The sequence below is a fragment of the Nothobranchius furzeri genome, chromosome 15, assembly GCF_043380555.1.
Source record: "Nothobranchius furzeri strain GRZ-AD chromosome 15, NfurGRZ-RIMD1, whole genome shotgun sequence".
Classification (NCBI taxonomy): domain Eukaryota; kingdom Metazoa; phylum Chordata; class Actinopteri; order Cyprinodontiformes; family Nothobranchiidae; genus Nothobranchius; species Nothobranchius furzeri.
In genome coordinates this window covers 63,584,064-63,656,152 of record NC_091755.1, presented here as the reverse complement: position 1 = coordinate 63,656,152, position 72,089 = coordinate 63,584,064, and the positions used below count along the sequence as shown (strand labels likewise).

The window sequence follows — 72,089 nt, the reverse complement described above, 5'->3', positions numbered from 1 at the left end:
TTTGTAAATGGCACCCAGAATTATGTTGCACGAAGCACAATTTCACATCATTCTGGGTTCATTTGTGTGAAAACAAGGTCCAATCAGGCTGAAACGTTACAAGAAGGTAGAATATATTGAGTTGTAAGTGATCTGAACGTTTCATGATGATCGCACATTCCTATAGGGGGTCAAACCATGTCCCAAAGGTCACCGGGCCTGGTGTCACTTTAAAGAAGTAGTCCAGTTACACATTTGTGGGCTTATAACTTGGCTTCTGAATATCCTAGAGAGGTCAGGTTTGTTTTAGAGTACTCCAATTAACAGCCCCCATTACCCCAAAAAGGAATGGAGTCATTAGCACTTATGGTTTGTAAATGGCACCCAGAGTTATGTTGCACGAAGCACAATTTCACATCATTCTGGGTCCATTTGTGTGAAAACAAGGTCCAATCAGGCTGAAACGTTACAGGAAGGTAGAATCTATTGAGTTGTAAGTGATCTGAACGTTTCATGATGATCAGCACATTCCTATAGGGGGTCAAACCATGTCCCAAAGGTCACCGGGCCTGGTGTCACTTTAAAGAAGTAGTCCAGTTACACATTTGTGGGCTTATAACTTGGCTTCTGAATATCCTAGAGAGGTCAGGTTTGTTTTAGAGTACTCCAATTAACAGCCCCCATTACCCCAATAAGGAATGGAGTCATTAGCACTTATGGTTTTTAAATGGCACCCAGAATTATGTTGCACGAAGCACAATTTCACATCATTCTGGGTTCATTTGTGTGAAAACAAGGTCCAATCAGGCTGAAACTTTACAGGAAGGTAGAATCTATTGAGTTGTAAGTGATCTGAACGTTTCTTGATGATAGCACTTTCCTAAGGGGGTCAAACCATGTCCCAAAGGTCACCGGATCTGGTGTCAATTTAAAGTAGTCCAGTTACACATTTGTGGGCTTATAACTTGGCTTCTGAATGTCCTAGAGAGATCAGGTTTGTTTTAGTGTACTCCAATCAACAGCCCCTACAACCACAAAAATGAATGGAATCATTAGCACTTATGATTTTTAAATGGCACCCAGAATTATGTTGCACGAAGCACAATTTCACATCATTCTGGGTTCATTTGTGTGAAAACAAGGTCCAATCAGGCTGAAACGTTACAAGAAGGTAGAATCTATTGAGTTGTAAGTGATCTGAACGTTTCATGATGATCGCACATTCCTGTAGGGGGTCAAACCATGTCCCAAAGGTCACCGGGCCTGGTGTCACTTTAAAGAAGTAGTCCAGTTACACATTTGTGGGCTTATAAATTGGCTTCTGAATATCCTAGAGAGATCAGGTTTGTTTTAGTGTACTCCAATCAACAGCCCCTACAACCACAAAAAGGAATGGAGTCATTAGCACTTATGGTTTTTCAATGGCACCCAGAATTATGTTGCACGAAGCACAATTTCACATCATTCTGGGTTCATTTGTGTGAAAACAAGGTCCAATTAGGCTGAAACGTTACAAGAAGGTAGAATCTATTGGGTTGTAAGTGATCTGAACGTTTCATGATGATCGCACATTCCTATACGGGGTAAAACCATGTCCTAAAGGTCACCAGGCCTGGTGTCACTTTAAAGAAGTAGTCCAGTTACACCTTTGTGGGCTTATAACTTGGCTTCTGAATGTCCTACAGAGATCAGGTTTGTTTTAATGTACTCCAATTAACAGCCCCTACAACCACAAAAAGGAAAGGAGTCATTAGCACTTATGGTTTGTAAATGGCACCCAGAATTATGTTGCACGAAACACAATTTCACAACATTCTGGGTCCATTTGTGTGAAAACAAGGTCCAATCAGGCTGAAACGTTAAAAGAAGGTAGAATCTATTGAGTTGTAAGTGATCTGAGCGTTTCATGATGATCGCACATTCCTATACGGGGTAAAACCATGTCCTAAAGGTCACCAGGCCTGGTGTCACTTTAAAGAAGTAGTCCAGTTACACATTTGTGGGCTTATAACTTGGCTTCTGAATGTCCTAGAGAGATCAGGTTTGTTTTAGTGTACTCCAATCAACAGCCCCTACATACACAAAAAGGAATGGAGTCATTAACACTTATGGTTTGTAAATGGCACCCAGAATTATGTTGCACGAAGCACAATTTCACATCATTCTGGGTCCATTTGTGTGAAAACAAGGTCCAATCAGGCTGAAACGTTACAAGAAGGTAGAATCTATTGAGTTGTAAGTGATCTGAACGTTTCATGATGATCTCACATTCCTATAGGGGGTCAAACCATGTCCCAAAGGTCACCGGGCCTGGTGTCACTTTAAAGAAGTAGTCCAGTTACACATTTGTGGGCTTATAACTTGGCTTCTGAATATCCTAGAGAGGTCAGGTTTGTTTTAGAGTACTCCAATTAACATCCCCCATTACCCCAATAAGGAATGGAGTCATTAGTACTTATGGTTTTTAAATGGCACCCAGAATTATGTTTCACGAAGCACAATTTGACATCATTCTGGGTTCATTTGTGTGAAAACAAGGTCCAATCAGGCTGAAACGTTATAGGAAGGTAGAATCTATTGAGTTGTAAGTGATCTGAACGTTTTATGATGATCGCACATGCCTATAGGGGGTCAAACCATGTCCCAAAGGTCACCGGGCCTGGTGTCACTTTAAAGAAGTAGTCCAGTTACACATTTGTGGGCTTATAACTTGGCTTCTGAATGTCCTAGAGAGATCAGGTTTGTTTTAATATACTCCAATCAACAGCCCCTACAACCACAAAAAGGAATGCAGTCATTAGCACTTATGGTTTGTAAATGGCACCCAGAATTGTGTTGCACGAAGCACAATTTCACATCATTCTGGGTCCATTTGTGTGAAAACAAGGTCCAATCAGGCTGAAACGTTACAAGAAGGTAGAATCTATTGAGTTGTAAGTGATCTGAACGTTTCATGATGATCGCACATTCCTATAGGGGGTCAAACCATGTCCCAAAGGTCACCGGGCCTGGTGTCAATTTAAAGAAGTAGTCCAGTTACTCTTTTGTGGGCTTATAACTTGGCTTCTGAATGTCCTAGAGAGATCAGGTTTGTTTTAATGTACTCCAATCAATAGCCCCTACAACCACAAAAAGGAATGGAGTCATTAGCACTTATGGTTTGTAAATGGCACCCAGAATTATGTTGCACGAAGCACAATTTCACATCATTCTGGGTCCATTTGTGTGAAAACAAGGTCCAATCAGGCTGAAACGTTACAAGAAGGTAGAATCTATTGAGTTGTAAGTGATCTGAACGTTTCATGATGATCGCACATTCCTATAGGGGGTCAAACCATGTCCCGAAGGTAACCAGGCCTGGTGTCACTTTAAAGAAGTAGTCCAGTTACACATTTGTGGGCTTACATCTTGGCTTCTGAATAACCTAGAGAGGTCAGGTTTGTTTTAGAGTACTCCAATTAACAGCCCCCATTACCCCAAAAAGGAATGGAGTCATTAGCACTTATGGTTTTTAAATAGCACCCAGAATTATGATGCACAAAGCACAATTTCACATCATTCTGGGTTCATTTGTGTGAAAACAAGGTCCAATCAGGCTGAAACGTTACAGGAAGGTAGAATCTATTGAGTTGTAAATGATCTGAACGTTTCATGATGATTAGCACATTCCTATGGGGGTCTAACCATGTCCCAAAGGTCACCGGGCCTGGTGTCACTTTAAAGAAGTAGTCCAGTTACGCATTTGTGGGCTTATAACTTGGCTTCTGAATATCCTAGAGAGGTCAGGTTTGTTTTAGAGTACTCCAATTAACAGCCCCTATTACCCCAATAAGGAATGGAGTCATTAGCACTTATGGTTTTTAAAGGCACCCAGAATTATGTTGCACGAAGCACAATTTCACATCATTCTGGGTTCATTTGTGTGAAAACAAGGTCCAATCAGGCTGAAACTTTACAGGAAGGTAGAATCTATTGAGTTGTAAGTGATTTGATCGTTTCTTGATGATACCACTTTCCTAAGGGGGTCAAACCATGTCCCAAAGGTCACCGGGCCTGGTGTCACTTTAAAGAAGTAGTCCAGTTACACCTTTGTGGGCTTATAACTTGGCTTCTGAATGTCCTAGAGAGATCAGGTTTGTTTTAATGTACTCCAATTAACAGCCCCTACAACCACAAAAAGGAAAGGAGTCATTAGCACTTATGGTTTGTAAATGGCACCCAGAATTATGTTGCACGAAACACAATTTCACAACATTCTGGGTCCATTTGTGTGAAAACAAGGTCCAATCAGGCTGAAACGTTAAAAGAAAGTAGAATCTATTGAGTTGTAAGTGATCTGAGCGTTTCATGATGATCGCACATTCCTATAGGGGGTAAAACCATGTCCCAAAGGTCACCAGGCCTGGTGTCACTTTAAAGAAGTAGTCCAGTTACACATTTGTGGGCTTATAACTTGGCTTCTGAATGTCCTAGAGAGATCAGGTTTGTTTTAGTGTACTCCAATCAACAGCCCATACATACACAAAAAGGAATGGAGTCATTAACACTTATGGTTTGTAAACGGCACCCAGAATTATGTTGCACGAAGCACAATTTCACATCATTCTGGGTCCATTTGTGTGAAAACAAGGTCCAATCAGGCTGAAACATTACAAGAAGGTAGAATCTATTGAGTTGTAAGTGATCTGAACGTTTCATGATGATCGCACATTCCTATAGGGGGTCAAACCATGTCCCAAAGGTCACCGGGCCTGGTGTCACTTTAAAGAAGTAGTCCAGTTACACATTTGTGGGCTTATAACTTGGCTTCTGAATATCCTAGAGAGGTCAGGTTTGTTTTAGAGTACTCCAATTAACAGCCCCCCTTACCCCAAAAAGGAATGGAGTCATTAGCACTTATGGTTTTTAAATGGCACCCAGAATTATGTTGCACGAAGCACAATTTCACATCATTCTGGGTTCATTTGTGTGAAAACAAGGTCCAATCAGGTTGAAACGTTACAGGAAGGTAGAATCTATTGAGTCGTAAGTGATCTGAACGTTTCATGATGATAGCACTTTCCTAAGGGGGTCAAACCATGTCCCAAATGTCACCGGATCTGGTGTCAATTTAAAGAAGTAGTCCAGTTACACATTTGTGGGCTTATAACTTGGCTTCTGAATGTCCTAGAGAGATCAGGTTTGTTTTAGTGTACTCCAATCAACAGCCCCTACAACCACAAAAAGGAATGGAGTCATTAGCACTTATGGTTTGTAAATGGCACCCAGAATTATGTTGCACGAAGCACAATTTCACATCATTGTGGGACCATTTGTGTGAAAACAAGGTCCAATCAGGCTGAAACGTTACAAGAAGGTAGAATCTATTGAGTTGTAAGTGATCTGAACGTTTCATGATGATCACACATTCCTATAGGGGGTCAAACCATGTCCCAAAGGTCACCGGGCCTGGTGTCACTTTAAAGAAGTAGTCCAGTTACACCTTTGTGGGCTTATAACTTGGCTTCTGAATGTCCTAGAGAGATCAGGTTTGTTTTAATGTACTCCAATTAACAGCCCCTACAACCACAAAAAGGAATGGAGTCATTAGCACTTATGGTTTGTAAATGGCACCCAGAATTATGTTGCACGAAGCACAATTTCACATCATTCTGGGTCCATTTGTGTGAAAACAAGGTCCAATCAGGCTGAAACGTTACAGGAAGGTAGAATCTATTGAGTTGTAAGTGATCTGAACGTTTCATGATGATCACACATTCCTATAGGGGGTAAAACCATGTCCCAAAGGTCACCAGGCTTGGTGTCACTTTAAAGAAGTAGTCCAGTTACACATTTGTGGGCTTATAACTTGACTTCTGAATGTCCTAGAGGGATCAGGTTTGTTTTAGTGTACTCCAATCAACAGCCCCTACAAACACAAAAAGGAATGGAGTCATTAGCACTTATGGTTTGTAAATGGCACCCAGAATTATGTTGCACGAAGCACAATTTCACATCATTCTGGGTCCATTTGTGTGAAAACAAGGTCCAATCAGGCTGAAACGTTACAAGAAGGTAGAATCTACTGAGTTGTAAGTGATCTGAACGTTTCATGATGATCGCACATTCCTAAAGTGGGTCAAACCATGTCCCATAGGTCACCAGGCCTGGTGTCACTTTAAAGAAGTACTCCAGTTTCACCTTTGTTGGCTTATAAATTGGCTTCTGAATGTCCTAGAGAGATCAGGTTTGTTTTAATGTACTCCAATCAACAGCCCCTACAACCACAAAAAGGAATGGAGTCATTAGCACTTATGGTTTTTAAATGGCACCCAGAATTAAATTGCACGAAGCACAATTTCACATCATTCTGGGTCCATTTGTGTGAAAACAAGGTCCAATCAGGCTGAAACGTTACAAGAAGGTAGAATCTACTGAGTTGTAAGTGATCTGAACGTTTCATGATGATCGCACATTCCTAAGGGGGTCAAACCATGTCCGAAACGTCACCGGACCTGGTGTCAATTTAAAGAAGTAGTCCAGTTACACATTTGTGGGCTTATAACTTGGCTTCTGAATGTCCTAGAGAGATCAGGTTTGTTTTAGTGTACTCCAATCATCAGCCCCTACAACCACAAAAAGGAATGGAGTCATTAGAACTTATGGTTTGTAAATGGCACCCAGAATTATGTTGCACGAAGCACAATTTCACATCATTCTGGGTTCATTTGTGTGAAAACAAGGTCCAATCAGGCTGAAACGTTACAAGAAGGTAGAATCTATTGAGTTGTAAGTGATCTGAACGTTTCATGATGATCGCACATTCCTATAGGGGGTCAAACCATGTCCCAAAGGTCACCGGGCCTGGTGTAACTTTAAAGAAGTAGTCCAGTTACACATTTGTGGGCTTATAACTTGGCTTCTGAATATCCTAGAGAGGTCAGGTTTGTTTTAGAGTACTCCAATTAACAGCCCCCATTACCCCAAAAAGGAATGGAGTCATTAGCACTTATGGTTTTTAAATGGCACCCAGAATTATGTTGCACGAAGCACAATTTCACATCATTCTGGGTTCATTTGTGTGAAAACAAGGTCCAATCAGGCTGAAACGTTACAGGACGGTAGAATCTATTGAGTTGTAAGTGATCTGAACGTGTCATAAAGATAGCACTTTCCTAAGGGGGTCAAACCATGTCCCAAATGTCACTGGATCTGATGTCAATTTAAAGAAGTAGTCCAGTTACACATTTGTGGGCTTATAACTTGGCTTCTGAATGTCCTAGAGAGATCAGGTTTGTTTTAGTGTACTCCAATCAACAGCCCCTACAACCACAAAAAGGAATGGAGTCATTAGAACTTATGGTTTGTAAATGGCACCCAGAATTATGTTGCACGAAGCACAATATCACATCATTCTGGGTCCATTTGTGTGAAAACAAGGTCCAATCAGGCTGAAACGTTACAAGAAGGTAGAATCTATTGAGTTGTAAGTGATCTGAACGTTTCATGATGATCACACATTCCTATAGGGGGTCAAACCATGTCCCAAAGGTCACCGGGCCTGGTGTCACTTTAAAGAAGTAGTCCAGTTACACATTTGTGGGCTTATAACTTGACTTCTGAATGTCCTAGAGAGATCAGGTTTGTTTTAGTGTACTCCAATCAACAGCCCCTACAAACACAAAAAGGAATGGAGTCATTAGCACTTATGGTTTGTAAATGGCAACCAGAATTATGTTGCACGAAGCACAATTTCACATCATTCTGGGTCCATTTGTGTGAAAACAAGGTCCAATCAGGCTGAAACGTTACAAGAAGGTAGAATCTACTGAGTTGTAAGTGATCTGAACGTTTCATGATGATCGCACATTCCTAAAGTGGGTCAAACCATGTCCCATAGGTCACCGGGCCTGGTGTCACTTTAAAGAAGTAGTCCAGTTACACCTTTGTTGGCTTATAACTTTGCTTCTGAATGTCCTAGAGAGATCAGGTTTGTTTTAATGTACTCCAATCAACAGCCCCTACAACCACAAAAAGGAATGGAGTCATTAGCACTTATGGTTTGTAAATGGCACCCAGAATTATGTTGCACGAAGCACAATTTCACATCATTCTGGGTCCATTTGTGTGAAAACAAGGTCCAATCAGGCTGAAACGTTACAAGAAGGTAGAATCTACTGAGTTGTAAGTGATCTGAACATTTCATGATGATCGCACATTCCTATAGGGGTTAAAACCATGTCCCAAAGGTCACCGGGCCTGGTGTCACTTTAAAGAAGTAGTCCAGTTACACATTTGTGGGCTTATAACTTGGCTTCTGAATGTCCTAGAGAGATCAGGTTTGTTTTAGTGTACTCCAATCAACAGCCCCTACAAACACAAAAAGGAATGGAGTCATTAGCACTTATGGTTTGTAAATGGCACCCAGAATTATGTTGCACGAAGCACAATTTCACATCATTCTGGGTTCATTTGTGTGAAAACAAGGTCCAATCAGGCTGAAACGTTACAGGAAGGTAGAATCTATTGAGTTGTAAGTGATCTGAACGTGTCATAATGATAGCACTTTCCTAAGGGGGTCAAACCATGTCCCAAATGTCACCGGATCTGGTGTCAATTTAAAGATGTAGTCCAGTTACACATTTGTGGGCTTATAACTTGGCTTCTGAATGTCCTAGAGAGATCAGGTTTGTTTTAGTGTACTCCAATCAACAGCCCCTACAACCACAAAAAGGAATGGAGTCATTAGCACTTATGGTTTGTAAATGGCACCCAGAATTATGTTGCACGAAGCACAATTTCACATCATTCTGGGTCCATTTGTGTGAAAACAAGGTCCAATCAGGCTGAAACGTTACAAGAAGGTAGAATCTACTGAGTTGTAAGTGAACTGAACGTTTCATGATGATCGCACATTCCTAAAGTGGGTCAAACCATGTCCCATAGGTCACCAGGCCTGGTGTCACTTTAAAGAAGTACTCCAGTTTCACCTTTGTTGGATTATAAATTGGCTTCTGAATGTCCTAGAGAGATCAGGTTTGTTTTAATGTACTCCAATCAACAGCCCCTACAACCACAAAAAGGAATGGAGTCATTAGCACTTATGGTTTTAAAATGGCACCCAGAATTATGTTGCACGAAGCACAATTTCACATCATTCTGGGTCCATTTGTGTGAAAACAAGGTCCAATCAGGCTGAAACGTTACAAGAAGGTAGAATCTACTGAGTTGTAAGTGATCTGAACGTTTCATGATGATCGCACATTCCTAAGGGGGTCAAACCATGTCCGAAACGTCACCGGACCTGGTGTCAATTTAAAGAAGTAGTCCAGTTACACATTTGTGGGCTTATAACTTGGCTTCTGAATGTCCTAGAGAGATCAGGTTTGTTTTAGTGTACTCCAATCATCAGCCCCTACAACCACAAAAAGGAATGGAGTCATTAGCACTTATGGTTTGTAAATGGCACCCAGAATTATGTTGCACGAAGCACAATTTCACATCATTCTGGGTTCATTTGTGTGAAAACAAGGTCCAATCAGGCTGAAACGTTACAAGAAGGTAGAATCTATTGAGTTGTAAGTGATCTGAACGTTTCATGATGATCGCACATTCCTATAGGGGGTCAAACCATGTCCCAAAGGTCACCGGGCCTGGTGTCACTTTAAAGAAGTAGTCCAGTTACACATTTGTGGGCTTATAACTTGGCTTCTGAATATCCTAGAGAGGTCAGGTTTGTTTTAGAGTACTCCAATTAACAGCCCCCATTACCCCAAAAAGGAATGGAGTCATTAGCACTTATGGTTTTTAAATAGCACCCAGAATTATGTTGCACGAAGCACAATTTCACATCATTCTGGGTCCATTTGTGTGAAAACAAGGTCCAATCAGGCTGAAACGTTACAAGAAGGTAGAATCTATTGAGTTGTAAGTGATCTGAACGTTTCATGATGATCGCACATTCCTATAGGGGGTCAAACCATGTCCCAAAGGTCACCGGGCCTGGTGTCACTTTAAAGAAGTAGTCCAGTTACACATTTGTGGGCTTATAACTTGGCTTCTGAATATCCTAGAGAGGTCAGGTTTGTTTTAGAGTACTCCAATTAACAGCCCCCCTTACCCCAAAAAGGAATGGAGTCATTAGCACTTATGGTTTTTAAATGGCACCCAGAATTATGTTGCACGAAGCACAATTTCACATCATTCTGGGTTCATTTGTGTGAAAACAAGGTCCAATCAGGTTGAAACGTTACAGGAAGGTAGAATCTATTGAGTCGTAAGTGATCTGAACGTTTCATGATGATAGCACTTTCCTAAGGGGGTCAAACCATGTCCCAAATGTCACCGGATCTGGTGTCAATTTAAAGAAGTAGTCCAGTTACACATTTGTGGGCTTATAACTTGGCTTCTGAATGTCCTAGAGAGATCAGGTTTGTTTTAGTGTACTCCAATCAACAGCCCCTACAACCACAAAAAGGAATGGAGTCATTAGCACTTATGGTTTGTAAATGGCACCCAGAATTATGTTGCACGAAGCACAATTTCACATCATTGTGGGACCATTTGTGTGAAAACAAGGTCCAATCAGGCTGAAACGTTACAAGAAGGTAGAATCTATTGAGTTGTAAGTGATCTGAACGTTTCATGATGATCACACATTCCTATAGGGGGTCAAACCATGTCCCAAAGGTCACCGGGCCTGGTGTCACTTTAAAGAAGTAGTCCAGTTACACCTTTGTGGGCTTATAACTTGGCTTCTGAATGTCCTAGAGAGATCAGGTTTGTTTTAATGTACTCCAATTAACAGCCCCTACAACCACAAAAAGGAATGGAGTCATTAGCACTTATGGTTTGTAAATGGCACCCAGAATTATGTTGCACGAAGCACAATTTCACATCATTCTGGGTCCATTTGTGTGAAAACAAGGTCCAATCAGGCTGAAACGTTACAGGAAGGTAGAATCTATTGAGTTGTAAGTGATCTGAACGTTTCATGATGATCACACATTCCTATAGGGGGTAAAACCATGTCCCAAAGGTCACCAGGCTTGGTGTCACTTTAAAGAAGTAGTCCAGTTACACATTTGTGGGCTTATAACTTGACTTCTGAATGTCCTAGAGGGATCAGGTTTGTTTTAGTGTACTCCAATCAACAGCCCCTACAAACACAAAAAGGAATGGAGTCATTAGCACTTACGGTTTGTAAATGGCACCCAGAATTATGTTGCACGAAGCACAATTTCACATCATTCTGGGTCCATTTGTGTGAAAACAAGGTCCAATCAGGCTGAAACGTTACAAGAAGGTAGAATCTACTGAGTTGTAAGTGAACTGAACGTTTCATGATGATCGCACATTCCTAAAGTGGGTCAAACCATGTCCCATAGGTCACCAGGCCTGGTGTCACTTTAAAGAAGTACTCCAGTTTCACCTTTGTTGGCTTATAAATTGGCTTCTGAATGTCCTAGAGAGATCAGGTTTGTTTTAATGTACTCCAATCAACAGCCCCTACAACCACAAAAAGGAATGGAGTCATTAGCACTTATGGTTTTTAAATGGCACCCAGAATTATGTTGCACGAAGCACAATTTCACATCATTCTGGGTCCATTTGTGTGAAAACAAGGTCCAATCAGGCTGAAACGTTACAAGAAGGTAGAATCTACTGAGTTGTAAGTGATCTGAACGTTTCATGATGATCGCACATTCCTAAGGGGGTCAAACCATGTCCGAAACGTCACCGGACCTGGTGTCAATTTAAAGAAGTAGTCCAGTTACACATTTGTGGGCTTATAACTTGGCTTCTGAATGTCCTAGAGAGATCAGGTTTGTTTTAGTGTACTCCAATCATCAGCCCCTACAACCACAAAAAGGAATGGAGTCATTAGAACTTATGGTTTGTAAATGGCACCCAGAATTATGTTGCACGAAGCACAATTTCACATCATTCTGGGTTCATTTGTGTGAAAACAAGGTCCAATCAGGCTGAAACGTTACAAGAAGGTAGAATCTATTGAGTTGTAAGTGATCTAAACGTTTCATGATGATCGCACATTCCTATAGGGGGTCAAACCATGTCCCAAAGGTCACCGGGCCTGGTGTCACTTTAAAGAAGTAGTCCAGTTACACATTTGTGGGCTTATAACTTGGCTTCTGAATATCCTAGAGAGGTCAGGTTTGTTTTAGAGTACTCCAATTAACAGCCCCCATTACCCCAAAAAGGAATGGAGTCATTAGCACTTATGGTTTTTAAATGGCACCCAGAATTATGTTGCACGAAGCACAATTTCACATCATTCTGGGTTCATTTGTGTGAAAACAAGGTCCAATCAGGCTGAAACGTTACAGGAAGGTAGAATCTATTGAGTTGTAAGTGATCTGAACGTGTCATAATGATAGCACTTTCCTAAGGGGGTCAAACCATGTCCCAAATGTCACCGGATCTGATGTCAATTTAAAGAAGTAGTCCAGTTACACATTTGTGGGCTTATAACTTGGCTTCTGAATGTCCTAGAGAGATCAGGTTTGTTTTAGTGTACTCCAATCAACAGCCCCTACAACCACAAAAAGGAATGGAGTCATTAGCACTTATGGTTTGTAAATGGCACCCAGAATAATGTTGCACGAAGCACAATATCACATCATTCTGGGTCCATTTGTGTGAAAACAAGGTCCAATCAGGCTGAAACGTTACAAGAAGGTAGAATCTATTGAGTTGTAAGTGATCTGAACGTTTCATGATGATCACACATTCCTATAGGGGGTCAAACCATGTCCCAAAGGTCACCGGGCCTGGTGTCACTTTAAAGAAGTAGTCCAGTTACACATTTGTGGGCTTATAACTTGACTTCTGAATGTCCTAGAGAGATCAGGTTTGTTTTAGTGTACTCCAATCAACAGCCCCTACAAACACAAAAAGGAATGGAGTCATTAGCACTTATGGTTTGTAAATGGCAACCAGAATTATGTTGCACGAAGCACAATTTCACATCATTCTGGGTCCATTTGTGTGAAAACAAGGTCCAATCAGGCTGAAACGTTACAAGAAGGTAGAATCTACTGAGTTGTAAGTGATCTGAACGTTTCATGATGATCGCACATTCCTAAAGTGGGTCAAACCATGTCCCATAGGTCACCGGGCCTGGTGTCACTTTAAAGAAGTAGTCCAGTTACACCTTTGTTGGCTTATAACTTTGCTTCTGAATGTCCTAGAGAGATCAGGTTTGTTTTAATGTAGTCCAATCAACAGCCCCTACAACCACAAAAAGGAATGGAGTCATTAGCACTTATGGTTTGTAAATGGCACCCAGAATTATGTTGCACGAAGCACAATTTCACATCATTCTGGGTCCATTTGTGTGAAAACAAGGTCCAATCAGGCTGAAACGTTACAAGAAGGTAGAATCTACTGAGTTGTAAGTGATCTGAACATTTCATGATGATCGCACATTCCTATAGGGGTTAAAACCATGTCCCAAAGGTCACCGGGCCTGGTGTCACTTTAAAGAAGTAGTCCAGTTACACATTTGTGGGCTTATAACTTGGCTTCTGAATGTCCTAGAGAGATCAGGTTTGTTTTAGTGTACTCCAATCAACAGCCCCTACAAACACAAAAAGGAATGGAGTCATTAGCACTTATGGTTTGTAAATGGCACCCAGAATTATGTTGCACGAAGCACAATTTCACATCATTCTGGGTTCATTTGTGTGAAAACAAGGTCCAATCAGGCTGAAACGTTACAGGAAGGTAGAATCTATTGAGTTGTAAGTGATCTGAACGTGTCATAATGATAGCACTTTCCTAAGGGGGTCAAACCATGTCCCAAATGTCACCGGATCTGGTGTCAATTTAAAGAAGTAGTCCAGTTACACATTTGTGGGCTTATAACTTGGCTTCTGAATGTCCTAGAGAGATCAGGTTTGTTTTAGTGTACTCCAATCAACAGCCCCTACAACCACAAAAAGGAATGGAGTCATTAGCACTTATGGTTTGTAAATGGCACCCAGAATTATGTTGCACGAAGCACAATTTCACATCATTCTGGGTCCATTTGTGTGAAAACAAGGTCCAATCAGGCTGAAACGTTACAAGAAGGTAGAATCTACTGAGTTGTAAGTGATCTGAACGTTTCATGATGATCGCACATTCCTAAGGGGGTCAAACCATGTCCGAAACGTCACCGGACCTGGTGTCAATTTAAAGAAGTAGTCCAGTTACACATTTGTGGGCTTATAACTTGGCTTCTGAATGTCCTAGAGAGATCAGGTTTGTTTTAGTGTACTCCAATCATCAGCCCCTACAACCACAAAAAGGAATGGAGTCATTAGAACTTATGGTTTGTAAATGGCACCCAGAATTATGTTGCACGAAGCACAATTTCACATCATTCTGGGTTCATTTGTGTGAAAACAAGGTCCAATCAGGCTGAAACGTTACAAGAAGGTAGAATCTATTGAGTTGTAAGTGATCTAAACGTTTCATGATGATCGCACATTCCTATAGGGGGTCAAACCATGTCCCAAAGGTCACCGGGCCTGGTGTCACTTTAAAGAAGTAGTCCAGTTACACATTTGTGGGCTTATAACTTGGCTTCTGAATATCCTAGAGAGGTCAGGTTTGTTTTAGAGTACTCCAATTAACAGCCCCCATTACCCCAAAAAGGAATGGAGTCATTAGCACTTATGGTTTTTAAATGGCACCCAGAATTATGTTGCACGAAGCACAATTTCACATCATTCTGGGTTCATTTGTGTGAAAACAAGGTCCAATCAGGCTGAAACGTTACAGGAAGGTAGAATCTATTGAGTTGTAAGTGATCTGAACGTGTCATAATGATAGCACTTTCCTAAGGGGGTCAAACCATGTCCCAAATGTCACCGGATCTGATGTCAATTTAAAGAAGTAGTCCAGTTACACATTTGTGGGCTTATAACTTGGCTTCTGAATGTCCTAGAGAGATCAGGTTTGTTTTAGTGTACTCCAATCAACAGCCCCTACAACCACAAAAAGGAATGGAGTCATTAGCACTTATGGTTTGTAAATGGCACCCAGAATAATGTTGCACGAAGCACAATATCACATCATTCTGGGTCCATTTGTGTGAAAACAAGGTCCAATCAGGCTGAAACGTTACAAGAAGGTAGAATCTATTGAGTTGTAAGTGATCTGAACGTTTCATGATGATCACACATTCCTATAGGGGGTCAAACCATGTCCCAAAGGTCACCGGGCCTGGTGTCACTTTAAAGAAGTAGTCCAGTTACACATTTGTGGGCTTATAACTTGACTTCTGAATGTCCTAGAGAGATCAGGTTTGTTTTAGTGTACTCCAATCAACAGCCCCTACAAACACAAAAAGGAATGGAGTCATTAGCACTTATGGTTTGTAAATGGCAACCAGAATTATGTTGCACGAAGCACAATTTCACATCATTCTGGGTCCATTTGTGTGAAAACAAGGTCCAATCAGGCTGAAACGTTACAAGAAGGTAGAATCTACTGAGTTGTAAGTGATCTGAACGTTTCATGATGATCGCACATTCCTAAAGTGGGTCAAACCATGTCCCATAGGTCACCGGGCCTGGTGTCACTTTAAAGAAGTAGTCCAGTTACACCTTTGTTGGCTTATAACTTTGCTTCTGAATGTCCTAGAGAGATCAGGTTTGTTTTAATGTAGTCCAATCAACAGCCCCTACAACCACAAAAAGGAATGGAGTCATTAGCACTTATGGTTTGTAAATGGCACCCAGAATTATGTTGCACGAAGCACAATTTCACATCATTCTGGGTCCATTTGTGTGAAAACAAGGTCCAATCAGGCTGAAACGTTACAAGAAGGTAGAATCTACTGAGTTGTAAGTGATCTGAACATTTCATGATGATCGCACATTCCTATAGGGGTTAAAACCATGTCCCAAAGGTCACCGGGCCTGGTGTCACTTTAAAGAAGTAGTCCAGTTACACATTTGTGGGCTTATAACTTGGCTTCTGAATGTCCTAGAGAGATCAGGTTTGTTTTAGTGTACTCCAATCAACAGCCCCTACAAACACAAAAAGGAATGGAGTCATTAGCACTTATGGTTTGTAAATGGCACCCAGAATTATGTTGCACGAAGCACAATTTCACATCATTCTGGGTTCATTTGTGTGAAAACAAGGTCCAATCAGGCTGAAACGTTACAGGAAGGTAGAATCTATTGAGTTGTAAGTGATCTGAACGTGTCATAATGATAGCACTTTCCTAAGGGGGTCAAACCATGTCCCAAATGTCACCGGATCTGGTGTCAATTTAAAGAAGTAGTCCAGTTACACATTTGTGGGCTTATAACTTGGCTTCTGAATGTCCTAGAGAGATCAGGTTTGTTTTAGTGTACTCCAATCAACAGCCCCTACAACCACAAAAAGGAATGGAGTCATTAGCACTTATGGTTTGTAAATGGCACCCAGAATTATGTTGCACGAAGCACAATTTCACATCATTCTGGGTCCATTTGTGTGAAAACAAGGTCCAATCAGGCTGAAACGTTACAAGAAGGTAGAATCTACTGAGTTGTAAGTGAACTGAACGTTTCATGATGATCGCACATTCCTAAAGTGGGTCAAACCATGTCCCATAGGTCACCAGGCCTGGTGTCACTTTAAAGAAGTACTCCAGTTTCACCTTTGTTGGATTATAAATTGGCTTCTGAATGTCCTAGAGAGATCAGGTTTGTTTTAATGTACTCCAATCAACAGCCCCTACAACCACAAAAAGGAATGGAGTCATTAGCACTTATGGTTTTTAAATGGCACCCAGAATTATGTTGCACGAAGCACAATTTCACATCATTCTGGGTCCATTTGTGTGAAAACAAGGTCCAATCAGGCTGAAACGTTACAAGAAGGTAGAATCTACTGAGTTGTAAGTGATCTGAACGTTTCATGATGATCGCACATTCCTATAGGGGGTCAAACCATGTCCCAAAGGTCACCGGGCCTGGTGTCACTTTAAAGAAGTAGTCCAGTTACACATTTGTGGGCTTATAACTTGGCTTCTGAATATCCTAGAGAGGTCAGGTTTGTTTTAGAGTACTCCAATTAACAGCCCCCATTACCCCAAAAAGGAATGGAGTCATTAGCACTTATGGTTTTTAAATGGCACCCAGAATTATGTTGCACGAACCACAATTTCACATCATTCTGGGTTCATTTGTGTGAAAACAAGGTCCAATCAGGCTGAAACCTTACAGGAAGGTAGAATCTATTGAGTTGTAAGTGATCTGAACGTGTCATAATGATAGCACTTTCCTAAGGGGGTCAAACCATGTCCCATAGGTCACCGGGCCTGGTGTCACTTTAAAGAAGTAGTCCAGTTACACCTTTGTTGGCTTATAACTTTGCTTCTGAATGTCCTAGAGAGATCAGGTTTGTTTTAATGTACTCCAATCAACAGCCCCTACAACCACAAAAAGGAATGGAGTCATTAGCACTTATGGTTTGTAAATGGCACCCAGAATTATGTTGCACGAAGCACAATTTCACATCATTCTGGGTCCATTTGTGTGAAAACAAGGTCCAATCAGGCTGAAACGTTACAAGAAGGTAGAATCTACTGAGTTGTAAGTGATCTGAACATTTCATGATGATCGCACATTCCTATAGGGGTTAAAACCATGTCCCAAAGGTCACCGGGCCTGGTGTCACTTTAAAGAAGTAGTCCAGTTACACATTTGTGGGCTTATAACTTGGCTTCTGAATGTCCTAGAGAGATCAGGTTTGTTTTAGTGTACAATCAACAGCCCCTACAACCACAAAAAGGAATGGAGTCATTAGCACTTATGGTTTGTAAATGGCACCCAGAATTATGTTGCACGAAGCACAATTTCACATCATTCTGGGTTCATTTGTGTGAAAACAAGGTCCAATCAGGCTGAAACGTTACAGGAAGGTAGAATCTATTGAGTTGTAAGTGATCTGAACGTGTCATAATGATAGCACTTTCCTAAGGGGGTCAAACCATGTCCCAAATGTCACCGGATCTGGTGTCACTTTAAAGAAGTAGTCCAGTTACACATTTGTGGGCTTATAACTTGGCTTCTGAATGTCCTAGAGAGATCAGGTTTGTTTTAGTGTACTCCAATCAACAGCCCCTACAAACACAAAAAGGAATGGAGTCATTAGTACTTATGGTTTGTAAATGGCACCCAGAATTATGTTGCACGAAGCACAATTTCACATCATTCTGGGTCCATTTGTGTGAAAACAAGGTCCAATCAGGCTGAAACGTTACAAGAAGGTAGAATCTATTGAGTTGTAAGTGATCTGAACGTTTCATGATGATCACACATTCCTATAGGGGGTCAAACCATGTCCCAAAGGTCACCGGGCCTGGTGTCACTTTAAAGAAGTAGTCCAGTTACACCTTTGTGGGCTTATAACTTGGCTTCTGAATGTCCTAGAGAGATCAGGTTTGTTTTAATGTACTCCAATTAACAGCCCCTACAACCACAAAAAGGAAAGGAGTCATTAGCACTTATGGTTTGTAAATGGCACCCAGAATTATGTTGCACGAAGCACAATTTCACATCATTCTGGGTCCATTTGTGTGAAAACAAGGTCCAATCAGGCTGAAACGTTAAAAGAAGGTAGAATCTATTGAGTTGTAAGTGATCTGAACATTTCATGATGATCGCACATTCCTATAGGGGGTAAAACCATGTCCCAAAGGTCACCAGACTTGGTGTCACTTTAAAGAAGTAGTCCAGTTACACATTTGTGGGCTTATAACTTGACTTCTGAATGTCCTAGAGAGATCAGGTTTGTTTTAGTGTACTCCAATCAACAGCCCCTACAAACACAAAAAGGAATGGAGTCATTAGCACTTATGGTTTGTAAATGGCACCCAGAATTATGTTGCACGAAGCACAATTTCACATCATTCTGGGTCCATTTGTGTGAAAACAAGGTCCAATCAGGCTGAAACGTTACAAGAAGGTAGAATCTACTGATTTGTAAGTGAATTGAACGTTTCATGATGATCGCACATTCCTAAAGTGGGTCAAACCATGTCCCATAGGTCACCAGGCCTGGTGTCACTTTAAAGAAGTAGTCCAGTTTCACCTTTGTTGGCTTATAAATTGGCTTCTGAATGTCCTAGAGAGATCAGGTTTGTTTTAATGTACTCCAATCAACAGCCCCTACAACCACAAAAAGGAATGGAGTCATTAGCACTTATGGTTTGTAAATGGCACCCAGAATTATGTTGCACGAAGCACAATTTCACATCATTCTGGGTCCATTTGTGTGAAAACAAGGTCCAATCAGGCTGAAACGTTACAAGAAGGTAGAATCTACTGAGTTGTAAGTGATCTGAACGTTTCATGATGATCGCACATTCCTAAGGGGGTCAAACCATGTCCGAAACGTCACCGGACCTGGTGTCAATTTAAAGAAGTAGTCCAGTTACACATTTGTGGGCTTATAACTTGGCTTCTGAATATCCTAGAGAGGTCAGGTTTGTTTTAGAGTACTCCAATTAACAGCCCCCATTACCCCAAAAAGGAATGGAGTCATTAGCACTTATGGTTTTTAAATGGCACCCAGAATTATGTTGCACGAAGCACAATTTCACATCATTCTGGGTTCATTTGTGTGAAAACAAGGTCCAATCAGGCTGAAACGTTACAGGAAGGTAGAATCTATTGAGTTGAAAGTGATCTGAACGTGTCATAATGATAGCACTTTCCTAAGGGGGTCAAACCATGTCCCAAATGTCACCGGATCTGATGTCAATTTAAAGAAGTAGTCCAGTTACACATTTGTGGGCTTATAACTTGGCTTCTGAATGTCCTAGAGAGATCAGGTTTGTTTTAATGTACTCCAATCAACAGCCCCTACAACCATAAAAAGGAATGGAGTCATTAGCACTTATGGTTTGTAAATGGCACCCAGAATTATGTTGCACGAAGCACAATTTCACATCATTCTGGGTCCATTTGTGTGAAAACAAGGTCCAATCAGGCTGAAACGTTACAAGAAGGTAGAATCTACTGAGTTGTAAGTGATCTGAACATTTCATGATGATCGCACATTCCTATAGGGGTAAAACCATGTCCCAAAGGTCACCGGGCCTGGTGTCACTTTAAAGAAGTAGTCCAGTTACACATTTGTGGGCTTATAACTTGGCTTCTGAATGTCCTAGAGAGATCAGGTTTGTTTTAGTGTACTCCAATCAACAGCCCCTACAAACACAAAAAGGAATGGAGTCATTAGCACTTATGGTTTGTAAATGGCACCCAGAATTATGTTGCACGAAGCACAATTTCACATCATTCTGGGTTCATTTGTGTGAAAACAAGGTCCAATCAGGCTGAAACGTTACAGGAAGGTAGAATCTATTGAGTTGTAAGTGATCTGAACGTGTCATAATGATATCACTTTCCTAAGGGGGTCAAACCATGTCCCAAATGTCACCGGATCTGGTGTCACTTTAAAGAAGTAGTCCAGTTACACATTTGTGGGCTTATAACTTGGCTTCTGAATGTCCTAGAGAGATCAGGTTTGTTTTAGTGTACTCCAATCAACAGCCCCTACAAACACAAAAAGGAATGGAGTCATTAGTACTTATGGTTTGTAAATGGCACCCAGAATTATGTTGCACGAAGCACAATTTTACATCATTCTGGGTCCATTTGTGTGAAAACAAGGTCCAATCAGGCTGAAACGTTACAAGAAGGTAGAATCTATTGAGTTGTAAGTGATCTGAACGTTTCATGATGATCACACATTCCTATAGGGGGTCAAACCATGTCCCAAAGGTCACCGGGCCTGGTGTCACTTTAAAGAAGTAGTCCAGTTACACCTTTGTGGGCTTATAACTTGGCTTCTGAATGTCCTAGAGAGATCAGGTTTGTTTTAATGTACTCCAATTAACAGCCCCTACAACCACAAAAAGGAAAGGAGTCATTAGCACTTATGGTTTGTAAATGGCACCCAGAATTATGTTGCACGAAGCACAATTTCACATCATTCTGGGTCCATTTGTGTGAAAACAAGGTCCAATCAGGCTGAAACGTTAAAAGAAGGTAGAATCTATTGAGTTGTAAGTGATCTGAACATTTCATGATGATCGCACATTCCTATAGGGGGTAAAACCATGTCCCAAAGGTCACCAGGCTTGGTGTCACTTTAAAGAAGTAGTACAGTTACACATTTGTGGGCTTATAACTTGACTTCTGAATGTCCTAGAGAGATCAGGTTTGTTTTAGTGTACTCCAATCAACAGCCCCTACAAATACAAAAAGGAATGGAGTCATTAGCACTTATGGTTTGTAAATGGCACCCAGAATTATGTTGCACGAAGCACAATTTCACATCATTCTGGGTCCATTTGTGTGAAAACAAGGTCCAATCAGGCTGAAACGTTACAAGAAGGTAGAATCTACTGAGTTGTAAGTGATCTGAACGTTTCATGATGATCGCACATTCCTATAGGGGTTAAAACCATGTCCCAAAGGTCACCGGGCCTGGTGTCACTTTAAAGAAGTAGTCCAGTTACACATTTGTGGGCTTATAACTTGGCTTCTGAATGTCCTAGAGAGATCAGGTTTGTTTTAGTGTACTCCAATCAACAGCCCCTACAAACACAAAAAGGAATGGAGTCATTAGCACTTATGGTTTGTAAATGGCACCCAGAATTATGTTGCACGAAGCACAATTTCACATCATTCTGGGTCCATTTGTGTGAAAACAAGGTCCAATCAGGCTGAAACGTTACAAGAAGGTAGAATCTACTGATTTGTAAGTGAACTGAACGTTTCATGATGATCGCACATTCCTAAAGTGGGTCAAACCATGTCCCATAGGTCACCAGGCCTGCTGTCACTTTAAAGAAGTAGTCCAGTTTCACCTTTGTTGGCTTATAAATTGGCTTCTGAATGTCCTAGAGAGATCAGGTTTGTTTTAATGTACTCCAATCAACAGCCCCTACAACCACAAAAAGGAATGGAGTCATTAGCACTTATGGTTTGTAAACGGCACCCAGAATTATGTTGCACGAAGCACAATTTCACATCATTCTGGGTCCATTTGTGTGAAAACAAGGTCCAATCAGGCTGAAACGTTACAAGAAGGTAGAATCTACTGAGATGTAAGTGATCTGAACGTTTCATGATGATCGCACATTCCTAAGGGGGTCAAACCATGTCCGAAACGTCACCGGACCTGGTGTCAATTTAAAGAAGTAGTCCAGTTACACATTTGTGGGCTTATAACTTGGCTTCTGAATGTCCTAGAGAGATCAGGTTTGTTTTAGTGTACTCCAATCATCAGCCCCTACAACCACAAAAAGGAATGGAGTCATTAGCACTTATGGTTTGTAAATGGCACCCAGAATTATGTTGCACGAAGCACAATTTCACATCATTCTGGGTTCATTTGTGTGAAAACAAGGTCCAATCAGGCTGAAACGTTACAAGAAGGTAGAATCTATTGAGTTGTAAGTGATCTGAACGTTTCATGATGATCGCACATTCCTATAGGGGGTCAAACCATGTCCCAAAGGTCACCGGGCCTGGTGTCACTTTAAAGAAGTAGTCCAGTTACACATTTGTGGGCTTATAACTTGGCTTCTGAATATCCTAGAGAGGTCAGGTTTGTTTTAGAGTACTCAAATTAACAGCCCCCATAACCCCAAAAAGGAATGGAGTCATTAGCACTTATGGTTTTTAAATGGCACCCAGAATTATGTTGCACGAAGCACAATTTTACATCATTCTGGGTTCATTTGTGTGAAAACAAGGTCCAATAAGGCTGAAACGTTACAGGAAGGTAGAATCTATTGAGTTGAAAGTGATCTGAACGTGTCATAATGATAGCACTTTCCTAAGGGGGTCAAACCATGTCCCAAATGTCACCGGATCTGATGTCAATTTAAAGAAGTAGTCCAGTTACACATTTGTGGGCTTATAACTTGGCTTCTGAATGTCCTAGAGAGATCAGGTTTGTTTTAGTGTACTCCAATCAACAGCCCCTACAACCACAAAAAGGAATGGAGTCATTAGCACTTATGGTTTGTAAATGGCACCCAGAATTATGTTGCACGAAGCACAATTTCACATCATTCTGGGTCCATTTGTGTGAAAACAAGGTCCAATCAGGCTGAAACGTTACAAGAAGGTAGAATCTATTGAGTTGTAAGTGATCTGAACGTTTCATGATGATCACACATTCCTATAGGGAGTCAAACCATGTCCCAAAGGTCACCGGGCCTGGTGTCACTTTAAAGAAGTAGTCCAGTTACACATTTGTGGGCTTATAACTTGACTTCTGAATGTCCTAGAGAGATCAGGTTTGTTTTAGTGTACTCCAATCAACAGCCCCTACAAAGACAAAAAGGAATGGAGTCATTAGCACTTATGGTTTGTAAATGGCAACCAGATTTATGTTGCACGAAGCACATTTTCACATCATTTTGGGTCCATTTGTGTGAAAACAAGGTCCAATCAGGCTGAAACGTTACAAGAAGGTAGAATCTACTGAGTTGTAAGTGATCTGAACGTTTCATGATGATCGCACATTCCTAAAGTGGGTCAAACCATGTCCCATAGGTCACCGGGCCTGGTGTCACTTTAAAGAAGTAGTCCAGTTACACCTTTGTTGGCTTACAACTTTGCTTCTGAATGTCCTAGAGAGATCAGGTTTGTTTTAATGTACTCCAATCAACAGCCCCTACAACCACAAAAAGGAATGGAGTCATTAGCACTTATGGTTTGTAAATGGCACCCAGAATTATGTTGCACGAAGCACAATTTCACATCATTCTGGGTCCATTTGTGTGAAAACAAGGTCCAATCAGGCTGAAACGTTACAAGAAGGTAGAATCTACTGAGTTGTAAGTGATCTGAACGTTTCATGATGATCGCACATTCCTATAGGGGTTAAAACCATGTCCCAAAGGTCACCGGGCCTGGTGTCACTTTAAAGAAGTAGTCCAGTTACACATTTGTGGGCTTATAACTTGGCTTCTGAATGTCCTAGAGAGATCAGGTTTGTTTTAGTGTACTCCAATCAACAGCCCCTACAAACACAAAAAGGAATGGAGTCATTAGCACTTATGGTTTGTAAATGGCACCCAGAATTATGTCGCACGAAGCACAATTTCACATCATTCTGGGTTCATTTGTGTGAAAACAAGGTCCAATAAGGCTGAAACATTACAGGAAGGTAGAATCTATTGAGTTGTAAGTGATCTGAACGTGTCATAATGATAGCACTTTCCTAAGGGGGTCAAACCATGTCCCAAATGTCACCGGATCTGGTGTCAATTTAAAGAAGTAGTCCAGTTACACATTTGTGGGCTTATAACTTGGCTTCTGAATGTCCTAGAGAGATCAGGTTTGTTTTAGTGTACTCCAATCAACAGCCCCTACAACCACAAAAAGGAATGGAGTCATTAGCACTTATGGTTTGTAAATGGCACCCAGAATTATGTTGCACGAAGCACAATTTCACATCATTCTGGGTCCATTTGTGTGAAAACAAGGTCCAATCAGGCTGAAACGTTACAGGAAGGTAGAATCTATTGAGTTGTAAGAGATCTGAACGTTTCATGATGGTAGCACTTTCCTAAGGGGGTCAAACCATGTCCGAAATGTCACCGGGCCTGGTGTCACTTTGAAGAAGTAGTCCAGTTACACACTTGTGGGCTTATAACTTGGCTTCTGAATGTCCTAGAGAGGTCAGGTTTGTTTTAGTGTACTCCAATCAACAGCCCCTACATCCACAAAAAGGAATGGAGTCATTAGCACTTATGGTTTTTAAATGGCACCCAGAATTATGTTGCACGAAGCACAATTTCACATCATTCTGGGTCCATTTGTGTGAAAACAAGGTCCAATCAGGCTGAAACGTTACAAGAAGGTAGAATCTATTGAGTTGTAAGTTATCTGAACGTTTCATGATCATCGCACATTCCTATAGGGGGTCAAACCATGTCCCAAATGTCACCAGGCCTGGTGTCACTTTAAAGAAGTAGTCCAGTTACACATTTGTGGGCTTATAACTTGGCTTCTGAATGTCCTAGAGAGATCAGGTTTGTTTTAGTCTACTCCAATCAACAGCCCCTACAACCACAAAAAGGAATGGAGTCATTAGCACTTATGGTTTGTAAATGGCACCCAGAAATTATGTTTCACGAAGCACAATTTCACATCATTCTGGGTCCACTTGTGTGAAAACAAGGTCCAATCAGGCTGAAACGTTACAAGAAGGTAGAATCTATTGAGTTGTAAGTGATCTGAATGTTTCATGATGATCGCACATTCCTATAAGGGGGTCAAACCATGTCCCAAAGGTCACCGGATCTGGTGTCAATTTAAAGAAGAAGTCCAGTTACACATTTGTGGGCTTATAACTTGGCTTCTGAATGTCCTAGAGAGATCAGGTTTGTTTTAGTGTACTCCAATCAACAGCCCCTACAACCACAAAAAGGAATAGAGTCATTAGCACTTATGGTTTTTAAATGGCACCCAGAATTATGTTGCACGAAGCACAATTTCACATCATTCTGGGTTCATTTGTGTGAGAACAAGGTCCAATCAGGCTGAAACGTTACAAGAAGGTAGAATCTACTGAGTTGTAAGTGATCTGAACGTTTCATGATGATCGCACATTCCTATAGGGGATAAAACCATGTCCCAAAGGTCACCGGGCCTGGTGTCACTTTAAAGAAGTAGTCCAGTTACACATTTGTGGGCTTATAACTTGGCTTCTGAATGTCCTAGAGAGATCAGGTTTGTTTTAGTGTACTCCAATCAACAGCCCCTACAATCACAAAAAGAAATGGAGTCATTAGCACTTATGGTTTGTAAATGGCATCCAGAATTATGTTGCACGAAGCACAATTTCACATCATTCTGGGTTCATTTGTGTGAAAACAAGGTCCAATCAGGCTGAAACGTTACAGGAAGGTAGAATCTATTGAGTTGTAAGTGATCTGAACGTTTCATGATGATCACACATTCCTATAGGGGGTCAAACCGTATCCCAAAGGTCACCGGGCCTGAAGTAACTTTAAAGAAGTTGTCCAGTTACACCTTTGTGGGCTTATAACTTGGCTTCTGAATATCCTAGAGAGGTCAGGTTTGTTTTAGAGTACTCCAATTAACAGCCCCTACAACCACAAAAAGGAATGGAGTCATTAGCACTTATATTTCCTAAATGGCACCCAGAATTATGTTGCACGAAGCACAATTTCACATCATTCTGGGTTCATTTGTGTGAAAACAAGGTCCAATCAGGCTGAAACGTTACAGGAAGGTAGAATCTATTGAGTTGTAAGTGATCTGAACGTTTCATGATGATCGCACATTCCTATAGGGGATCAAACCATGTCCCAAAGGTCACCGGGCCTTGTGTCACTTTAAAGAAGTAGTCCAGTTACACACTTGTGGGCTTATAACTTGGCTTCTGAATGTCCTAGAGAGGTCAGGTTTGTTTTAGTGTACTCCAATCAACAGCCCCTACATCCACAAAAAGGAATGGAGTCATTAGCAATTATGGTTTTTAAATGGCACCCAGAATTATGTTGCACGAAGCACAATTTCACATCATTCTGGGTCCATTTGTGTGAAAACAAGGTCCAATCAGGCTGAAACGTTACAAGAAGGTAGAATCTATTGAGTTGTAAGTGATCTTAACGTTTCATTATCATCGCACATTCCTATAGGGGGTCAAACCATGTCCCAAATGTCACCAGGCCTGGTGTCACTTTAAAGAAGTAGTCCAGTTACACATTTGTGGGCTTATAACTTGGCTTCTGAATGTCCTAGAGAGATCAGGTTTGTTTTAGTGTACTCCAATCAACAGCCCCTACAACCACAAAAAGGAAGGGAGTCATTAGCACTTATGGTTTGTAAATGGCACCCCGAATTATGTTGCACGAAGCACAATTTCACATCATTCTGGGTCCATTTGTGTGAGAACAAGGTCCAATCAGGCTGAAACGTTACAGGAAGGTAGAATCTATTGAGTTGTAAGTGATCTGAACGTTTCACGATGATAGCACTTTCCTAAGGGGGTCAAACCATGTCCCAAAGGTCACCGGATCTGGTGTCAATTTAAAGAAGTAGTCTTGTTACACCTTTGTGGGCTTATAACTTGGCTTCTGAATGTCCTAGAGAGATCAGGTTTGTTTTAGTGTACTCCAATCAACAGCCCCTACAACCACAAAAAGGAATGGAGTCATTAGCACTTATGGTTTTTAAATGGCACCCAGAATTATGTTGCACGAAGCACAATTTCACATAATTCTGGGTTCATTTGTGTGAAAACAAGGTCCAATCAGGCTGAAACGTTACAGGAAGGTAGAATCTATTGAGTTGTAAGTGATCTGAATAAGCATGACGATAGCACTTTCCTAAGGGGGTCAAACCATGTCCCAAAGGTCACCGGATCTGGTGTCAATTTAAAGAAGTAGTCCAGTTACACATTTGTGGGCTTATAACTTGGCTTCTGAATGTCCTAGAGAGATCAGGTTTGTTTTAGTGTACTCCAATCAACAGCCCCTACAACCACAAAAAGGAATGGAGTCATTAGCACTTATGGTTTGTAAATGGCACCCAGAATTATGTTGCACGAAGCACAATTTCACATCATTCTGGGTCCATTTGTGTGAAAACAAGGTCCAATCAGGCTGAAACGTTACAAGAAGGTAGAATCTATTGAGTTGTAAGTGATCTGAACGTTTCATGATGATAGCAATTTCCTAAGGGGGTCAAACCATGTCCCAAAGGTCAACGGATCTGGTGTCAATTTAAAGAAGTAGTCCAGTTACACATTTGTGGGCTTATAACTTGGCTTCTGAATGTCCTAGAGAGATCAGGTTTGTTTTAGTGTACTCCAATCAACAGCCCCTACAACCATGTAACGTGAGGAAATATGGGTTTTCTATCACAAAGGTGGTGTTGGACTCAGCTGTGTCAAAGCTGGGTCGCTGAGAACTTTCACCCACAGATTAAGACCTGAACGCCAGCGAGTCTGGGAGGAAACCATAACATCTGCCACCTGCAGTCTACCAGAAGATGTGTTTACATGAGTTGTACCCAGACCAAGTCAAAACATAAAGTTTAAACTTCTTTTTCTTGATTTTAATGTTAAAGTAACCATTATCATTTTGCTCATTATAAATGTGATTAATCAAATGAATGACTATTTAGCTTTGGGGTAATTATAATGGTTTAATGAATCCATTCTTAAATAATGTTGAGAATGTTTGTTACTGACCTTCACACACACTCAAGCACAAACATTCACACACATCCACACACACCTGCTCACAGTAAACTCCAGACACATTTGATGACGCACGTTTGCTTTGAGAAGAGAAAGGTTTTTGGTAAGTTTTCAGTCTTTTGATGCAGTTCGTGTTGGGCCACGAGAGAGAGAGGACTTGTGAACAACCGCTAACGGGGAACGGAGCCCATGGGCTCAATCCCCCCCCCCCCCTCCTCTCATGCTGTTTCTGCCACGCCAGGCAGAATAGCTGAATCGCAACTTCTAACGCAGACTCATTACCGAGTCTTTTGATTTCTGAGTGAATTAACTTAAGAAAGCGCGTCGACAAAACACTTTACCATCAATGTGTACCGAGGACAACTCTGGACCGGGTCGCAGCGCATCTTTGTCTTTTCTTCCAGCCAAGGTGCCCTGGATGAAACATCCTAAGGTGACGCCCCGGATCCGAAAGAGGGTCCAAAAGAATTCGGTGAGACAGAACACGGTGTTTAGCGTTTTGATGCATCTTTTCCAACTAAGAGCCTAAGTTTATTCAAACCATCACTTTTCACTCAGACACCTGGTTCTTCCTGAAGCAAAATCAGATGCACTCACGCACCCATCCCAGCTCATATCACTCTCACCATCACAACATTCTCAATCTTCATAAATTCATCAGAAGGTCTATTTGAGCCAGAACAGCATATCAACTGTTAAAGAGATTGTCCCACAAAGTTACTAATGTTGATTGTATTTCCTGTTTGTCAATTTCAAAATCATTAGTTTAATTTGAAGAATTAAAACTTTTAAACGTCAAACTGGTTTCCTCATTGAACTGAAACACAGACACTCAGATATTATCAGCAGTTTATGGATGAAAACAACCTTTGAGTCTTCTGAACAATATAAAATTTGGTTATTGATTTATTAAAATTAATATTCCGAATTAATACGTAGCATGGTTCCTCTTTCATAAAAGAGCCTAAATCCATAACGCTACATTTAATGGCGAGCGTATCCAGTCTTCTATATCTGCGATTTATCTGATTTCTTACATCTAAAAGCTACAAACAACGCTTTTCTCTGTGTTTCACTTTGATGTCTTATTTTGAAATTAACCGGAAATTGTTCCGTAGAAGTCACTCTTCCGGGAGGCGTCCTGGTGGAAACTTGACGGCGGAAGGTCTCCGATCTCAAATTGACCGCAAATTACAGACCTAACTTTGATTTATCCCATCTTCGCCTTCGGAGCGAACGTGTGAGTTGTGCTTTTGACTAAATTCTGTCCATTTTGACGCGCCGCCGCGTCTCTAATCTAACCTCAGGTCGGACAGCTCCGTTTCCGCTCTGATCATTGCTGGGTGAGCTACCGTGCAGCTTATCCTCAGTTCCTAAAATTATCACTAAATTCTCCGAACCTCAGAACCGAGACTAACTTCTCGGACACCTTTCTTCTCAGTGTGTTGACACTGTGGGCGAGCTATTGTGAAAGAAGTTTCTACTGCATTCAGATTGCGTGCGCTTTTTAAACGGAATGCTCGGTGACACCTGCCGGAGCTTGACTGCTCGGTAAACGTCGTAAAGCGAGGCACAGCCGTTACGCGTTACTGCATTCAGATTGCGTACGTTTTTTTTAAAGTCCGTATTAAAAGTGGAGCGAGATGCCTACTTGTTAATCGGGGAAATTTCAGTCTGGCCGCTACAGACAAAGAACGCTAGGCCTGGCCGGGGAGCTAAGCTAGCGCCACAGTTAGACAAATAGGGCACGCGTCCCGTTAAATTGTCATCATTTCTGGCACAGTCAGTCTGTGTCCTCACAAAACCCGCATTGGCGGTGATTCTTGTAAATCGCTACGGTGTGTAGAATCTACATTTTGCTACGTTTGTCCGTCTGATACCAACACGGCAGCGTAGGGTTTGTTATTTTTTTTATTATTTTTATTTTGGACCGGTGAACGGGTCGGCTTTCACAGCCTCCGTTGCTCGGTTCCATGCCTTTTTCTTCCATCTTGTGAAGTTGTGTGTATTCATTTCTCTATCAACAATTCCTTGTTTTACCCTGTGTCATAAAGTTAAGTAGGCTACGGTCAGTCCTTGTTTGTGTGAGACATATTAAGGAATCTGCCCGGAGTTTTACGTCGGCTCAGAAGGTAAAAACGCGAGTTGCTCTGAACTTAATGGGAGATGGACGAGACACGACAAAATCTTTCTTGCACTGTTACACCTGATGTAAGGTTCTCTGACGTTCTGCTTCCAGAACATGCCAAGACGCAGGAAATTCACCGGCCGAGCATCGCTGGTCCCTCCGCCCGCCCGAACGGGCCCGTTTTAGGCGGGTGCCGCCGGTCGGGAACAGTGGGGACTAGTGGCTGCGGTCCGGTGCCAGCTGCACTGGGTCGGAGGTGGTTCTGGTCTGCACTTCATGTCGTGAATTCAAGCAACATGCTGTTTACAGTCATAACGCTTTTTCTTTACTTTTATTTCTTCCAGGGGGTAAAAAACCCACCATCAACATCAAGGTTTGAAATAAACAACACTTTCTCTGCTGCTTTTAAGCTGAATAAATCTCTTGAACCTATGGTTAACCTCTCTGACAAACAGGTTGTGCTTAACCCTTTGGTTCCTAATGCTTCTCCTCTGTAATCCATGTTAAAGGCTGAACATCTCTCCAGCATGGGTGTGAAATCTTCAGGCTGTGACCCACCGCTTCAGTCAGAGGTCTGTTTTACTCGTCAGTCCGTCTCATGCACAAACCAGCTTCTTTATCGGGGCGTGATGGGAACGTCAGCCGCCGTGAAACGCTTGTGGTCTCCGGACGGAGCTGCCATGCCATTTAAGGGGTTTGTGCCCGGACATCTTGACCTTTATGTGAATGACCTTGTCACTTTTCAGTTTGTGACCTCTGCTAATACGGTGGCCAATTCCTTTCTCCTTTCACAGGGGTGTGACTTAGTCTCGGGCCTCTGTGCCCTCTTTCCTGTGATTTCTCTTACAGGTGACCGCGACGACGCAGAAAACCCTGCGGTTTCCAGCAGTCCTGTGGTCAGTGGCGATATTAAAGGTGGCTCGGTGGTTGCTGCGCACACCTCTCTCACGGGCTCGGGAAGGCAACCCGGCCCGGGAGGTGTAGGTGCGTGCAGTGATGCTCTGCTCGGGGCCCCTCCTGACAAAGGGGGGGTGCTGAGTGGCTCTGAGTTTTCCGTTGCGGACTTCAACCGGTTCGGGGGAACGCCTCCTCCGAGCGGGCGGGTCATTGCAGAAATCGACACTGACCTTCCACCAATTCAGCTGACAACATTGACCTCCGACCCGGAGTTAGGTGCTGCACCTTCTACGGGGCGGAGTTCTAGTCAGTCTGTAAATAATCTGGTTAAACCGGGTTTTTCTGATTCTGTGTGGGAACCTCCATCATTCTTGGGAATAAAGTATTCTTGGTTTCAGTTTTCAGGACAGACCATGTTCCTAAAGCTAGCGACATGTCTGTATCTGATTCTAAACATGGCTAGGTTTGCTTTGACACCCGTGACACAACCATCCTTGGATCACTCCTTTTCAGAACCTCCAAGTCCAACACCTCCAGGTCTTTGGACATCTGAACACCTACTCTTTCAGCACGATTCAGGTGACAATGTGCATCTTCTTGGTAATAGCGCTTTTAAGAGCTTAAGAACTGTTCTTTGTTATGCTTCTCCTGTCTCACAGACACGGCATACGTTTGAGAAACAAAAAGGGGGTGGGGAGCCTCCTCCCGCTTTGCGAGCATCATTTTCGCATTTCCAGTTCACTACCATTTCTGATCACAACAAAGTCGCCTCCGTTAAGCTGCAACCCAACTTTGAGCAGGTAAAATCAGGTTCTGATTTAACAGCTAAACCATCAGCTTCGCTCCAGTTCCAAACGGGACCCTCAGGTAAATTCAAACAAGTTTCCCTGTGGGTTCGTAACACCAGATACAAACAGTTTGATAACCAAATCGCTTATGAGCCTGCTCCCACAGATACGTCCAAACTCGTGTCTCTGTGGGTCCGCAATACCAGATTCAAAACTCTATTCTGACCGACTCTATTCTGACCGGATTCTTTTCCACTGACTGGTGGACCGTTACAAATTCTCTCGTTGTGGGATGAATTTTTAACAAATGTGATATCCTTTGAGTTTTTTTTTCAGGTTACCTGCCTCCAGCCAGGGTCCTGTTACTAACTCACACCTTTAGGGATTACTAACCTACTGATTTACATTTTTAGAACTGATTTACATCTCTATCTTTTTATTAGTGCTTTGTGTAGCATGATTAAATTTGATTACAAATTTAATTTTATTTTGTTGCTATTTCCCTTAAAGGGCCACAAGCCAATTTGCCCTTCATTTTCATGATTATTATTTCTTTTATATACATGCCTTTAATTAGTGCAGCCTGCTGAGTTTCACATATCAGTTAGGATTTACTTTCTTTTATTTGTGTTTTCACTGCATCACGTTTTTACATGACACGTAGAACAGGGTGCAGAACATTTCTTCTTTAGATAATTCACAAAAGGCACCCACATTTTCCCAGAGGCACCCATAGATAGGTTTTGATTGATTTCTTTGTTTTGCATCAAATGCTATCTGTCGTGTGGGCTGTCTCACTTTGTCTCCTTCTCCGAGCTCGTATGGACTACATCCCATCAGAGGGGCCGTCTTCACCATCCTTCAACTGGTTTTCTGTCGCATGGGGCTTCGGTCGTGATTCGAGATGGGTCGAGGTCGTCACTGGACTTCGCCTGGACTACGCCTGAGGAATACTTCATCTGCCCAGCTCCGTGTGGCACACGAGCTGCTTATCCTTTGCATACCTTTGCATTATTGCTGATGAAATTAACTGCTATTGAAATAGCTCTGCTTTCAAGATTTCCTAAGTGGATTACTTTACAATGATTGCAACAGTTTTGGCCTTAATCATCTGATCAGGATAGACTCCCTTCTACACGAGACCTGTGGAGACGCTTCATCGTTCCTGCCTTCATCTGGGATGTCTACCTTCACGAGTACATCACGTTATTGTGTTTGTAACGGCAGGTGGCCTGTGCTTGACCACCATGTCGTCACAAAAAGGGGGGGTATGTAACGTGAGGAAATATGGGTTTTCTATCACAAAGGTGGTGTTGGACTCAGCTGTGTCAAAGCTGGGTCGCTGAGAACTTTCACCCACAGATTAAGACCTGAACGCCAGCGAGTCTGGGAGGAAACCATAACATCTGCCACCTGCAGTCTACCAGAAGATGTGTTTACATGAGTTGTACCCAGACCAAGTCAAAACATAAAGTTTAAACTTCTTTTTCTTGATTTTAATGTTAAAGTAACCATTATCATTTTGCTCATTATAAATGTGATTAATCAAATGAATGACTATTTAGCTTTGGGGTAATTATAATGGTTTAATGAATCCATTCTTAAATAATGTTGAGAATGTTTGTTACTGACCTTCACACACACTCAAGCACAAACATTCACACACATCCACACACACCTGCTCACAGTAAACTCCAGACACATTTGATGACGCACGTTTGCTTTGAGAAGAGAAAGGTTTTTGGTAAGTTTTCAGTCTTTTGATGCAGTTCGTGTTGGGCCACGAGAGAGAGAGGACTTGTGAACAACCGCTAACGGGGAACGGAGCCCATGGGCTCAATCCCCCCCCCCCCCCCCCCCCCTCCTCTCATGCTGTTTCTGCCACGCCAGGCAGAATAGCTGAATCGCAACTTCTAACGCAGACTCATTACCGAGTCTTTTGATTTCTGAGTGAATTAACTTAAGAAAGCGCGTCGACAAAACGCTTTACCATCAACGTGTACCGAGGACAACTCTGGACCGGGTCGCAGCGCATCTTTGTCTTTTCTTCCAGCCAAGGTGCCCTGGATGAAACATCCTAAGGTGACGCCCCGGATCCGAAAGAGGGTCCAAAAGAATTCGGTGAGACAGAACACGGTGTTTAGCGTTTTGATGCATCTTTTCCAACTAAGAGCCTAAGTTTATTCAAACCATCACTTTTCACTCAGACACCTGGTTCTTCCTGAAGCAAAATCAGATGCACTCACGCACCCATCCCAGCTCATATCACTCTCACCATCACAACATTCTCAATCTTCATAAATTCATCAGAAGGTCTATTTGAGCCAGAACAGCATATCAACTGTTAAAGAGATTGTCCCACAAAGTTACTAATGTTGATTGTATTTCCTGTTTGTCAATTTCAAAATCATTAGTTTAATTTGAAGAATTAAAACTTTTAAACGTCAAACTGGTTTCCTCATTGAACTGAAACACAGACACTCAGATATTATCGGCAGTTTATGGATGAAAACAACCTTTGAGTCTTCTGAACAATATAAAATTTGGTTATTGATTTATTAAAATTAATATTCCGAATTAATACGTAGCATGGTTCCTCTTTCATAAAAGAGCCTAAATCCATAACGCTACAACCACAAAAAGGAATGGAGTCATTAGCACTTATGGTTTGTAAATGGCACCCAGAATTATGTTGCACGAAGCACAATTTCACATCATTCTGGGTCCATTTGTGTGAAAACAAGGTTCAATCAGGCTGAAACGTTACAGGAAGGTAGAATCTATTGAGTTGTAAGTGATCTGAACGTTTCATGAGGATATTACTTTCCTAAGGGGGTCAAACCATGTCCCAAAGGTCACCGGATTTGGTGTCAATTTAAAGAAGTAGTCCAGTTACACATTTGTGGGCTTATAACTTGGCTTCTGAATGTCCTTGAGAGATAAGGTTTGTTTTAGTGTATTCCAATCAACAGCCCCTACAACCACAAAAAGGAATGGAGTCATTAGCACTTATGGTTTTTAAATGGCACCCAGAATTATGTTGCACGAAGCACAATTTCACATCATTCTGGGTTCATTTGTGTGAAAACAAGGTTCAATCAGGCAGAAACGTTACAGGAAGGTAGAATCTATTGAGTTGTAAGTGATCTGAACGTTTCATGATGATAGCACATTCCTATAGGGGGTCAAACCATGTCCCAAATGTCACCAGGCCTGGTGTCACTTTAAAGAAGTAGTCCAGTTACACATTTGTGGGCTTATAACTTGGCTTCTGAATGTCCTAGAGAGATCAGGTTTGTTTTAGTGTACTCCAATCAACAGCCCCTACAACCACAAAAAGGAATGGAGTCATTAGCACTTATGGTTTTTAAATGGCACCCAGAATTATGTTGCACGAAGCACAATTTCACATCATTCTGGGTTCATTTGTGTGAAAACAAGGTCCAATAAGGCTGAAACGTTACAAGAACGTAGAATCTATTGAGTTGTAAGTGATCTGAATGTTTCATGATGATCGCACATTCCTATAGGGGGTCAAACCATGTCCCAAAGGTCACCGGGCCTAGTGTCACTTTAAATAAATAGTCCAGTTACACATTTGTGGGCTTATAACTTGGCTTCTGAATGTCCTAGAGAGATCAGGTTTGTTTTAGTCTACTCCAATCAACAGCCCCTACAACCACAAAAAGGAATGGAGTCATTAGCACTTATGGTTTGTAAATGGCACCCAGAATTATGTTGCACGAAGCATAATTTCACATCATTCTGGGTCCACTTGTGTGAAAACAAGGTCCAATCAGGCTGAAACGTTACAAGAAGGTAGAATCTATTGAGTTGTAAGTGATCTGAATGTTTCATGATGATCGCACATTCCTATAAGGGGTCAAACCATGTCCCAAAGGTCACCGGATCTGGTGTCAATTTAAAGAAGTAGTCCAGTTACACATTTGTGGGCTTATAACTTGGCTTCTGAATGTCCTAGAGAGATCAGGTTTGTTTTAGTGTACTCCAATCAACAGCCCCTACAAACACAAAAAGGAATGGAGTCATTAGCACTTATGGTTTGTAAATGGCACCCAGAATTATGTTGCATGAAGCACAATTTCACATCATTCTGGGTTCATTTTTGTGAAAACAAGGTCCATTCAGGCTGAAACGTTACAGGAAGGTAGAATCTATTGAGTTGTAAGGGATCTGAACGTTTCATGATGGTAGCACTTTCCTAAGGGGGTCAAACCATGTCCGAAACGTCACCGGGCCTGGTGTCACTTTGAAGAAGTAGTCCAGTTACACACTTGTGGGCTTATAACTTGGCTTCTGAATGTCCTAGAGAGGTCAGGTTTGTTTTAGTGTACTCCAATCAACAGCCCCTACATCCACAAAAAGGAATGGAGTCATTAGCACTTATGGTTTTTAAATGGCACCCAGAATTATGTTGCACGAAGCACAATTTCACATCATTCTGGGTCCATTTGTGTGAAAACAAGGTCCAATCAGGCTGAAACGTTACAAGAAGGTAGAATCTATTGAGTTGTAAGTTATCTGAACGTTTCATGATCATCGCACATTCCTATAGGGGGTCAAACCATGTCCCAAATGTCACCAGGCCTGGTGTCACTTTAAAGAAGTAGTCCAGTTACACATTTGTGGGCTTATAACTTGGCTTCTGAATGTCCTAGAGAGATCAGGTTTGTTTTAGTGTACTCCAATCAACAGCCCCTACAACCACAAAAAGGAATGGAGTCATTAGCACTTATGGTTTGTAAATGGCACCCAGAAATTATGTTGCACGAAGCACAATTTCACATCATTCTGGGTCCACTTGTGTGAAAACAAGGTCCAATCAGGCTGAAACGTTACAAGAAGGTAGAATCTATTGAGTTGTAAGTGATCTGAATGTTTCATGATGATCGCACATTCCTATAAGGGGGTCAAACCATGTCCCAAAGGTCACCGGATCTGGTGTCAACTTAAAGAAGAAGTCCAGTTACACATTTGTGGGCTTATAACTTGGCTTCTGAATGTCCTAGAGAGATCAGGTTTGTTTTAGTGTACACCAATCAACAGCCCCTACAACCACAAAAAGGAATAGAGTCATTAGCACTTATGGTTTTTAAATGGCACCCAGAATTATGTTGCACGAAGCACAATTTCACATCATTCTGGGTCCATTTGTGTGAAAACAAGGTCCAATCAGGCTTAAACGTTACAAGAAGGTAGAATCTATTGAGTTGTAAGTGATCTGAACGTTTCATGATCATCGCACATTCCTATAGGGGGTCAAACCATGTCCCAAATGTCACCAGGCCTGGTGTCACTTTAAAGAAGTAGTCCAGTTACACATTTGTGGGCTTATAACTTGGCTTCTGAATGTCCTAGAGAGATCAGGTTTGTTTTAGTCTACTCCAATCAACAGCCCCTACAACCACAAAAAGGAATGGAGTCATTAGCACTTATGGTTTGTAAATGGCACCCAGAATTATGTTGCACGAAGCATAATTTCACATCATTCTGGGTCCACTTGTGTGAAAACAAGGTCCAATCAGGCTGAAACGTTACAAGAAGGTAGAATCTATTGAGTTGTAAGTGATCTGAATGTTTCATGATGATCGCACATTCCTATAAGGGGTCAAACCATGTCCCAAAGGTCACCGGATCTGGTGTCAATTTAAAGAAGTAGTCCAGTTACTCATTTGTGGGCTTATAACTTGGCTTCTGAATGTCCTAGAGAGATCAGGTTTGTTTTAGTGTACTCCAATCAACAGCCCCTACAACCACAAAAAGGAATAGAGTCATTAGCACTTATGGTTTTTAAATGGCACCCAGAATTATGTTGCACGAAGCACAATTTCACATCATTCTGGGTTCATTTGTGTGAGAACAAGGTCCAATCAGGCTGAAACGTTACATGAAGGTAGAATCTATTGAGTTGTAAGTGATCCGAACGTTTCATGATGATAGCACTTTCCTAAGGGGGTCAAACCATGTCCCAAAGGTCACCGGGCCTGTTGTCACTTTAAAGAAGTAGTCCAGTTACACATTTGTGGGCTTATAACTTGGCTTCTGAATGTCCTAGAGAGATCAGGTTTGTTTTAGTGTACTCCAATCAACAGCCCCTACAATCACAAAAAGGAATGGAGTCATTAGCACTTATGGTTTGTAAATGGCACCCAGAATTATGTTGCACGAAGCAAAATTTCACATCATTCTGGGTTCATTTGTGTGAAAACAAGGTCCAATCAGGCTGAAACGTTACAGGAAGGTAGAATCTATTGAGTTGTAAGTGATCTGAACGTTTCATGATCGTAGCACTTTCCTAAGGGGGTCAACCCATGTCCGAAACGTCACCGGATCTGGTGTCAATTTAAAGAAGTAGACCAGTTACACATTTGTGGGCTTATAACTTGGCTTCTGAATGTCCTAGAGAGATCAGGTTTGTTTTAGTGTACTCTAATCAACAGCCCCTACAACCACAAAAAGGAATGGAGTCATTAGCACTTATGGTTCTTAAATGGCACCCAGAATTATGTTGCACGAAGCACAATTTCACATCATTCTGGGTTCATTTGTGTGAAAACAAGGTCCAATCAGGCTGAAACATTACAGGAAGGTAGAATCTATTGAGTTGTAAGTGATCTGAACGTTTCATGATGATCGCACATTCCTATAGGGGATCAAACCATGTCCCAAAGGTCACCGGGCCTGGTGTCACTTTAAAGAAGTAGTCCAGTTACACACTTGTGGGCTTATAACTTGGCTTCTGAATGTCCTAGAGAGGTCAGGTTTGTTTTAGTGTACTCCAATCAACAGCCCCTACATCCACAAAAAGGAATGGAGTCATTAGCACTTATGGTTTTTAAATGGCACCCAGAATTATGTTGCACGAAGCACAATTTCACATCATTCTGGGTCCATTTGTGTGAAAACAAGGTCCAATCAGGCTGAAACGTTACAAGAAGGTAGAATCTATTGAGTTGTAAGTGATCTGAACGTTTCATTATCATCGCACATTCCTATAGGGGGTCAAACCATGTCCCAAATGTCACCAGGCCTGGTGTCACTTTAAAGAAGTAGTCCAGTTACACATTTGTGGGCTTATAACTTGGCTTCTGAATGTCCTAGAGAGATCAGGTTTGTTTTAGTCTACTCCAATCAACAGCCCCTACAACCACAAAAAGGAATGGAGTCATTAGCACTTATGGTTTGTAAATGGCACTCCGAATTATGTTGCACGAAGCACAATTTCACATCATTCTGGGTCCATTTGTGTGAGAACAAGGTCCAATCAGGCTGAAACGTTACAGGAAGGTAGAATCTATTGAGTTGTAAGTGATCCGAATGTTTCATGATGATAGCACTTTCCTAAGGGGGTCAAACCATGTCCCAAAGGTCACCGGATCTGGTGTAAATTTAAAGAAGTAGTCCAGTTACACATTTGAGGGATTATAACTTGGCTTCTGAATGTCCTTGAGAGATAAGGTTTGTTTTAGTGTACTCCAATCAACAGCCCCTACAACCACAAAAAGGAATGGAGTCATTAGCACTCATGGTTTTTAAATGGCACCCAGAATTATGTTGCACGAAGCACAATTTCACATCATTCTGGGTCCATTTGTGTGAAAACAAGGTCCAATCAGGCTGAAACGTTACAAGAAGGTAGAATCTATTGAGTTGTAAGTGATCTGAATGTTTCATGATGATCGCACATTCCTATAAGGGGTCAAACCATGTCCCAAAGGTCACCGGATCTGGTGTCAATTTAAAGAAGTAGTCCAGTTACACATTTGTGGGCTTATAACTTGGCTTCTGAATGTCCTAGAGAGATCAGGTTTGTTTTAGTGTACTCCAATCAACAGCCCCTACAACCACAAAAAGGAATGGAGTCATTAGCACTTATGGTTTGTAAATGGCACCCAGAATTATGTTGCACGAAGCACAATTTCACATCATTCTGGGTTCATTTGTGTGAAAACAAGGTTCAATCAGGCTGAAACGTTACAGGAAGGTAGAATCTATTGAGTTGTAAGTGATCTGAACGTTTCATGAGGATAGCACTTTCCTAAGGGGGTCAAACCATGTCCCAAAGGTCACCGGATTTGGTGTCAATTTAAAGAAGTAGTCCAGTTACACATTTGTGGGCTTATAACTTGGCTTCTGAATATCCTAGAGAGGTCAGGTTTGTTTTAGAGTACTCCAATTAACAGCCCCCATTATCACAAAAAGGAATGGAGTCATTAGCACTTATGGTTTGTAAATGGCACCCAGAATTATGTTGCACGAAGCACAATTTCACATCATTCTGGGTCCATTTGTGTGAAAACAAGGTCCAATCAGGCTGAAACGTTAAAAGAAGGTAGAATCTATTGAGTTGTAAGTGATCTGAACGTTTCATGATCATCGCACATTCCTATAGGGGGTCAAACCATGTCCCAAATGTCACCAGGCCTGGTGTCACTTTAAAGAAGTAGTCCAGTTACACATTTGTGGGCTTATAACTTGGCTTCTGAATGTCCTAGAGAGATCAGGTTTGTTTTAGTCTACTCCAATCAACAGCCCCTACAACCACAAAAAGGAATGGAGTCATTAGCACTCATGGTTTGTAAATGGCACCCAGAATTATGTTGCACGAAGCATAATTTCACATCATTCTGGGTCCACTTGTGTGAAAACAAGGTCCAATCAGGCTGAAACGTTACAAGAAGGTAGAATCTATTGAGTTGTAAGTGATCTGAATGTTTCATGATGATCGCACATTCCTATAAGGGGTCAAACCATGTCCCAAAGGTCACCGGATCTGGTGTCAATTTAAAGAAGTAGTCCAGTTACACATTTGTGGGCTTATAACTTGGCTTCTGAATGTCCTAGAGAGATCAGGTTTGTTTTAGTGTACTCCAATCAACAGCCCCTACAAACACAAAAAGGAATGGAGTCATTAGCACTTATGGTTTGTAAATGGCACCCAGAATTATGTTGCACGAAGCACAATTTCACATCATTCTGGGTTCATTTTTGTGAAAACAAGGTCCATTCAGGCTGAAACGTTACAGGAAGGTAGAATCTATTGAGTTGTAAGTGATCTGAACGTTTCATGATGGTAGCACTTTTCTAAGGGGGTCAAACCATGTCCGAAACGTCACCGGGCCTGGTGTCACTTTGAAGAAGTAGTCCAGTTACACACTTGTGGGCTTATAACTTGGCTTCTGAATGTCCTAGAGAGGTCAGGTTTGTTTTAGTGTACTCCAATCAACAGCCCCTACATCCACAATAAGGAATGGAGTCATTAGCACTTATGGTTTTTAAATGGCACCCAGAATTATGTTGCACGAAGCACAATTTCACATCATTCTGGGTCCATTTGTGTGAAAACAAGGTCCAATCAGGCTGAAACGTTACAAGAAGGTAGAATCTATTGAGTTGTAAGTGATCTGAATGTTTCATGATGATCGCACATTCCTATAAGGGGGTCAAACCATGTCCCAAAGGTCACCGGATCTGGTGTCAATTTAAAGAAGAAGTCCAGTTACACATTTGTGGGCTTATAACTTGGCTTCTGAATGTCCTAGAGAGATCAGGTTTGTTTTAGTGTACTCCAATCAACAGCCCCTACAACCACAAAAAGGAATAGAGTCATTAGCACTTATGGTTTGTAAATGGCACCCAGAATTATGTTGCACGAAGCAAAATTTCACATCATTCTGGGTTCATTTGTGTGAAAACAAGGTCCAATCAGGCTGAAACGTTACAGGAAGGTAGAATCTATTGAGTTGTAAGTGATCTGAACGTTTCATGATCGTAGCACTTTCCTAAGGGGGTCAAACCATGTCCGAAACGTCACCGGATCTGGTGTCAATTTAAAGAAGTAGACCAGTTACACATTTGTGGGCTTATAACTTGGCTTCTGAATGTCCTAGAGAGATCAGGTTTGTTTTAGTGTACTCTAATCTACAGCCCCTACAACCACAAAAAGGAATGGAGTCATTAGCACTTATGGTTTGTAAATGGCACCCAGAATTATGTTGCACGAAGCACAATTTCACATAATTCTGGGTCCATTTGTGTGAAAACAAGGTCCAATCAGGCTGAAACGTTACAAGAAGGTAGAATCTATTGAGTTGTGAGTGATCTGAACGTTTCATGATGATCACACATTCCTATAGGGGGTCAAACCGTATCCCAAAGGTCACCGGGCCTGAAGTAACTTTAAAGAAGTAGTCCAGTTACACCTTTGTGGGCTTATAACTTGGCTTCTGAATATCCTAGAGAGGTCAGGTTTGTTTTAGAGTACTCCAATTAACAGCCCCTACAACCACAAAAAGGAATGGAGTCATTAGCACTTATGGTTCTTAAATGGCACCCAGAATTATGTTGCACGAAGCACAATTTCACATCATTCTGGGTTCATTTGTGTGAAAACAAGGTCCAATCAGGCTGAAACATTACAGGAAGGTAGAATCTATTGAGTTGTAAGTGATCTGAACGTTTCATGATGATCGCACATTCCTATAGGGGATCAAACCATGTCCCAAAGGTCACCGGGCCTGGTGTCACTTTAAAGAAGTAGTCCAGTTACACACTTGTGGGCTTATAACTTGGCTTCTGAATGTCCTAGAGAGGTCAGGTTTGTTTTAGTGTACTCCAATCAACAGCCCCTACATCCACAAAAAGGAATGGAGTCATTAGCACTTATGGTTTTTAAATGGCACCCAGAATTATGTTGCACGAAGCACAATTTCACATCATTCTGGGTCCATTTGTGTGAAAACAAGGTCCAATCAGGCTGAAACGTTACAAGAAGGTAGAATCTATTGAGTTGTAAGTGATCTGAACGTTTCATTATCATTGCACATTCCTATAGGGGGTCAAACCATGTCCCAAATGTCACAAGGCCTGGTGTCACTTTAAAGAAGTAGTCCAGTTACACATTTGTGGGCTTATAACTTGGCTTCTGAATGTCCTAGAGAGATCAGGTTTGTTTTAGTCTACTCCAATCAACAGCCCCTACAACCACAAAAAGGAATGGAGTCATTAGCACTTATGGTTTGTAAATGGCACTCCGAATTATGTTGCACGAAGCACAATTTCACATCATTCTGGGTCCATTTGTGTGAGAACAAGGTCCAATCAGGCTGAAACGTTACAGGAAGGTAGAATCTATTGAGTTGTAAGTGATCCGAATGTTTCATGATGATAGCACTTTCCTAAGGGGGTCAAACCATGTCCCAAAGGTCACCGGATCTGGTGTAAATTTAAAGAAGTAGTCCAGTTACACATTTGTGGGCTTATAACTTGGCTTCTGAATGTCCTAGAGAGATCAGGTTTGTTTTAGTGTACTCCAATCAACAGCCCCTACAACCACAAAAAGGAATGGAGTCATTAGCACTTATGGTTTGTATATGGCACCCAGAATTATGTTGCACGAAGCACAATTTCACATCATTCTGGGTTCATTTGTGTGAAAACAAGGTTCAATCAGGCTGAAACGTTACAGGAAGGTAGAATCTATTGAGTTGTAAGTGATCTGAACGTTTCATGAGGATAGCACTTTCCTAAGGGGGTCAAACCATGTCCCAAAGGTCACCGGATTTGGTGTCAATTTAAAGAAGTAGTCCAGTTACACATTTGTGGGCTTATAACTTGGCTTCTGAATGTCCTTGAGAGATAAGGTTTGTTTTAGTGTATTCCAATCAACAGCCCCTACAACCACAAAAAGGAATGGAGTCATTAGCACTTATGGTTTTTAAATGGCACCCAGAATTATGTTGCACGAAGCACAATTTCACATCATTCTGGGTTCATTTGTGTGAAAACAAGGTTCAATCAGGCAGAAACGTTACAGGAAGGTAGAATCTATTGAGTTGTAAGTGATCTGAACGTTTCATGATGATAGCACCTTCCTAAGGGGGTTAAACAATGTCCCAAAGGTCACCGGATCTGGTGTCAATTTAAAAGAAGTAGTCCAGTTACACCTTTGTGGGCTTATAACTTGGCTTCTGAATATCCTAGAGAGGTCAGGTTTGTTTTAGAGTACTCCAATTAACAGCCCCCATTATCACAAAAAGGAATGGAGTCATTAGCACTTATGGTTTGTAAATGGCACCCAGAATTATGTTGCACGAAGCACAATTTCACATCATTCTGGGTCCATTTGTGTGAAAACAAGGTCCAATCAGGCTGAAACGTTAAAAGAAGGTAGAATCTATTGAGTTGTAAGTGATCTGAACGTTTCATGATCATCGCACATTCCTATAGGGGGTCAAACCATGTCCCAAATGTCACCAGGCCTGGTGTCACTTTAAAGAAGTAGTCCAGTTACACATTTGTGGGCTTATAACTTGGCTTCTGAATGTCCTAGAGAGATCAGGTTTGTTTTAGTCTACTCCAATCAACAGCCCCTAAAACCACAAAAAGGAATGGAGTCATTAGCACTTATGGTTTGTAAATGGCACCCAGAATTATGTTGCACGAAGCATAATTTCACATCATTCTGGGTCCACTTGTGTGAAAACAAGGTCCAATCAGGCTGAAACGTTACAAGAAGGTAGAATCTATTGAGTTGTAAGTGATCTGAATGTTTCATGATGATCGCACATTCCTATAAGGGGTCAAACCATGTCCCAAAGGTCACCGGATCTGGTGTCAATTTAAAGAAGTAGTCCAGTTACACATTTGTGGGCTTATAACTTGGCTTCTGAATGTCCTAGAGAGATCAGGTTTGTTTTAGTGTACTCCAATCAACAGCCCCTACAAACACAAAAAGGAATGGAGTCATTAGCACTTATGGTTTGTAAATGGCACCCAGAATTATGTTGCACGAAGCACAATTTCACATCATTCTGGGTTCATTTTTGTGAAAACAAGGTCCATTCAGGCTGAAACGTTACAGGAAGGTAGAATCTATTGAGTTGTAAGTGATCTGAACGTTTCATGATGGTAGCACTTTCCTAAGGGGGTCAAACCATGTCCGAAACGTCACCGGGCCTGGTGTCACTTTGAAGAAGTAGTCCAGTTACACACTTGTGGGCTTATAACTTGGCTTCTGAATGTCCTAGAGAGGTCAGGTTTGTTTTAGTGTACTCCAATCAACAGCCCCTACATCCACAATAAGGAATGGAGTCATTAGCACTTATGGTTTTTAAATGGCACCCAGAATTATGTTGCACGAAGCACAATTTCACATCATTTTGGGTCCATTTGTGTGAAAACAAGGTCCAATCAGGCTGAAACGTTACAAGAAGGTAGAATATATTGAGTTGTAAGTGATCTGAATGTTTCATGATGATCGCACATTCCTATAAGGGGGTCAAACCATGTCCCAAAGGTCACCGGATCTGGTGTCAATTTAAAGAAGAAGTCCAGTTACACATTTGTGGGCTTATAACTTGGCTTCTGAATGTCCTAGAGAGATCAGGTTTGTTTTAGTGTACTCCAATCAACAGCCCCTACAACCACAAAAAGGAATAGAGTCATTAGCACTTATGGTTTTTAAATGGCACCCAGAATTATGTTGCACGAAGCACAATTTCACATCATTCTGGGTCCATTTGTGTGAAAACAAGGTCCAATCAGGCTTAAACGTTACAAGAAGGTAGAATCTATTGAGTTGTAAGTGATCTGAACGTTTCATGATCATCGCACATTCCTATAGGGGGTCAAACCATGTCCCAAATGTCACCAGGCCTGGTGTCACTTTAAAGAAGTAGTCCAGTTACACATTTTTGGGCTTATAACTTGGCTTCTGAATGTCCTAGAGAGATCAGGTTTGTTTTAGTCTACTCCAATCAACAGCCCCTACAACCACAAAAAGGAATGGAGTCATTAGCACGTATGGTTTGTAAATGGCACACAGAATTATGTTGCACGAAGCATAATTTCACATCATTCTGGGTCCACTTGTGTGAAAACAAGGTCCAATCAGGCTGAAACGTTACAAGAAGGTAGAATCTATTGAGTTGTAAGTGATCTGAATGTTTCATGATGATCGCACATTCCTATAAGGGGTCAAACCATGTCCCAAAGGTCACCGGATCTGGTGTCAATTTAAAGAAGTAGTCCAGTTACACATTTGTGGGCTTATAACTTGGCTTCTGGATGTCCTAGAGAGATCAGGTTTGTTTTAGTGTACTCCAATCAACAGCCCCTACAACCACAAAAAGGAATAGAGTCATTAGCACTTATGGTTTTTAAATGGCACCCAGAATTATGTTGCACGAAGCACAATTTCACATCATTCTGGGTTCATTTGTGTGAAAACAAGGTCCAATCAGGCTGAAACTTTACAGGAAGGTAGAATCTATTGAGTTGTAAGTGATCCGAACGTTTCATGATGATAGCACTTTCCTAAGGGGGTCAAACCATGTCCCAAAGGTCACCGGGCCTGTTGTCACTTTAAAGAAGTAGTCCAGTTACACACTTGTGGGCTTATAACTTGGCTTCTGAATGTCCTAGAGAGGTCAGGTTTGTTTTAGTGTACTCCAATCAACAGCCCCTACATCCACAATAAGGAATGGAGTCATTAGCACTTATGGTTTTTAAATGGCACCCAGAATTATGTTGCACGAAGCACAATTTCACATCATTCTGGGTCCATTTGTGTGAAAACAAGGTCCAATCAGGCTGAAACGTTACAAGAAGGTAGAATCTATTGAGTTGTAAGTGATCTGAATGTTTCATGATGATCGCACATTCCTATAAGGGGGTCAAACCATGTCCCAAAGGTCACCGGATCTGGTGTCAATTTAAAGGAGACATAACATGAAAAACCCACTTTTTTATCCATTAACACGGTGTGTTTCACATTTTAAGTGTCTAAGTGAGCAAAAAGGCTTATATTATTCACTGGAGTTGCTATTTAGATATTTAATAATTAAGTTTTGGGCATATTTGTCCACCCGTTCAGTTTTTCAAATTATCTATTACATCAGTAATTTATTTCGTCAGGATAACTACCAAATATGGTAATGGCCCTCAGCTAAACACAGAGCCAATCCGCCATTTTTTCTTCTTGCTAAGATTTTTTGTAGTCCTATTGGAAAAATGCAGAATGTCTGGTTATTTTAGCCACACACAGCTCAAAACTGTTCCTCGTTTTAAGGAAGGGTGGTGTGGCAGTATTTAAACCCAGGAGCTGATGACACTACTGCTAAAAAAAACACAGAAGAAAAAGTAGTGTGTGTGTGTGTGTGTGTGTGTGTGCGTGCGCGCGCGCGTGGTTCGTTCGTTCGTGTCTCCCAGGCTAGTAAGTACTGAGGGCTTCATCTATCTAAAAGGAGTCATTTCCATCTGAATTTGGCAGCACCGGGACACAGCAGCAGAGCGGTAAGCTTCATATCACTCTAAAATGTCGACAAACTTTACTTTAGATTTACGGGCATTAGCAGCACTAAAGCGTTAGCATCCGGCTTGCTATCGCTAGCACAGTATGCTAGTAAAGTTAGCACCCAGATTAATGCGGATTTGGCTGATTTTCGTGGAATAAAACGTGATTTCTGATCAACTCCTTCTTTTACACCAGATGATAACCTTCCACTGATTGTAACAGCAGAGAGCCTGTGTGTTATTCTACGTGAGTGTGATGTAATCTTAGCATCCAGTAAATAAAGTCCCATATCAGCTAAAATGCAGCGTGACAAAGTCATTAAAGTGCGTCAAAACAGTGGATTTAATAGAGTTTTAAAGAACAATCTCTGAGTGGAGTGAGGTTAGTTTTTTGTCTCACTGCAGATATAAAAACGAACTCTGCATCAGTCAGACGCAGCAAAGCTCACCGTCTGTATGAGCGTGAGCATTGGAAAGCTGATAAAATCAGCTTTAAAATAATTAAAACAAAAGTAGAAATGTTCCTTTGCTTTTTAGAGTCCACATCCAGAAGGCTGGAGCCGTGTTTCACTGACAGGCTGTCAGACTAACGCCCTGATGAGCTCAGCTGGGACAAACTGGTCTGGTAAGTGAAGATCTGCTTCTCCAAGTCCTTGAGATGCTAGTAAAAATAATTTAGCCAGCTTGCTAATGTTACTTTTCTTCTCCTCTAAGGAACACAGAACGTTCAGATGTTGAAGCTTCACCTACTGAGGAAGGAGACGCACCAGTAAAGAGACGGTCTGGACCAGACCAAAGTGAGTGATGACACACCTCAGCCACCCTCATCATTAAGAACACCTCACCCCCTGAATCACTCCGTCTGATGACAGCAGAGTGATTTATTTGACGTTTTACTTGTTTAGTCTGTTTAGAAATTATTGAATTACATTATTTTCTGTAATCGACCATCTGATCTGGATGTGTGCAGAATAACTTTCCCCAAATTCAGCAGCAGCTGGCCTACAAAAACAGCTGCAGCATGTAGTAAGTCTGTCTGCACTGCTCTCTAATGAGCTTCCTTTCATAAGGAATCATTTGTATAATTTTAGTGTCACTATTTTATTACATTTGCAGGAAAATATGAAGTCACTGCAGCAAAGTGAACTTGTGAACAAACACAAACGTGACTATAAACATGAAAGCTAAAGAAACAACTTTCCTAAAGCTGCTTGTAAACAAAATATGTCATTAAAGTTATTGTCTATCATTGCAGAATATGACGATGACATCATGGAACTGGTCTTTGGAAAAGTTTTCCCTGAACCAACTCCGTTTCTAGATGAGGTAGAGAAGATCTGCATCTCACCAACCCTCTGGTCTCAGAGACAACGGAGGTCTCCCACTGTTATCCAGGACCAGTTTGAAGCCCACATACTGCCCCTCCCTCATCATCAGGAAACGTCAATCCGTATCCTGAGGACAACAGAAGACGGCAGGAGGACAGGAACTCTGAGACCTAGATACCACCAGCACCGAGACACAAAGCACCTTTGTGCATAACGCCTGTTTAACTACTAAAACCTGTTTATTATATTGTTCTACTTATTTGCTGTGAGGTTAATACTTAGAAAATTTGTATATTAATGTAAACAATTAAAAAAATCACTGATTGTATGTTTTCTTTTAGATGTAATGGTCCAAACTCCGCCTTGTAGACATTTATTGCATCCTGTAGGTAAATACACAGAACAGGCTCAGGTCCAGGATGACCCAGCATGCTCTTCTTCCATTCTGGCTGTTAGGGATTGTATCAATAACTCGATGCCTACTGATGTTTTCACCTAACGGTATTTATTTAGAATGCAGGTAAGATTTAACTATATTTGTCAGCAAAGCAGACTGATCTTGGGAATTTCACTGCAGCACTGATGTCCACCTCTCTGTACACATTAGAGAGAATTACCACTTTACAGCAAAACACACATTTAATAAAGATATAGGCTACACATTGCAGACAATAAAAAAGTTGTAAGCATTAGAATTATAATGATCACATTAAAGAACATTTGGAGGAATGTTCTTTATTTTTGACTAGAATCTCAAATCTTTAAATTAAAATGTAACTGCTTTTTATCCATTTTCAGCCATTAAGACACCCAATATTAAATAAGACTACTTATAAAATTATTTATAATTATATGTATGTATATATATATATAGATAGAGATCTTAATAAAATATATTCTTTTAATGGTGTTTTAATGAGCTGTATCATTTTTTAAAACATTTTTTATAGAAATAAATAAGCAAGCAGCATTCCTTGTGTGTGTGTGTGCGCGCGCGCCTGCTGCTTGTCCTTCCGTCGGCCGTGACGGGTGTGTGTGTGTGTATGTGCGCGCGTGCACGTGCCTGCTAGCTTGTCCCTCCGTCGGCCGTGACGGGTGTGTGTGAGTGACTACAGACAAATGCATGAGAGAGTTAGCAGCCTTGAAACAGCTTGATGAACTACTCTCCCCACATGTTTTAAAAATGCTAATATGCTATGCTAAATCTGCTATGCTAAATAATGATTTCTCTATAGAACTACAAAGTCCAGCTGGGGGAGGAGAGTACAGGTCTGCACTATGGAGGGGGGGGGCGGAGTTTACAGCTCCTCCTCCAGTTTAAAGAGACAGTACCCAAAACGGCTCGTTCTCAAGACTCTCCTCAGAACAGGGGTAGATGAGGGTCTGTAGAGCAACAATAATGAGGAAATCAGACCAAAGAACTGCAGTTCCACTGTTTTTAGACCCCCAACTGAAGGATTTAGATGTAAAAAGGAATAACTTAAAAGCATGTTATGTCTCCTTTAAAGAAGAAGTCCAGTTACACATTTGTGGGCTTATAACTTGGCTTCTGAATGTCCTAGAGAGATCAGGTTTGTTTTAGTGTACTCCAATCAACAGCCCCTACAACCACAAAAAGGAATAGAGTCATTAGCACTTATGGTTTTTAAATGGCACCCAGAATTATGTTGCACGAAGCACAATTTCACATCATTCTGGGTCCATTTGTGTGAAAACAAGGTCCAATCAGGCTTAAACGTTACAAGAAGGTAGAATCTATTGAGTTGTAAGTGATCTGAACGTTTCATGATCATCGCACATTCCTATAGGGGGTCAAACCATGTCCCAAATGTCACCAGGCCTGGTGTCACTTTAAAGAAGTAGTCCAGTTACACATTTGTGGGCTTATAACTTGGCTTCTGAATGTCCTAGAGAGATCAGGTTTGTTTTAGTCTACTCCAATCAACAGCCCCTACAACCACAAAAAGGAATGGAGTCATTAGCACTTATGGTTTGTAAATGGCACCCAGAATTATGTTGCACGAAGCATAATTTCACATCATTCTGGGTCCACTTGTGTGAAAACAAGGTCCAATCAGGCTGAAACGTTAAAAGAAGGTAGAATCTATTGAGTTGTAAGTGATCTGAACGTTTCATGATCATCGCACATTCCTATAGGGGGTCAAACCATGTCCCAAATGTCACCAGGCCTGGTGTCACTTTAAAGAAGTAGTCCAGTTACACATTTGTGGGCTTATAACTTGGCTTCTGAATGTCCTAGAGAGATCAGGTTTGTTTTAGTGTACTCCAATCAACAGCCCCTACAATCACAAAAAGAAATGGAGTCATTAGCACTTATGGTTTGTAAATGGCATCCAGAATTATGTTGCACGAAGCACAATTTCACATCATTCTGGGTTCATTTGTGTGAAAACAAGGTCCAATCAGGCTGAAACGTTACAGGAAGGTAGAATCTATTGAGTTGTAAGTGATCCGAATGTTTCATGATGATAGCACTTTCCTAAGGGGGTCAAACCATGTCCCAAAGGTCACCGGATCTGGTGTAAATTTAAAGAAGTAGTCCAGTTACACATTTGAGGGATTATAACTTGGCTTCTGAATGTCCTTGAGAGATAAGGTTTGTTTTAGTGTACTCCAATCAACAGCCCCTACAACCACAAAAAGGAATGGAGTCATTAGCACTCATGGTTTTTAAATGGCACCCAGAATTATGTTGCACGAAGCACAATTTCACATCATTCTGGGTCCATTTGTGTGAAAACAAGGTCCAATCAGGCTGAAACGTTACAAGAAGGTAGAATCTATTGAGTTGTAAGTGATCTGAATGTTTCATGATGATCGCACATTCCTATAAGGGGTCAAACCATGTCCCAAAGGTCACCGGATCTGGTGTCAATTTAAAGAAGTAGTCCAGTTACACATTTGTGGGCTTATAACTTGGCTTCTGAATGTCCTAGAGAGATCAGGTTTGTTTTAGTGTACTCCAATCAACAGCCCCTACAACCACAAAAAGGAATGGAGTCATTAGCACTTATGGTTTGTAAATGGCACCCAGAATTATGTTGCACGAAGCACAATTTCACATCATTCTGGGTTCATTTGTGTGAAAACAAGGTTCAATCAGGCTGAAACGTTACAGGAAGGTAGAATCTATTGAGTTGTAAGTGATCTGAACGTTTCATGAGGATAGCACTTTCCTAAGGGGGTCAAACCATGTCCCAAAGGTCACCGGATTTGGTGTCAATTTAAAGAAGTAGTCCAGTTACACATTTGTGGGCTTATAACTTGGCTTCTGAATATCCTAGAGAGGTCAGGTTTGTTTTAGAGTACTCCAATTAACAGCCCCCATTATCACAAAAAGGAATGGAGTCATTAGCACTTATGGTTTGTAAATGGCACCCAGAATTATGTTGCACGAAGCACAATTTCACATCATTCTGGGTCCATTTGTGTGAAAACAAGGTCCAATCAGGCTGAAACGTTAAAAGAAGGTAGAATCTATTGAGTTGTAAGTGATCTGAACGTTTCATGATCATCGCACATTCCTATAGGGGGTCAAACCATGTCCCAAATGTCACCAGGCCTGGTGTCACTTTAAAGAAGTAGTCCAGTTACACATTTGTGGGCTTATAACTTGGCTTCTGAATGTCCTAGAGAGATCAGGTTTGTTTTAGTCTACTCCAATCAACAGCCCCTACAACCACAAAAAGGAATGGAGTCATTAGCACTCATGGTTTGTAAATGGCACCCAGAATTATGTTGCACGAAGCATAATTTCACATCATTCTGGGTCCACTTGTGTGAAAACAAGGTCCAATCAGGCTGAAACGTTACAAGAAGGTAGAATCTATTGAGTTGTAAGTGATCTGAATGTTTCATGATGATCGCACATTCCTATAAGGGGTCAAACCATGTCCCAAAGGTCACCGGATCTGGTGTCAATTTAAAGAAGTAGTCCAGTTACACATTTGTGGGCTTATAACTTGGCTTCTGAATGTCCTAGAGAGATCAGGTTTGTTTTAGTGTACTCCAATCAACAGCCCCTACAAACACAAAAAGGAATGGAGTCATTAGCACTTATGGTTTGTAAATGGCACCCAGAATTATGTTGCACGAAGCACAATTTCACATCATTCTGGGTTCATTTTTGTGAAAACAAGGTCCATTCAGGCTGAAACGTTACAGGAAGGTAGAATCTATTGAGTTGTAAGTGATCTGAACGTTTCATGATGGTAGCACTTTTCTAAGGGGGTCAAACCATGTCCGAAACGTCACCGGGCCTGGTGTCACTTTGAAGAAGTAGTCCAGTTACACACTTGTGGGCTTATAACTTGGCTTCTGAATGTCCTAGAGAGGTCAGGTTTGTTTTAGTGTACTCCAATCAACAGCCCCTACATCCACAATAAGGAATGGAGTCATTAGCACTTATGGTTTTTAAATGGCACCCAGAATTATGTTGCACGAAGCACAATTTCACATCATTCTGGGTCCATTTGTGTGAAAACAAGGTCCAATCAGGCTGAAACGTTACAAGAAGGTAGAATCTATTGAGTTGTAAGTGATCTGAATGTTTCATGATGATCGCACATTCCTATAAGGGGGTCAAACCATGTCCCAAAGGTCACCGGATCTGGTGTCAATTTAAAGAAGAAGTCCAGTTACACATTTGTGGGCTTATAACTTGGCTTCTGAATGTCCTAGAGAGATCAGGTTTGTTTTAGTGTACTCCAATCAACAGCCCCTACAACCACAAAAAGGAATAGAGTCATTAGCACTTATGGTTTGTAAATGGCACCCAGAATTATGTTGCACGAAGCAAAATTTCACATCATTCTGGGTTCATTTGTGTGAAAACAAGGTCCAATCAGGCTGAAACGTTACAGGAAGGTAGAATCTATTGAGTTGTAAGTGATCTGAACGTTTCATGATCGTAGCACTTTCCTAAGGGGGTCAAACCATGTCCGAAACGTCACCGGATCTGGTGTCAATTTAAAGAAGTAGACCAGTTACACATTTGTGGGCTTATAACTTGGCTTCTGAATGTCCTAGAGAGATCAGGTTTGTTTTAGTGTACTCTAATCTACAGCCCCTACAACCACAAAAAGGAATGGAGTCATTAGCACTTATGGTTTGTAAATGGCACCCAGAATTATGTTGCACGAAGCACAATTTCACATAATTCTGGGTCCATTTGTGTGAAAACAAGGTCCAATCAGGCTGAAACGTTACAAGAAGGTAGAATCTATTGAGTTGTGAGTGATCTGAACGTTTCATGATGATCACACATTCCTATAGGGGGTCAAACCGTATCCCAAAGGTCACCGGGCCTGAAGTAACTTTAAAGAAGTAGTCCAGTTACACCTTTGTGGGCTTATAACTTGGCTTCTGAATATCCTAGAGAGGTCAGGTTTGTTTTAGAGTACTCCAATTAACAGCCCCTACAACCACAAAAAGGAATGGAGTCATTAGCACTTATGGTTCTTAAATGGCACCCAGAATTATGTTGCACGAAGCACAATTTCACATCATTCTGGGTTCATTTGTGTGAAAACAAGGTCCAATCAGGCTGAAACATTACAGGAAGGTAGAATCTATTGAGTTGTAAGTGATCTGAACGTTTCATGATGATCGCACATTCCTATAGGGGATCAAACCATGTCCCAAAGGTCACCGGGCCTGGTGTCACTTTAAAGAAGTAGTCCAGTTACACACTTGTGGGCTTATAACTTGGCTTCTGAATGTCCTAGAGAGGTCAGGTTTGTTTTAGTGTACTCCAATCAACAGCCCCTACATCCACAAAAAGGAATGGAGTCATTAGCACTTATGGTTTTTAAATGGCACCCAGAATTATGTTGCACGAAGCACAATTTCACATCATTCTGGGTCCATTTGTGTGAAAACAAGGTCCAATCAGGCTGAAACGTTACAAGAAGGTAGAATCTATTGAGTTGTAAGTGATCTGAACGTTTCATTATCATTGCACATTCCTATAGGGGGTCAAACCATGTCCCAAATGTCACAAGGCCTGGTGTCACTTTAAAGAAGTAGTCCAGTTACACATTTGTGGGCTTATAACTTGGCTTCTGAATGTCCTAGAGAGATCAGGTTTGTTTTAGTCTACTCCAATCAACAGCCCCTACAACCACAAAAAGGAATGGAGTCATTAGCACTTATGGTTTGTAAATGGCACTCCGAATTATGTTGCACGAAGCACAATTTCACATCATTCTGGGTCCATTTGTGTGAGAACAAGGTCCAATCAGGCTGAAACGTTACAGGAAGGTAGAATCTATTGAGTTGTAAGTGATCCGAATGTTTCATGATGATAGCACTTTCCTAAGGGGGTCAAACCATGTCCCAAAGGTCACCGGATCTGGTGTAAATTTAAAGAAGTAGTCCAGTTACACATTTGTGGGCTTATAACTTGGCTTCTGAATGTCCTAGAGAGATCAGGTTTGTTTTAGTGTACTCCAATCAACAGCCCCTACAACCACAAAAAGGAATGGAGTCATTAGCACTTATGGTTTGTATATGGCACCCAGAATTATGTTGCACGAAGCACAATTTCACATCATTCTGGGTTCATTTGTGTGAAAACAAGGTTCAATCAGGCTGAAACGTTACAGGAAGGTAGAATCTATTGAGTTGTAAGTGATCTGAACGTTTCATGAGGATAGCACTTTCCTAAGGGGGTCAAACCATGTCCCAAAGGTCACCGGATTTGGTGTCAATTTAAAGAAGTAGTCCAGTTACACATTTGTGGGCTTATAACTTGGCTTCTGAATGTCCTTGAGAGATAAGGTTTGTTTTAGTGTATTCCAATCAACAGCCCCTACAACCACAAAAAGGAATGGAGTCATTAGCACTTATGGTTTTTAAATGGCACCCAGAATTATGTTGCACGAAGCACAATTTCACATCATTCTGGGTTCATTTGTGTGAAAACAAGGTTCAATCAGGCAGAAACGTTACAGGAAGGTAGAATCTATTGAGTTGTAAGTGATCTGAACGTTTCATGATGATAGCACCTTCCTAAGGGGGTTAAACAATGTCCCAAAGGTCACCGGATCTGGTGTCAATTTAAAAGAAGTAGTCCAGTTACACCTTTGTGGGCTTATAACTTGGCTTCTGAATATCCTAGAGAGGTCAGGTTTGTTTTAGAGTACTCCAATTAACAGCCCCCATTATCACAAAAAGGAATGGAGTCATTAGCACTTATGGTTTGTAAATGGCACCCAGAATTATGTTGCACGAAGCACAATTTCACATCATTCTGGGTCCATTTGTGTGAAAACAAGGTCCAATCAGGCTGAAACGTTAAAAGAAGGTAGAATCTATTGAGTTGTAAGTGATCTGAACGTTTCATGATCATCGCACATTCCTATAGGGGGTCAAACCATGTCCCAAATGTCACCAGGCCTGGTGTCACTTTAAAGAAGTAGTCCAGTTACACATTTGTGGGCTTATAACTTGGCTTCTGAATGTCCTAGAGAGATCAGGTTTGTTTTAGTCTACTCCAATCAACAGCCCCTAAAACCACAAAAAGGAATGGAGTCATTAGCACTTATGGTTTGTAAATGGCACCCAGAATTATGTTGCACGAAGCATAATTTCACATCATTCTGGGTCCACTTGTGTGAAAACAAGGTCCAATCAGGCTGAAACGTTACAAGAAGGTAGAATCTATTGAGTTGTAAGTGATCTGAATGTTTCATGATGATCGCACATTCCTATAAGGGGTCAAACCATGTCCCAAAGGTCACCGGATCTGGTGTCAATTTAAAGAAGTAGTCCAGTTACACATTTGTGGGCTTATAACTTGGCTTCTGAATGTCCTAGAGAGATCAGGTTTGTTTTAGTGTACTCCAATCAACAGCCCCTACAAACACAAAAAGGAATGGAGTCATTAGCACTTATGGTTTGTAAATGGCACCCAGAATTATGTTGCACGAAGCACAATTTCACATCATTCTGGGTTCATTTTTGTGAAAACAAGGTCCATTCAGGCTGAAACGTTACAGGAAGGTAGAATCTATTGAGTTGTAAGTGATCTGAACGTTTCATGATGGTAGCACTTTCCTAAGGGGGTCAAACCATGTCCGAAACGTCACCGGGCCTGGTGTCACTTTGAAGAAGTAGTCCAGTTACACACTTGTGGGCTTATAACTTGGCTTCTGAATGTCCTAGAGAGGTCAGGTTTGTTTTAGTGTACTCCAATCAACAGCCCCTACATCCACAATAAGGAATGGAGTCATTAGCACTTATGGTTTTTAAATGGCACCCAGAATTATGTTGCACGAAGCACAATTTCACATCATTTTGGGTCCATTTGTGTGAAAACAAGGTCCAATCAGGCTGAAACGTTACAAGAAGGTAGAATATATTGAGTTGTAAGTGATCTGAATGTTTCATGATGATCGCACATTCCTATAAGGGGGTCAAACCATGTCCCAAAGGTCACCGGATCTGGTGTCAATTTAAAGAAGAAGTCCAGTTACACATTTGTGGGCTTATAACTTGGCTTCTGAATGTCCTAGAGAGATCAGGTTTGTTTTAGTGTACTCCAATCAACAGCCCCTACAACCACAAAAAGGAATAGAGTCATTAGCACTTATGGTTTTTAAATGGCACCCAGAATTATGTTGCACGAAGCACAATTTCACATCATTCTGGGTCCATTTGTGTGAAAACAAGGTCCAATCAGGCTTAAACGTTACAAGAAGGTAGAATCTATTGAGTTGTAAGTGATCTGAACGTTTCATGATCATCGCACATTCCTATAGGGGGTCAAACCATGTCCCAAATGTCACCAGGCCTGGTGTCACTTTAAAGAAGTAGTCCAGTTACACATTTTTGGGCTTATAACTTGGCTTCTGAATGTCCTAGAGAGATCAGGTTTGTTTTAGTCTACTCCAATCAACAGCCCCTACAACCACAAAAAGGAATGGAGTCATTAGCACGTATGGTTTGTAAATGGCACACAGAATTATGTTGCACGAAGCATAATTTCACATCATTCTGGGTCCACTTGTGTGAAAACAAGGTCCAATCAGGCTGAAACGTTACAAGAAGGTAGAATCTATTGAGTTGTAAGTGATCTGAATGTTTCATGATGATCGCACATTCCTATAAGGGGTCAAACCATGTCCCAAAGGTCACCGGATCTGGTGTCAATTTAAAGAAGTAGTCCAGTTACACATTTGTGGGCTTATAACTTGGCTTCTGGATGTCCTAGAGAGATCAGGTTTGTTTTAGTGTACTCCAATCAACAGCCCCTACAACCACAAAAAGGAATAGAGTCATTAGCACTTATGGTTTTTAAATGGCACCCAGAATTATGTTGCACGAAGCACAATTTCACATCATTCTGGGTTCATTTGTGTGAAAACAAGGTCCAATCAGGCTGAAACTTTACAGGAAGGTAGAATCTATTGAGTTGTAAGTGATCCGAACGTTTCATGATGATAGCACTTTCCTAAGGGGGTCAAACCATGTCCCAAAGGTCACCGGGCCTGTTGTCACTTTAAAGAAGTAGTCCAGTTACACACTTGTGGGCTTATAACTTGGCTTCTGAATGTCCTAGAGAGGTCAGGTTTGTTTTAGTGTACTCCAATCAACAGCCCCTACATCCACAATAAGGAATGGAGTCATTAGCACTTATGGTTTTTAAATGGCACCCAGAATTATGTTGCACGAAGCACAATTTCACATCATTCTGGGTCCATTTGTGTGAAAACAAGGTCCAATCAGGCTGAAACGTTACAAGAAGGTAGAATCTATTGAGTTGTAAGTGATCTGAATGTTTCATGATGATCGCACATTCCTATAAGGGGGTCAAACCATGTCCCAAAGGTCACCGGATCTGGTGTCAATTTAAAGGAGACATAACATGAAAAACCCACTTTTTTATCCATTAACACGGTGTGTTTCACATTTTAAGTGTCTAAGTGAGCAAAAAGGCTTATATTATTCACTGGAGTTGCTATTTAGATATTTAATAATTAAGTTTTGGGCATATTTGTCCACCCGTTCAGTTTTTCAAATTATCTATTACATCAGTAATTTATTTCGTCAGGATAACTACCAAATATGGTAATGGCCCTCAGCTAAACACAGAGCCAATCCGCCATTTTTTCTTCTTGCTAAGATTTTTTGTAGTCCTATTGGAAAAATGCAGAATGTCTGGTTATTTTAGCCACACACAGCTCAAAACTGTTCCTCGTTTTAAGGAAGGGTGGTGTGGCAGTATTTAAACCCAGGAGCTGATGACACTACTGCTAAAAAAAACACAGAAGAAAAAGTAGTGTGTGTGTGTGTGTGTGTGTGTGTGTGCGTGCGCGCGCGCGTGGTTCGTTCGTTCGTGTCTCCCAGGCTAGTAAGTACTGAGGGCTTCATCTATCTAAAAGGAGTCATTTCCATCTGAATTTGGCAGCACCGGGACACAGCAGCAGAGCGGTAAGCTTCATATCACTCTAAAATGTCGACAAACTTTACTTTAGATTTACGGGCATTAGCAGCACTAAAGCGTTAGCATCCGGCTTGCTATCGCTAGCACAGTATGCTAGTAAAGTTAGCACCCAGATTAATGCGGATTTGGCTGATTTTCGTGGAATAAAACGTGATTTCTGATCAACTCCTTCTTTTACACCAGATGATAACCTTCCACTGATTGTAACAGCAGAGAGCCTGTGTGTTATTCTACGTGAGTGTGATGTAATCTTAGCATCCAGTAAATAAAGTCCCATATCAGCTAAAATGCAGCGTGACAAAGTCATTAAAGTGCGTCAAAACAGTGGATTTAATAGAGTTTTAAAGAACAATCTCTGAGTGGAGTGAGGTTAGTTTTTTGTCTCACTGCAGATATAAAAACGAACTCTGCATCAGTCAGACGCAGCAAAGCTCACCGTCTGTATGAGCGTGAGCATTGGAAAGCTGATAAAATCAGCTTTAAAATAATTAAAACAAAAGTAGAAATGTTCCTTTGCTTTTTAGAGTCCACATCCAGAAGGCTGGAGCCGTGTTTCACTGACAGGCTGTCAGACTAACGCCCTGATGAGCTCAGCTGGGACAAACTGGTCTGGTAAGTGAAGATCTGCTTCTCCAAGTCCTTGAGATGCTAGTAAAAATAATTTAGCCAGCTTGCTAATGTTACTTTTCTTCTCCTCTAAGGAACACAGAACGTTCAGATGTTGAAGCTTCACCTACTGAGGAAGGAGACGCACCAGTAAAGAGACGGTCTGGACCAGACCAAAGTGAGTGATGACACACCTCAGCCACCCTCATCATTAAGAACACCTCACCCCCTGAATCACTCCGTCTGATGACAGCAGAGTGATTTATTTGACGTTTTACTTGTTTAGTCTGTTTAGAAATTATTGAATTACATTATTTTCTGTAATCGACCATCTGATCTGGATGTGTGCAGAATAACTTTCCCCAAATTCAGCAGCAGCTGGCCTACAAAAACAGCTGCAGCATGTAGTAAGTCTGTCTGCACTGCTCTCTAATGAGCTTCCTTTCATAAGGAATCATTTGTATAATTTTAGTGTCACTATTTTATTACATTTGCAGGAAAATATGAAGTCACTGCAGCAAAGTGAACTTGTGAACAAACACAAACGTGACTATAAACATGAAAGCTAAAGAAACAACTTTCCTAAAGCTGCTTGTAAACAAAATATGTCATTAAAGTTATTGTCTATCATTGCAGAATATGACGATGACATCATGGAACTGGTCTTTGGAAAAGTTTTCCCTGAACCAACTCCGTTTCTAGATGAGGTAGAGAAGATCTGCATCTCACCAACCCTCTGGTCTCAGAGACAACGGAGGTCTCCCACTGTTATCCAGGACCAGTTTGAAGCCCACATACTGCCCCTCCCTCATCATCAGGAAACGTCAATCCGTATCCTGAGGACAACAGAAGACGGCAGGAGGACAGGAACTCTGAGACCTAGATACCACCAGCACCGAGACACAAAGCACCTTTGTGCATAACGCCTGTTTAACTACTAAAACCTGTTTATTATATTGTTCTACTTATTTGCTGTGAGGTTAATACTTAGAAAATTTGTATATTAATGTAAACAATTAAAAAAATCACTGATTGTATGTTTTCTTTTAGATGTAATGGTCCAAACTCCGCCTTGTAGACATTTATTGCATCCTGTAGGTAAATACACAGAACAGGCTCAGGTCCAGGATGACCCAGCATGCTCTTCTTCCATTCTGGCTGTTAGGGATTGTATCAATAACTCGATGCCTACTGATGTTTTCACCTAACGGTATTTATTTAGAATGCAGGTAAGATTTAACTATATTTGTCAGCAAAGCAGACTGATCTTGGGAATTTCACTGCAGCACTGATGTCCACCTCTCTGTACACATTAGAGAGAATTACCACTTTACAGCAAAACACACATTTAATAAAGATATAGGCTACACATTGCAGACAATAAAAAAGTTGTAAGCATTAGAATTATAATGATCACATTAAAGAACATTTGGAGGAATGTTCTTTATTTTTGACTAGAATCTCAAATCTTTAAATTAAAATGTAACTGCTTTTTATCCATTTTCAGCCATTAAGACACCCAATATTAAATAAGACTACTTATAAAATTATTTATAATTATATGTATGTATATATATATATAGATAGAGATCTTAATAAAATATATTCTTTTAATGGTGTTTTAATGAGCTGTATCATTTTTTAAAACATTTTTTATAGAAATAAATAAGCAAGCAGCATTCCTTGTGTGTGTGTGTGCGCGCGCGCCTGCTGCTTGTCCTTCCGTCGGCCGTGACGGGTGTGTGTGTGTGTATGTGCGCGCGTGCACGTGCCTGCTAGCTTGTCCCTCCGTCGGCCGTGACGGGTGTGTGTGAGTGACTACAGACAAATGCATGAGAGAGTTAGCAGCCTTGAAACAGCTTGATGAACTACTCTCCCCACATGTTTTAAAAATGCTAATATGCTATGCTAAATCTGCTATGCTAAATAATGATTTCTCTATAGAACTACAAAGTCCAGCTGGGGGAGGAGAGTACAGGTCTGCACTATGGAGGGGGGGGGCGGAGTTTACAGCTCCTCCTCCAGTTTAAAGAGACAGTACCCAAAACGGCTCGTTCTCAAGACTCTCCTCAGAACAGGGGTAGATGAGGGTCTGTAGAGCAACAATAATGAGGAAATCAGACCAAAGAACTGCAGTTCCACTGTTTTTAGACCCCCAACTGAAGGATTTAGATGTAAAAAGGAATAACTTAAAAGCATGTTATGTCTCCTTTAAAGAAGAAGTCCAGTTACACATTTGTGGGCTTATAACTTGGCTTCTGAATGTCCTAGAGAGATCAGGTTTGTTTTAGTGTACTCCAATCAACAGCCCCTACAACCACAAAAAGGAATAGAGTCATTAGCACTTATGGTTTTTAAATGGCACCCAGAATTATGTTGCACGAAGCACAATTTCACATCATTCTGGGTCCATTTGTGTGAAAACAAGGTCCAATCAGGCTTAAACGTTACAAGAAGGTAGAATCTATTGAGTTGTAAGTGATCTGAACGTTTCATGATCATCGCACATTCCTATAGGGGGTCAAACCATGTCCCAAATGTCACCAGGCCTGGTGTCACTTTAAAGAAGTAGTCCAGTTACACATTTGTGGGCTTATAACTTGGCTTCTGAATGTCCTAGAGAGATCAGGTTTGTTTTAGTCTACTCCAATCAACAGCCCCTACAACCACAAAAAGGAATGGAGTCATTAGCACTTATGGTTTGTAAATGGCACCCAGAATTATGTTGCACGAAGCATAATTTCACATCATTCTGGGTCCACTTGTGTGAAAACAAGGTCCAATCAGGCTGAAACGTTACAAGAAGGTAGAATCTATTGAGTTGTAAGTGATCTGAATGTTTCATGATGATCGCACATTCCTATAAGGGGTCAAAGCATGTCCCAAAGGTCACCGGATCTGGTGTCAATTTAAAGAAGTAGTCCAGTTACACATTTGTGGGCTTATAACTTGGCTTCTGAATGTCCTAGAGAGATCAGGTTAGTTTTAGTGTACTCCAATCAACAGCCCCTACAACCACAAAAAGGAATAGAGTCATTAGCACTTATGGTTTTTAAATGGCACCCAGAATTATGTTGCACGAAGCACAATTTCACATCATTCTGGGTTCATTTGTGTGAGAACAAGGTCCAATCAGGCTGAAACGTTACATGAAGGTAGAATCTATTGAGTTGTAAGTGATCCGAACGTTTCATGATGATAGCACTTTCCTAAGGGGGTCAAACCATGTCCCAAAGGTCACCGGGCCTGTTGTCACTTTAAAGAAGTAGTCCAGTTACACATTTGTGGGCTTATAACTTGGCTTCTGAATGTCCTAGAGAGATCAGGTTTGTTTTAGTGTACTCCAATCAACAGCCCCTACAATCACAAAAAGGAATGGAGTCATTAGCACTTATGGTTTGTAAATGGCACCCAGAATTATGTTGCACGAAGCAAAATTTCACATCATTCTGGGTTCATTTGTGTGAAAACAAGGTCCAATCAGGCTGAGACGTTACAGGAAGGTAGAATCTATTGAGTTGTAAGTGATCTGAACGTTTCATGATGATCACACATTCCTATAGGGGGTCAAACCGTATCCCAAAGGTCACCGGTCCTAAAGTAACTTTAAAGAAGTAGTCCAGTTACACCTTTGTGGGCTTATAACTTGGCTTCTGAATATCCTAGAGAGGTCAGGTTTGTTTTAGAGTACTCCAATTAACAGCCCCTACAACCACAAAAAGGAATGGAGTCATTAGCACTTATGGTTCTTAAATGGCACCCAGAATTATGTTGCACGAAGCACAATTTCACATCATTCTGGGTTCATTTGTGTGAAAACAAGGTCCAATCAGGCTGAAACATTACAGGAAGGTAGAATCTATTGAGTTGTAAGTGATCTGAACGTTTCATGATGATCGCACATTCCTATAGGGGATCAAACCATGTCCCAAAGGTCACCGGGCCTGGTGTCACTTTAAAGAAGTAGTCCAGTTACACACTTGTGGGCTTATAACTTGGCTTCTGAATGTCCTAGAGAGGTCAGGTTTGTTTTAGTGTACTCCAATCAACAGCCCCTACATCCACAAAAAGGAATGGAGTCATTAGCACTTATGGTTTTTAAATGGCACCCAGAATTATGTTGCACGAAGCACAATTTCACATCATTCTGGGTCCATTTGTGTGAAAACAAGGTCCAATCAGGCTGAAACGTTACAAGAAGGTAGAATCTATTGAGTTGTAAGTGATCTGAACGTTTCATTATCATCGCACATTCCTATAGGGGGTCAAACCATGTCCCAAATGTCACCAGGCCTGGTGTCACTTTAAAGAAGTAGTCCAGTTACACATTTGTGGGCTTATAACTTGGCTTCTGAATGTCCTAGAGAGATCAGGTTTGTTTTAGTCTACTCCAATCAACAGCCCCTACAACCACAAAAAGGAATGGAGTCATTAGCACTTATGGTTTGTAAATGGCACTCCGAATTATGTTGCACGAAGCACAATTTCACATCATTCTGGGTCCATTTGTGTGAGAACAAGGTCCAATCAGGCTGAAACGTTACAGGAAGGTAGAATCTATTGAGTTGTAAGTGATCCGAATGTTTCATGATGATAGCACTTTCCTAAGGGGGTCAAACCATGTCCCAAAGGTCACCGGATCTGGTGTAAATTTAAAGAAGTAGTCCAGTTACACATTTGAGGGATTATAACTTGGCTTCTGAATGTCCTTGAGAGATAAGGTTTGTTTTAGTGTACTCCAATCAACAGCCCCTACAACCACAAAAAGGAATGGAGTCATTAGCACTTATGGTTTTTAAATGGCACCCAGAATTATGTTGCACGAAGCACAATTTCACATCATTCTGGGTCCATTTGTGTGAAAACAAGGTCCAATCAGGCTGAAACGTTACAAGAAGGTAGAATCTATTGAGTTGTAAGTGATCTGAATGTTTCATGATGATCGCACATTCCTATAAGGGGTCAAACCATGTCCCAAAGGTCACCGGATCTGGTGTCAATTTAAAGAAGTAGTCCAGTTACACATTTGTGGGCTTATAACTTGGCTTCTGAATGTCCTAGAGAGATCAGGTTTGTTTTAGTGTACTCCAATCAACAGCCCCTACAACCACAAAAAGGAATGGAGTCATTAGCACTTATGGTTTTTAAATGGCACCCAGAATTATGTTGCACGAAGCACAATTTCACATAATTCTGGGTTCATTTGTGTGAAAACAAGGTTCAATCAGGCAGAAACGTTACAGGAAGGTAGAATCTATTGAGTTGTAAGTTATCTGAACGTTTCATGAGGATAGCACTTTCCTAAGGGGGTCAAACCATGTCCCAAAGGTCACCGGATCTGGTGTCAATTTAAAGAAGTAGTCCAGTTACACATCTGTGGGCTTATAACTTGGCTTCTGAATGTCCTTGAGAGATAAGGTTTGTTTTAGTGTATTCCAATCAACAGCCCCTACAACCACAAAAAGGAATGGAGTCATTAGCACTTATGGTTTTTAAATGGCACCCAGAATTATGTTGCACGAAGCACAATTTCACATCATTCTGGGTTCATTTGTGTGAAAACAAGGTTCAATCAGGCAGAAACGTTACAGGAAGGTAGAATCTATTGAGTTGTAAGTTATCTGAACGTTTCATGATGATAGCACCTTCCTAAGGGGGTTAAACACTGTCCCAAAGGTCACCGGATCTGGTGTCAATTTAAAAGAAGTAGTCCAGTTACACCTTTGTGGGCTTATAACTTGGCTTCTGAATATCCTAGAGAGGTCAGGTTTGTTTTAGAGTACTCCAATTAACAGCCCCCATTATCACAAAAAGGAATGGAGTCATTAGCACTTATGGTTTGTAAATGGCACCCAGAATTATGTTGCACGAAGCACAATTTCACATCATTCTGGGTCCATTTGTGTGAAAACAAGGTCCAATCAGGCTGAAACGTTACAAGAAGGTAGAATCTATTGAGTTGTAAGTGATCTGAATGTTTCATTATCATCGCACATTCCTATAGGGGGTCAAACCATGTCCCAAATGTCACCAGGCCTGGTGTCACTTTAAAGAAGTAGTCCAGTTACACATTTGTGGGCTTATAACTTGGCTTCTGAATGTCCTAGAGAGATCAGGTTTGTTTTAGTCTACTCCAATCAACAGCCCCTACAACCACAAAAAGGAATGGAGTCATTAGCACTTATGGTTTGTAAATGGCACCCCGAATTATGTTGCACGAAGCACAATTTCACATCATTTTGGGTCCATTTGTGTGAGAACAAGGTCCAATCAGGCTGAAACGTTACAGGAAGGTAGAATCTATTGAGTTGTAAGTGATCCGAATGTTTCATGATGATAGCACTTTCCTAAGGGGGTCAAACCATGTCCCAAAGGTCACCGGATCTGGTGTAAATTTAAAGAAGTAGTCCAGTTACACATTTGAGGGATTATAACTTGGCTTCTGAATGTCCTTGAGAGATAAGGTTTGTTTTAGTGTACTCCAATCAACAGCCCCTACAACCACAAAAAGGAATGGAGTCATTAGCACTTATGGTTTTTAAATGGCACCCAGAATTATCTTGCACGAAGCACAATTTCACATCATTCTGGGTCCATTTGTGTGAAAACAAGGTCCAATCAGGCTGAAACGTTACAAGAAGGTAGAATCTATTGAGTTGTAAGTGATCTGAATGTTTCATGATGATCGCACATTCCTATAAGGGGTCAAACCATGTCCCAAAGGTCACCGGATCTGGTGTCAATTTAAAGAAGTAGTCCAGTTACACATTTGTGGGCTTATAACTTGGCTTCTGAATGTCCTAGAGAGATCAGGTTTGTTTTAGTGTACTCCAATCAACAGCCCCTACAACCACAAAAAGGAATGGAGTCATTAGCACTTATGGTTTTTAAATGGCACCCAGAATTATGTTGCACGAAGCACAATTTCACATAATTCTGGGTTCATTTGTGTGAAAACAAGGTTCAATCAGGCAGAAACGTTACAGGAAGGTAGAATCTATTGAGTTGTAAGTTATCTGAACGTTTCATGAGGATAGCACTTTCCTAAGGGGGTCAAACCATGTCCCAAAGGTCACCGGATCTGGTGTCAATTTAAAGAAGTAGTCCAGTTACACATCTGTGGGCTTATAACTTGGCTTCTGAATGACCTTGAGAGATAAGGTTTGTTTTAGTGTATTCCAATCAACAGCCCCTACGACCCCAAAAAGGAATGGAGTCATTAGCACTTATGGTTTTTAAATGGCACCCAGAATTATGTTGCACGAAGCACAATTTCACATCATTCTGGGTTCATTTGTGTGAAAACAAGGTTCAATCAGGCAGAAACGTTACAGGAAGGTAGAATCTATTGAGTTGTAAGTTATCTGAACATTTCATGATGATAGCACCTTCCTAAGGGGGTTAAACAATATCCCAAAGGTCACCGGATCTGGTGTCAATTTAAAAGAAGTAGTCCAGTTACACCTTTGTGGGCTTATAACTTGGCTTCTGAATATCCTAGAGAGGTCAGGTTTGTTTTAGAGTACTCCAATTAACAGCCCCTATTATCACAAAAAGGAATGGAGTCATTAGCACTTATGGTTTGTAAATGGCACCCAGAATTATGTTGCACGAAGCACAATTTCACATCATTCTGGGTCCATTTGTGTGAAAACAAGGTCCAATCAGGCTGAAACGTTACAAGAAGGTAGAATCTATTGAGTTGTAAGTGATCTGAACGTTTCATGATCATCGCACATTCCTATAGGGGGTCAAACCATGTCCCAAATGTCACCAGGCCTGGTGTCACTTTAAAGAAGTAGTCCAGTTACACATTTGTGGGCTTATAACTTGGCTTCTGAATGTCCTAGAGAGATCAGGTTTGTTTTAGTCTACTCCAATCAACAGCCCCTACAACCACAAAAAGGAATGGAGTCATTAGCACTTATGGTTTGTAAATGGCACCCAGAATTATGTTGCACGAAGCACAATTTCACATCATTCTGGGTCCACTTGTGTGAAAACAAGGTCCAATCAGGCTGAAACGTTACAAGAAGGTAGAATCTATTGAGTTGTAAGTGATCTGAATGTTTCATGATGATCGCACATTCCTATAAGGGGTCAAACCATGTCCCAAAGGTCACCGGATCTGGTGTCAATTTAAAGAAGTAGTCCAGTTACACATTTGTGGGCTTATAACTTGGCTTCTGAATGTCCTAGAGAGATCAGGTTTGTTTTAGTGTACTCCAATCAACAGCCCCTACAACCACAAAAAGGAATGGAGTCATTAGCACTTATGGTTTGTAAATGGCACCCAGAATTATGTTGCACGAAGCACAATTTCACATCATTCTGGGTCCATTTGTGTGAAAACAAGGTCCAATCAGGCTGAAACGTTACAAGAAGGTAGAATCTATTGAGTTGTAAGTGATCTGAACGTTTTATGATGATAGCAATTTCCTAAGGGGGTCAAACCATGTCCCAAAGGTCAACGGATCTGGTGTCAATTTAAAGAAGTAGTCCAGTTACACATTTGTGGGCTTATAACTTGGCTTCTGAATGTCCTAGAGAGATCAGGTTTGTTTTAGTGTACTCCAATCAACAGCCCCTACAACCACAAAAAGGAATGGAGTCATTAGCACTTATGGTTTGTAAATGGCACCCAGAATTATGTTGCACGAAGCACAATTTCACATCATTCTGGGTTCATTTGTGTGAAAACAAGGTTCAATCAGGCTGAAACGTTACAGGAAGGTAGAATCTATTGAGTTGTAAGTGATCTGAACGTTTCATGAGGATAGCACTTTCCTAAGGGGGTCAAACCATGTCCCAAAGGTCACCGGATCTGGTGTCAATTTAAAGAAGTAGTCCAGTTACACATTTGTGGGCTTATAACTTGGCTTCTGAATGTCCTTGAGAGATAAGGTTTGTTTTAGTGTATTCCAATCAACAGCCCCTACAACCACAAAAAGGAATGGAGTCATTAGCACTTATGGTTTTTAAATGGCACCCAGAATTATGTTGCACGAAGCACAATTTCACATCATTCTGGGTTCATTTGTGTGAAAACAAGGTTCAATCAGGCAGAAACGTTACAGGAAGGTAGAATCTATTGAGTTGTAAGTGATCTGAACGTTTCATGATGATAGCACCTTCCTAAGGGGGTTAAACAATGTCCCAAAGGTCACCGGATCTGGTGTCAATTTAAAAGAAGTAGTCCAGTTACACCTTTGTGGGCTTATAACTTGGCTTCTGAATATCCTAGAGAGGTCAGGTTTGTTTTAGAGTACTCCAATTAACAGCCCCCATTATCACAAAAAGGAATGGAGTCATTAGCACTTATGGTTTGTAAATGGCACCCAGAATTATGTTGCACGAAGCACAATTTCACATCATTCTGGGTCCATTTGTGTGAAAACAAGGTCCAATCAGGCTGAAACGTTACAAGAAGGTAGAATCTATTGAGTTGTAAGTGATCTGAACGTTTCATGATCATCGCACATTCCTATAGGGGGTCAAACCATGTCCCAAATGTCACCAGGCCTGGTGTCACTTTAAAGAAGTAGTCCAGTTACACATTTGTGGGCTTATAACTTGGCTTCTGAATGTCCTAGAGAGATCAGGTTTGTTTTAGTCTACTCCAATCAACAGCCCCTACAACCACAAAAAGGAATGGAGTCATTAGCACTTATGGTTTGTAAATGGCACCCAGAATTATGTTGCACGAAGCATAATTTCACATCATTCTGGGTCCACTTGTGTGAAAACAAGGTCCAATCAGGCTGAAACGTTACAAGAAGGTAGAATATATTGAGTTGTAAGTGATCTGAATGTTTCTTGATGATAGCACTTTCCTAAGGGGGTCAAACCATGTCCCAAAGGTCAACGGATCTGGTGTCAATTTAAAGAAGTAGTCCAGTTACACATTTGTGGGCTTATAACTTGGCTTCTGAATATCCTAGAGAGGTCAGGTTTGTTTTAGTGTACTCCAATCAACAGCCCCTACAACCACAAAAAGGAATGGAGTCATTAGCACTTATGGTTTGTAAATGGCACCCAGAATTATGTTGCACGAAGCATAATTTCACATCATTCTGGGTCCATTTGTGTGAAAACAAGGTCCAATCAGGCTGAAACGTTACAAGAAGGTAGAATCTATTGAGTTGTAAGTGATCTGAATGTTTCATGATGATCGCACATTCCTATAAGGGGTCAAACCATGTCCCAAAGGTCACTGGATCTGGTGTCAATTTAAAGAAGTAGTCAAGTTACACATTTGTGGGCTTATAACTTGGCTTCTGAATGTCCTAGAGAGATCAGGTTTGTTTTAGTGTACTCCAATCAACAGCCCCTACAACCACAAAAAGGAATGGAGTCATTAGCACTTATGGTTTTTAAATGGCACCCAGAATTATGTTGCACGAAGCACAATTTCACATCATTCTGGGTTCATTTGTGTGAAAACAAGGTCCAATCAGGCTGAAACGTTACAGGAAGGTAGAATCTATTGAGTTGTAAGTGATCTGAATGTTTCATGATGATAGCACTTTCCTAAGGGGGTCAAACCATGTCCCAAAGGTCACCGGATCTGGTGTCAATTTAAAGTAGTCCAGTTACACATTTGTGGGCTTATAACTTGGCTTCTGAATGTCCTAGAGAGATCAGGTTTGTTTTAGTGTACTCCAATCAACAGCCCCTACAACCACACAAAGGAATGGAGTCATTAGCACTTATGGTTTGTAAATGGCACCCAGAATTATGTTGCACGAAGCACAATTTCACATCATTTTGGATCCATTTGTGTGAAAACAAGGTCCAATCAGGCTGAAACGTTACAAGAAGGTAGAATCTATTGAGTTGTAAGTGATCTGAACGTTTCATGATGATAGCAATTTCCTAAGGGGGTCAAACCATGTCCCAAAGGTCAACGGATCTGGTGTCAATTTAAAGAAGTAGTCCAGTTACACATTTGTGGGCTTATAACTTGGCTTCTGAATGTCCTAGAGAGATCAGGTTTGTTTTAGTGTACTCCAATCAATAGCCCCTACAACCACAAAAAGGAATGGAGTCATTAGCACTTATGGTTTGTAAATGGCACCCAGAATTATGTTGCACGAAGCACAATTTCACATCATTCTGGGTTCATTTGTGTGAAAACAAGGTTCAATCAGGCTGAAACGTTACAGGAAGGTAGAATCTATTGAGTTGTAAGTCATCTGAACGTTTCATGAGGATAGCACTTTCCTAAGGGGGTCAAACCATGTCCCAAAGGTCACCGGATCTGGTGTCAATTTAAAGAAGTAGTCCAGTTACACATTTGTGGGCTTATAACTTGGCTTCTGAATGTCCTTGAGATATAAGGTTTGTTTTAGTGTACTCCAATCAACAGCCCCTACAACCACAAAAAGGAATTGAGTCATTAGCACTTATGGTTTTTAAATGGCACCCAGAATTATGTTGCACGAAGCACAATTTCACATCATTCTGGGTTCATTTGTGTGAAAACAAGGTCCAATCAGGCAGAAACGTTACAGGAAGGTAGAATCTATTGAGTTGTAAGTGATCTGAACGTTTCATGATGATAGCACTTTCCTAAGGGGGTTAAACAATGTCCCAAAGGTGACCGGATCTGGTGTCAATTTAAAAGAAGTAGTCCAGTTACACCTTTGTGGGCTTATAACTTGGCTTCTGAATATCCTAGAGAGGTCAGGTTTGTTTTAGAGTACTCCAATTAACAGCCCCCATTATCACAAAAAGGAATGGAGTCATTAGCACTTATGGCTTTTAAATGGCACCCAAAATTATGTTGCACGAAGCACAGTTTCACATCATTCTGGGTCCATTTGTGTGAAAACAAGGTCCAATCAGGCTGAAACGTTACAAGAAGGTAGAATCTATTAAGTTGTAAGTGATCTGAACATTTCATGATGATCGCACATTCCTATAGGGGGTAAAACCATGTCCCAAAGGTCACCAGGCCTGGTGTCACTTTAAAGAAGTAGTCCAGTTACACATTTTTGGGCTTATAACTTGGCTTCTGAATGTCCTAGAGAGATAAGGTTTGTTTTAGTGTACTCCAATCAACAGCCCCTACAACCACAAAAAGGAATGGAGTCATTAGCACTTATGGTTTTTAAATGGCACCCAGAATTATGTTGCACGAAGCACAATTTCACATCATTCTGGGTTCATTTGTGTGAAAACAAGGTCCAATCAGGCTGAAACGTTAGAAGAAGGTAGAATCTATTGAGTTGTAAGTGATCTGAACATTTCATGATGATCGCACATTCCTATAGGGGGTCAAACCATGTCCCAAAGGTCACCGGGCCTGGTGTCACTTTAAAGAAGTAGTC

At 41.2% G+C, this 72,089-nt stretch overlaps 1 protein-coding gene and 2 long non-coding RNA genes across 3 annotated transcripts; all 3 read left to right on the top strand.

Moving 5' to 3' along the window:
• Positions 1-29,507: 29,507 nt before the first annotated feature.
• LOC139063414 (uncharacterized) lies at positions 29,508-34,489 on the top strand. The gene is made up of 2 exons (XM_070545275.1): positions 29,508-30,359; positions 30,467-34,489. Exon 2 carries the CDS (start codon positions 30,856-30,858, stop codon positions 32,263-32,265), a length of 1,410 nt encoding a protein of 469 aa, XP_070401376.1. The 5' UTR covers positions 29,508-30,359; positions 30,467-30,855; the 3' UTR covers positions 32,266-34,489.
• Positions 34,490-47,221: 12,732 nt separating this feature from the next.
• On the top strand, positions 47,222-50,130 carry LOC139063413 (uncharacterized). The gene is made up of 4 exons (XR_011516778.1): positions 47,222-47,355; positions 47,893-47,980; positions 48,070-48,152; positions 48,611-50,130. It is a non-coding gene; the product is annotated as an uncharacterized lncRNA (long non-coding RNA).
• An 8,269-nt stretch (positions 50,131-58,399) lies between these two features.
• Positions 58,400-61,913, top strand: LOC139063412 (uncharacterized). The gene is made up of 4 exons (XR_011516777.1): positions 58,400-59,138; positions 59,676-59,763; positions 59,853-59,935; positions 60,394-61,913. It is a non-coding gene; the product is annotated as an uncharacterized lncRNA (long non-coding RNA).
• The last annotated feature ends 10,176 nt before the right edge of the window (positions 61,914-72,089 follow it).

Coding starts and splice junctions, on each gene's coding strand:
- LOC139063414 (XM_070545275.1), top strand. CDS start 30,856: ATGTTAAAGGCTGAACATCTCTCCAGCATGGGTGTGAAATCTTCAGGC.